General features: G+C 44.3%; 2 protein-coding genes across 2 annotated transcripts in view; both read right to left on the bottom strand.

Moving 5' to 3' along the window:
- Positions 1–18,020: 18,020 nt before the first annotated feature.
- On the bottom strand, positions 18,021–40,958 carry BLCAP (bladder cancer associated protein). The gene is made up of 2 exons (XM_015410403.1): positions 40,704–40,958; positions 18,021–19,913 (listed from the first exon to the last, which is right to left on the bottom strand). Exon 2 carries the CDS (start codon positions 19,777–19,779, stop codon positions 19,516–19,518), a length of 264 nt encoding a protein of 87 aa, XP_015265889.1. The 5' UTR covers positions 19,780–19,913; positions 40,704–40,958; the 3' UTR covers positions 18,021–19,515.
- A 13,376-nt stretch (positions 40,959–54,334) lies between these two features.
- Positions 54,335–72,089, bottom strand: part of PIGT (phosphatidylinositol glycan anchor biosynthesis class T) — a 20,018-nt gene continuing 2,263 nt past the window's right edge. The window contains exons 2-13 of the mRNA XM_015410306.1: positions 71,330–71,507; positions 69,628–69,755; positions 65,630–65,730; positions 65,048–65,134; positions 63,258–63,345; positions 63,067–63,164; positions 62,586–62,655; positions 61,237–61,320; positions 60,365–60,565; positions 57,120–57,285; positions 56,906–56,989; positions 54,335–54,854 (exon numbers count right to left, since the gene is read on the bottom strand). Coding sequence (XP_015265792.1) covers positions 54,602–54,854; positions 56,906–56,989; positions 57,120–57,285; positions 60,365–60,565; positions 61,237–61,320; positions 62,586–62,655; positions 63,067–63,164; positions 63,258–63,345; positions 65,048–65,134; positions 65,630–65,730; positions 69,628–69,755; positions 71,330–71,507 — 1,538 coding nt within the window. The 3' untranslated portion in view covers positions 54,335–54,601. The remainder of the gene's footprint in view (positions 54,855–56,905; positions 56,990–57,119; positions 57,286–60,364; positions 60,566–61,236; positions 61,321–62,585; positions 62,656–63,066; positions 63,165–63,257; positions 63,346–65,047; positions 65,135–65,629; positions 65,731–69,627; positions 69,756–71,329; positions 71,508–72,089) is intronic.

Raw genomic sequence — 72,089 nt, 5'->3', positions numbered from 1 at the left:
GGGTGGGGTATAAATCCAATCTCTTCCTCCTCTTCTTCTTCTTATGCAATTCCGCAGGGCCTGTAAGGCAGAGATGTTCCGTCAGGCTTTTGGTTGAGGGCAGCAACTGTTTCCCCCTTGGCTGGCACCCTCCCTTCCCCTCCCCCCTTCTGAATTGCTGTTAATGAGTTCCCACTCCCCTTCCCAGTAACTGGCCCAGTAGTCCAGAGTTGGGGTAGAAATTTCCAAGATGCCATTGTCATGGACTCTATTTGGGTCTTTAGTTTTATTAAATTGTCTGTAGAATTTTAATGTTTTATATGTTTTTATGGCATTAACCCCCATGTACATCGCCCAGAGCCTGGTGTAAGCTGGGACAGGGCGATTAACACATTTAAATAATAATGATAAAAATTCTTTACGCAGAGAGTGATTAAAAAGTGGAATTCACTGCCTGAGCATGTAGTGATGGCCACAGGAATTAACAGCCTTAAAAGAGGATTAGATTAGAGGTCCAGCCTGATGGCTCCTGGTATTTCTGGCCACTGTGTGACAGAGTGTTGGACTGGATGGGCCACTGGCCTGATCCAACATTGGCTTCTCTTATTTTCTTATGAGACTCCTCTGGGTAGTGAAGGGTGGGGTATCAATCCAATCTCTTCCTCCTCCTCCTCCTATTGCATTGTGGTCCTGGCCTGGATGGCCCCTGGCTTGGAAGCGAAGCAGGGTTGGCCTTGGTTAGCATTTGGATGGGAGACCCCCAAGGAATTCCAGAAGAAGGCTATGGCAAGCCACCGCTGAACCTCTCTTGCGCTGAAAACCATACAGGGTTGCCATAAATCAGCTGCAACTTGGTGGCACTTTACTCTCTCTCTCACGCACACACAGACGCGCACTGCCTTGTACGTGACTTAGGGGCAGGTTCCCATTAAGAAAGCAGATGTTGCGGGTTGGCGGGCTCCTTCTTTGCTCTTGCACAGAATGAGACTCCCTCAGTTGTCCAGTTGCCAAGCTACCGCTGCTGGAGCAAGGCTAGTGCCGCAGTGGCACTTCTGTTGCTTTCTGCACACTGCCTTATAAACGTGTTAATGCTTCTTAAAGGCCAGGGAGCCCAAGAGTCCCAGCCCTTGCTCAGCATGCAGCCACGGAACCCCTGTTTTCAGCCCTGCTTGTCTACTGCCTCGGATTCCTCTAATCTAGTAGGGAGGTGAGTCACACTTACCTGTTAAACATTGTAATGCTTTGTACTACACCCCAGCTCTTTAAAGCGGTTCCTAAAATGAAAGGGAATCTCTCTCTGCAGCAACACCTTCCCTGTGAGAGTCTGACACACGGGCTGATTGCTTAATTGGTACATCCACTTCTTCTTGGGAAAAGGTAAAGGGGATTTCTGGCAGCCATTATTCCCCTGAAATCTAAAAGCACAGAGACAGCATGATGCTAGGAAGAAAAGTGGGACAAGCTATTTAGCACAACTGTGTCTCGGAGGAGTTGTCATAAAGGATGCTTTTCCCTGCACCTCATGGAACTCAGCAATCAAATTGGAGGCTGCTTAGAAAACTGCAGGCAAAGCTTTTTGCAGTGTCGGAGTTTGCTTAGGCAGAGGAAGGAAGAGAGGAACTCTGCCTTTTAAGAACTGTTCTGCAGAATCTTGGCTGCAATACACATATCTTTTTTTAAATTTTATTTTTATTGTTTTATCTGTAAGACATATGATTGTTACATACATTTAACATTTTTCAATTTTTGGAGTCCATTAAATACATTTATTTTCTAACTATTTATACACTCTCATCCATCTTTTTTGGAAAATCTTTTCATCCTTTCCTGATAATAATATATTAAGTTTATCCAATTCTGCTACTTCTAACACCTTCTTTATTATTTCTTCTCTTAGAGGCAATTTTTCTATCTTCCAATATTTGGCTACTAATATTCCAGCCGAGGTAATAATATATGTCAATAAATATATATCATTTTGCTCAATACCATTGGGGAATATATTCAACAGATATATTTCTGGAAGTAGTTCTAAATCAATGTTCATTATTTCTATAATTAATTTTTTAATACTTTGCCAAAATGTATGTATTTTCTCACACCTCCACCACATGTGATAAAAGGTTCCCACATTGTTTTTACACTTCCAACAATTTCTTGATGAGGATTTATAACATTTGGCTATTTTGTCCGGCAACCAATACCATCTGTGAAATATTTTATAAATATTTTCTTTAAAGGATGTTGCTCGCATTAGCTTCATCGCTTTCCATATTTTGGACCATTCTTCTAACTGAATATGATATCCTAAATCCTGCATCCAGGTTATCATTGGAGTTTTTACTATTTCATCCTGCATATAATCTTCTAGAAGATAATTATATAATTTTGTATCAGTTTCTCATTAGAAAGCAACCATATTTTATCCCAGTCTGGTTTTGACATGTAGAATCCAATTAATTTGTCTTTACTGTATCTTGATTGTAATTGTGTGCTTTCCCACCATGTAAGATTTATGTTAAATAATTTTAAGTTTTCTGTCGTTCTTAGTTCTTATAGTTTCTGTTACTATTCTGCACAATCTTGGCTGCAATACACATCTCTTAGTCGCCAGATCCTCAGGCTGCTTTTTGCACAGAAAATGCATCCCCGCCCCCCTCCCGATCACCCTATTGTTGTGCGGAATGAGGATGAGATACTGTCAGATGAAGACACACAGGCCGATTCTTTCCCTCACCTTGCTTCAGGCCATCTGCCACGGCATGGATGTTAATTTTTTTAAAGATACAAATCTCCTGGGCCTGTGCATCCCCCTGCCAATGCTTGGTATAACAAAAGAAAACTTATGAGGATGTGACAGAAACCCTAAAACCTTACTAGGGCTCAAGAGGTACCATCTAGAGCATCAGGGATCCTGGACACCTGGAGTTTACACTAGAGTAACCCATAAATTTCCATTCCGTATTGGACCATCCTGCCAGACGTATTCCTTTTTATACAAAGGACAATCTAGAGGCCAGACCACCTGTTTGTCATGAAAGTTCAGAACCATTACCAGGTGCCTGAGAGGGTGGAACTGCATTTTAAAGTTTTCTGATCAGAAACAGTAGTCTCTGACAGCAGTGATGGAGTTTTGCGCGGGGTTAGTGAAATCAGCTTGTTGCTCAGAGAGGAGGCTGGTTTTGATCAGATTTTGGGATTTCCCCTTGTCTTCAGCAGAAACTCGAAATTAGGTTGGAGTTAAAGATTCCTCCGACATCTTGTTTCTGCAAGAAACAGCAAGAAAACTAATGAAGTGAGAAAAAAATATTAAAAGGGGTACAAATTGGCAGAACAATGTACTTAGCTGAGTTAGTTCGACTTTATTGCTTTTTATTTGAAAATCTCTGTGCTGTGTTACTGTGTTGTTCTGACCTTTCCCAGAACTTTTAAAACCCAACCACCCATTTCCTCCCCCTACCTCTGTTTTATAATAAACCTTTTTAAAAGTTTTTTTTCTTTGCCTAGTACAATCTATTACTCTGAGATAGTTCTCTTAATCTATTCCCCATGTACTAGGTTGCATGGACACTACATAGTCTGCTATAAGTTATTTTTGAGCCTATCTATCCTGTTACTTTGTTACTGGTATAGCACTGTGATAGGATACCTTCTCAGTGCATCAGTCTAGATGTTCTCAGCAGGTCCCTGAGTGGTAGCAGTTGGTTACCAGGGTACTTTCCAGGGAATCCTTGATCTAAGGGAATTTCCTAGCAAGGAAAGACACCATTCTCCTCTTCCTACCAGAACAGGTTGCTGCCTCTTCCATCATTGTTCTGCCAATTTGCCACCCCTTTTGATATTTTTTCTCTGAATTAGTTTTCTTGCTGGATCTGTGCCTGCCCTTCTGGTGCTAAATTAAAGGTTGGCCAAGTTTCCCATTAGTAGTACAGGGAAGCACTTTGGGATCCTCTGGAAAAACTCTTGGCTCCTGGCCCAACCATGTCCCATGGAATGCTGGCACTGTTCAATGTTCTTATAGAGATGGGTGGTAGAATGAGGATTCAAACCCAGGTCTCCTAAATCTTAGTCTGATACTCTTACCATGACACCACTCTGGCTCTGTATTCCTGCCAAACAGACCCTGTCCATCTTCAGTCCCCAAGTCCCTTTCACAATGTTACAGCACAGGGCTGCTTTACCAGGTACAGGTTGGAACAGTTACTGCTCCAGATTGGAATAGGCTGATGAACCTTCAGGGATTTATGTTACAGAGGAATTAATCCTACTGTTTGCATTAAGAATCTCATCACTCTGCAGTCTTGAGTTTGGAACGTGCTAGTCCTGAGATCAGAGAATCCCTAGCAGACCTGCTCCAACTCCATGAGATGTGTTCACATGAACAAGAAAGAAAACTCTACTCTCTTTTCTTGAGAAGAAGCCGTTATCCTGTCCATAATGAAAACCATCACTCTGGGAGAGTCTCTAGGAGACGTTATTCTGGTAATAAGCGGAAGAGCAAACATTATAGGGGTACAAGTAAAATGGAGGAGGAGAAAATGTAAGTCACTTTGAGTCCCCTTTGAGGAGACAAGTGGGCTACAAATTATTTAAATAAATAAAACATCTACCTTTTTACTGGTACTTGCCTGTTGAAAGGCATAACTTAAGGTGTTAGGGAAGTAAGGGGAGCTGTAATGGCGAGGCCCCCAAAAGGCAAATTTAAAGTTAGGCTGCATCTCCCCTGAAGGGGCTCTTTGAACCCCACATCTGTATGTGCAGCGCCAGACTGACTAGGTACACGGCAAAGTCCATGAATTCATCATGTAGCAACATGGCTTGTGATGCATTCACCTGCATGAATGGAGAGAACAAGAGCTGTACAAGACATTTGTGTTTTCTCCCAAAGGAGACTGATGTTTAACCCGGAGCCCCTGGAGCTCTGCTGACCTGTAGGCAGCTACCTCTTCTGCCTACTAGTGGAAGCTGGTCCTGCTTAAATTAACAATGACATTGCCTCTCAATAGGTAGTGATGCATCCTTCAAAATATCTTTTTGCTGGCATTTAGTAAGCCCCCCAAAAAACCTTTTTTGTGTCTGTGCAAAAGAGGCAGGAGGATTCTAGAAGGCTAGTTAACTTTCTCCTTCTGTGCTGAAAATCTTTTCAGTGCATTCGTCCTACAATGAAGACCGAGCTTCAAGACAAAATCTTGCTTGACTTCTGTCCCTCCATTTCTTAGTCATGGGTAAATAATAAGCAACCGAAGCATCCAAGTTTTGAAAATAGAATCCTGCCCAGGAGGCAGAGTTGCTCTGCTTTCCAGTTCAGTGGAAAGAAATAGCTCTTGTGTTGATAGATGGGCCTGTCTTCCTGTAAGAGGCAGAAAACACAAGGGGAAAATCAGATTTGACCAATCTGACCTCCGTTGTACTTGTAGCAGCTTGCTTGTATCACAGGACTGGATCCCCCGCCCTCTTTGTGAATATAAGCTCTGGCTCTCAAAAAGACAGAAAACCTCTCCTGTAATGGCCTATGTGGGCCACTGCACAAGAAGAAAAAGAGAGAAAATGGGAAAATATAAAAATGGGATGAAAGAAACAGAAGACGAAGAACAAAGAGTAACAGGAATAGCCTTGTGTTAGAGAAAGCCAGCTGGGGGTCTGTGAGCTCGAAGGAATTTTATTCATCACATTTCTATTCTGCCCTTATGAGGGGCTTGGGTTCTTCCCTTCTCCATTTTATCCCCATAACAACCTTATGAGGTAGGTCAGGCAGTGATAGCGCAATCCGCCCGGTGAGCTACACGTTTCAAAGTCCTGGGGCTGTGTCTGGTCCATTATGAGGACTTTCAATCAACTATGAAATTTGAATTCCCTGAGGGGGCTTGAGGCCAAAATTTGGACTGGAACCACAACACACTGAGACAAGGCGGTTATGCCTTCCCCTGGCATTGTTTTCCCAATCTGAACAGCCTCAGTGGGTGCTATTTCGGGACTCTGTGTACACCGCTGGGGTACCCAAAAGTTTCCCAAAAAAGCAAATTAGCACTCCCCCTCCCCCTCCCAGATTTTCTAGATCAAGAGAACAGTGCAGGGGAAAAGCTGAAATAGCTCCAGTTCCAAGAGAGTTGCCAATAGCCTGAAGAAAACAATGTCCTGCCCCCTGAACAAAGGCATAACGGGATGTTGTTTGTAAGTGATGTTACTGACTTCTGTGCCCTGAACAGCATCACCTGCCCGCTTCTACACATTAAGCCTCTATTAAAGGGGGCAAGACACTTTTTTTTCTCTTCAGGTTGTCCCAGTCTGAATTGGGGCCTTCCACACCTGGGAACTGAGTTCCCAGAGTCCTCATGGTGGACACAGGCAGGACATAAGGACTTTGTAATGCGTAGTTAGGCCCTGAGTGGGGCTTTATTCTGGATCTCCCAGAACTGACACTCTAACTACTATACTACATGGTCTTTCCTATCTTACAGATAGAGAATAGGGAGGGGGGAACTTAACCCAACAAAATTGAATCAAGTACCTGAAAGGTAAGTTAGAAAGCAAAAGCAGGAAAAAAATCTGAAACGAAATATGAACTAGTTCCGGGGTGGCCAAAGTGCAGCTCTGGAGACGCATGCGGCTCTGTCACACACTCCAATGTAATGTTAATAAAAAGCAAATTCACATATTTTTCAATAAAAATGTGTGTGTGATATTTGTTCATGTCTTGCAGCTCTCAAACATCTGATGTTTATTCTGTGTGGCTCTTACATTAAGCAAGTTTGGCCCCCCCTGAACTAGTTGTACATAAAAATACATGTATTTATTACAAAGACATTTAAAAGCATATCAGGGCCCCAACACAAACCTCATAATATAGTAAAAAGTAACATATGTCAAAGAGAAAACAATAGTGATCTAACACGTTTCGACCCAATTGGGCCCTCTTCAGAAGTGAAACAACAAAAGGTACATTTATCAACCTACCTCATAAGGTTGTTATGGGGATAAAATGGAGAAGGGAAGAACCCAAGCCCCTCATAAGGTACAATATGCTGTTTTTTAATAATTGGTACTATCCCTTTAAACACCTATCTATCATGACATTGCAGTATTGCTTAGACGTTAGATTTTCTAATTTACCTTTCAGGTACTTTCCTATCTTGCCCCAAATGCCTTTACCAAGTATTAATCCAAGTGTGATAAAACATTTGACTACAACTATAACTGTATGGAGAAAAAACTTCCTGTTCCATTTCCCTATTGAAGTACTGCAACTGCATGGACCTTGCTGGTTAAACTGGAGGATTCTCCCTCCCCCCTTTTGTCCTGTCATACAAATTAGTAACTGAACTGAGCCCTTTTTTTAGCTGTTATATGTAATAGTCTGGCTATGCCCTGAGTTCATGTGGCCTATTCACTGTGAAGCACGCAGGGCTAGGGGGCACTGACTGCTATGGAGCTAGACACGAGCCGCAGCTGGAAGGTGGCCAGTCCTCCTGGCACTGCGTACTTCTGGCCCCTGCACTACTGTCAAGAGGATATAGTAGCCTCCAAGAACACAGAAGTTGAGCCCCATCATTCCTTATTTGGGCTGGTTCCCTTGGGAGAAGAGAGCACCAGAGTCTCTTGTACAATTTGGTTTATTTACAGCCATACAGGTAGAGCGCAGGTGAAGGCAAAGAGGCAGTTCTACAGGCCAGGAGATCCACTACCCTTCTTTGGATCCTGCCCCCCCCCCCAAGACAGCCCATGCATCTCCTTGTGCTTCAGCCAACCTCAATGCAGTCTGTCGGCTTCTCTCTCTCCAATCTGATGATTTTGCTTTCTTCTCGCACCGACATCCATTCCCACTCTGTGGGAAACGCCCTCCTTCCAGAGTGCTTAGCTGGTGCTGTGTTTGCCAGTATGAAAAATGATCACGCAATCCATTTGAATCTCATAGAGCCTTGTCTAGATTGGCCCTGGTCCTTCATTTGGAGGGTCACTAAACACCAAAGGAATAACACCTGGCGCAGCACACAGCTGCAGCCCTATGTGGGTCATAAGGTGTGTACACTCTGATCTCACTGCACAAATCTGCAGTTACGCCTCAGCGAGCCTGGCAGTGCATTCCTCTTTCCTGACTATCTCTGGGCTGGCAATTAAAAAGCCTTTTGAGTTTTCCATTCTGAATCTTTCTGTTTGGGTTGCTGGTGCATCAGTAAGCACCACTGACACATCAGATGCAGACACACCAGAGGCCAATACGGAGTGAGCGAGAGGAAGGACAACCCAGACAAGCATTTCGTAGAAACAAAATTGGCCATAGCTTTTATTGTATGCAAATGAAGGAGTTGGTGCAGCATGGGGATGGACCCATCATCAGGCAACACGCTGGGGGGGGGACTGTGGAATGGCAAGCCGCTGGGTACCATGTGGGTGCCGACTGCTACGTGGTTCCCTTGTCACCTGGCTGTGAGAGACAGCTGACAGCCCCTGAGCTAGACATGCCATGAATGGCTCCACCCCCAAGACCCCTTAAGGGAGTCCCCAGATGGGAAAGGCAGGCATGCAGGCACTGCCTCCACCCCCCACCCCCCCAAGGGTCCATCCCAATGCCCAAACTGCCACAAGAGCGGGGGACCTCATCCCCACTCCCACCAACGTTCCTGCACCCACAGCCAACAAAGCAGGCCATGTTGAATACCATGGAGCCATGTGTCCAATCCCCACTCAGAGAGGTGAACTCCATCCATCGTAAACAATGCAGTCTGTCTAAAGGAAATGTCCAGGTGCCTAACGACAAGTCTGCTCGTGGATTCGATGAGCCTTCCGGCCCGGCCGCCTTGCAAACCTTCCTCCTGGCCAGGTCAACCCTGGCTGGTTCAGTGGCCCTCTGCCAGTCGCAACGTACCAGGAGCTCTGACCACAGAAGCATTGTGCTTGGAAGCCTTGAGGCGAGGATCTGAAGGTCTGAGGCAATGGAACGTGACAGCATGGCCTGTTCTGGGGTGGGAGAGTCATTCTCGGCATGTTGCATGATCAAGACATCAGGAAGGCCGAGGCGGAAGACTTGGCAAGAAATAGTTGGCAGGAGAGAAGCCCTGTATGGGTCATGAATGGCTAAATAGCATTGCCATACTGGCTGCTAGGAGGAAAATGGCAAAAACCCTTGACCTTGCAGCGATTTTTGATTATTTTGCAAAACATAAAAATCGACTCATTCAGCTCCTTTAGATCTGCATACCATCCTTCCTCTCTCAGCACTGCACAAGACAATCCAAATAGCCAGAGAAGGCTATTTGGATAGACAAGATAAAAGAACAACATGCATTGGGTTTCTTTTGTGTACAGGGATCAGGTGTCTTGATTTGCTCCTACTTTCCTTACAGTTAGAGAATCCTGCCTGCATTGCTTCAAAAAGTAGCCATTCTCTCGAGAATGCTCTGTCTGTTTAATAGGTATACCATGGAAATGTTTATGTAGCAGCTTGCAACTTGTTTGAAAGCCCTTTTCCTGACTGTAATTTGCATCTGATTAATACATGCTGCATAAAAATGAGTATTGCCTAACAATGTAATTGATTTCAGAGAAAACATATTTAGCATTGCAGTTTTGCCATGAAATGTACTTTATTTTTCTTTATGAAGTCTCTTTACATCTTGCCCACCCAGAAATATACTCTGCCCCTTCTGTGCTTCCCAGAATTTTTTTCTGGTGCCACCACTGGTCCCAGCCGGGAGGAAGAACTGCCGGTTCCACTGCTAGCCAAGGAGCAATCTTCATCTGGGCGCCTCTCCGCCTGATCCCCCGCAAGCACTGCAGGGCCACTTGCGAGCCTGAAGGGCAAGGCTGGGACTTCCACCACCCTACAGAGCTGACATGACTGTGGGTGGAAACCTTGACAGTGGTGCAGTAAATCCACATGGCAGCAAGCCCACCTTCCGTGCTCTCACCAGGCTGCAAAGGCAGTCTCCGGTGAATCAGGGCCGGCGCTTAAGGTGAGCAAGAGGCTCCGCCCTAAAAAGTTAATCAGATGCACTGGTGTGATTTCAAAGGCTGGAAGTCAAAGAAGTCATATGCCTCCCAGTTTTTTCTGGGTAGTAGGATGGCAGCTGCGGTGGTTCAAGTGGTTAAGATGCTGAACTGCAGGCTGTGGAAGGTCGGTAGTTCAGCAGTTCGAGACCCGAGTGTGCCGCATGATGGAGTGAGCTCCCGTCTCTAGTTCCAGCTCCTGCCAACCTAGCAGTTCGAAAGCAAGAAATTGCAAGTAGATAAATAGGTACCACTTCAGTGGGAAGGTAACAGTGTTCCGTGCGCCTTGGTGTTTAGTCATGCCGGCCACATGACCATGGAAACGTCTTTGGACAGCGCTGGCTCTTCAGCTTTGAAACGGAGATGAGCACCACAACCCTAGAGTCGTATTCGACTGGCTTTTGAACAAGGGAACCTTTACCTTTACCTTAGGATGGCAAAAGGAAGCAGGTAAAAGAGAGAACTCCATGCATTTAAATATATATTGGGGGAGGGAGCAGTAGTCATTCATTAGAACCAAGAGAAGGTCAATGAGAGTTCACACAATCAATATATAGGTTTGGCTACTCCAGCTAGGTTCAAGAATCTGTTAATAGATGCATGCTCTCTGGAGTGAAGCATGTAGATGCTTCCCCCCCCTTTGGTTAAGATTTGTTGCAATACTAATATTCTTCCCCTAGGTGTCTCTCTCACGCTGTTTCTTTCTGCAGTCAAGTCTTTTTGAAGGAAAAGACTACACCTAGTAGTCATGTATGGCTGCGAGAGTTGGACTATAAGGAAGGCCGAGCGCCGAAGAATAGATTCTTTTGAACTATGGTGCTGGAGAAGACTCTTGAGAGTCCCTTGGACTGCAAGGAGATCAAATCAGTCAATCCTAAAAAAAATCAACCCTGACTGTTCCCTGGAAGGCCAGATAATGAAACTGAAGCTCAAATACTTTGGCCACCAAATGAGAAGGGAGCACTCACTGGAGAAGACCCTGATGCTGGGGAAGATTGAAGGTCAAAGAAGACAGGGATGGCAAAGGATTAGATGGTTAGACAGTGTCACAGATGCAACGAACATGAAGTTGAGCAAACTTCAGAGGACGGCGGAAGACCAGAAGGCCTGGCGTGATCTGGTCCATGGGGTCACAAAGAGTCGGACTCGACTGTGCGACTGAACACCAATACCAACAAAAGTAGTCCATCAAGCTTTTCACACACTCATGCATGCATATTAAACAGTCGGGTTAGTGGGGTCAACTGTCAATTTCCTTCACAGGTGACCACAAAAATGATAATCACTCACCTGGAAAAAAATAATTGACTGAATCTGCACAGATTCTCCTAGGGAGAGATCAGGCAGGGGAAGACGTAAGAGCAATGCTGAAATGTTCAGTCCATAGAAGACTAATGTGTTGCTGGCTGATAATGTAGCCAATCAGGGCTCAGCCTCTTCTGGATGAATTTGTACTTCCTCTAAAACAGTGGTAATCACTCCGTGGCTCGGGAGATACCTGGGGCTCTTCTAAGCACTGTTCTTCAGTGTGGTACCGGCACCCCGCTTCAGGAAAGTGGGAAAAGTCCTTGACCAGAGGATCTTGTGGTCGACAGGTCACCCCTCCCCCATAGCAAGTAATCCGCAAACCTCCTGTGGTCCCCATGCCAGAGATGCTGTTAAATGTGGCTCTTTTGGATGGTGGCAATGGCACGTGTGGCCCTCTGCAATCTGTGGAGCGAGTGCTGCTGCACTAAACCACAAGGTGCTACTAGACCTGTGCCCTTAGATGGAGGCTCAGCTCTCCACTGTGGCATACAGAGCTTTTAACCATAAATCCTACGAAATAAAAGATATATTTTTTAAAAAACAATCCTAGTGGGGGGTCTTTTCCTGAGGCGTCTGGGGGATGCACAAGCCACTCTGCAGCAGTCAGTGAGCCTGCTGGAGATTCCTTCTTCTTCGTATGCAGATTTGTGTTCTTCTCCTAGCCATTCTGATTTTTCCCCCCTCTCCTTCTGCCTGAATGATGCTTTTGATTTATTCTTTGCCAAACAGTGTGTTGCATTTTTCATCTTTTGCTTTGTTTTACATGCTTGAAGTTGCTGGGTTTTTTTTTAAACCCGCTGCTCTTAAGGGAATTACTGTGCCTGTGTGTGCCCTGCCTTCAGTGCCCTCGAGCCGCTTCTGATTTATGGCGACCCTATGAATGAACGTCCTCCGAAACATCCTCTCGTTAACAGCCTTGCTCAAGTCGTGCAAACTGAGGACTGCGGCTTCCCTGATTGAGTCCGTCCATCTCCTGGTGGGTCTTCCTCTTTTCCTGCTGCCGTCAACTTTCCCCAGCATTATGGTCTTTTCCAGTGACTCTTGTCTTCTCATAATGTGACCAAAGTACGTTAGCCTCAGTTTAGTCATTTTAACTTCTAGGGAGGGTTCAGGCTTGGTTTGATCTGGAACCCACTTATTTGTCTTTTTGGCAGTCCACAGTATCTGTAAAACTGTCCTCCAACACATTTCAAATGAACCAAATTTCTTCCTATCTGGTTTTTTTGCAGTAATGTGGAATACTATGGCACATCCATACACTTTAGAATCTTTTCCAGATCCTTCATGGCTGCCTTTCCCAGTCTCGATTTCCTTCTGGTTTCTTGGTTGCCGTCTCTCCCTTTTGATTGATGATGGGACCACAGAATAGAAAATCATTTGGGACTTCCTGCTTTAACCTTCAGCAGTAATTGTTTCTTTTTTATATAAAGATTTTACTAGTTTCAATAGAGATAAAGACAACTACAGAAAAGGAAAGAACATATAACGACAGTAACTAACAACAATGGAGTCTATACTCATGTTTCACTGTTTACAGTGTTACTATAGTATCAATTTCTAATACACCTTACTTCATACAATACGTTTATCTTATAATAAACCTCTTGTAGATTCATAGTTTTATTTTTTACATTTGCTAAGATAGTTGTCAAGCCATTTGTAGAATCCTGCCCATTTCTTTTCAAAATTTCCTTCTTGATTTTCTTGTAACTGTTTCAAGACTTCACTATTTTCTGCCATTAATGTGGTGTCATCTGCATATCTTAAATAGTTAATTTTCCTCCCACCAATTTCCACTCCACTTTCATCTAAATCTAATCCAGTTATCCTTATGATATGTTTTGCATATAGATCGAAAAGACAGGGAGATAAAATTCATCTGTCTCTGACCCCTTTGCCAACTGGAAACCATTTTGTTTCTCCATATTCTGTCCTAACTGTGGCCTCTTGACAGAGTACAGGTTGTGCATCAAAACAATCAGATGCTGTGGCCACACCCATTTCTTTTGAAACCACCCGTAGTAGCAGTGCCTTCTACTCCTATGTTACTTTCGCTGAGGGGTGTGGGGAGATGTTCTTGTCCTGATTTGTGCTCACTGTGGGTCTTTACTGTGAAGTGCTCTATTCTGCTTCTCAAACCTCCGTGACTTAAAAATGTGATACATAAATGTTGCAAATAAATAAATGCTGGCATTCTTGCTAAGGTTCGATGCCTCTTCTTTCCAAAGTGCTCATCAGCTTCGCAGTCTAAACCTGAAGAGACATATATAATTAGCACTGTAGCAGGCAAGGAGGGGTAAGGAAAAAGGCACTGCTTCAGATTTCACGGTGGGGGGGGGGGAGGCTGAGCGTGCCAGGTTGAGTGTGCAGAAGCCAGGACAAGGGATGAAAGGGACTTGTAAAGATTTGGATCTTGCAGGGCTCCCCTCAACCCATACCAGGCAGCATGAATCAGTGGAAATGCGGGCTTGGATCCAAAGTGGTGTTTAGCATTCCATAAAGGCCTTCTGCTAGCCTAGATTCTTTTTAAGGCTGACTCCCACACTGGCTGGCTTCCTGTTCAGCTAGGAGCATAAACCCAAGCGGGTTTTGGTTTGATTTTGTCCAGCGGCGGCGGCGGCCCCTCTTTGCCCCAGGTCACCTGTGCTCGAACTGGTTTGAAAGCAGCTTGTGAGACCAGCGGGCTCCCACACCCCCTGCCTGAGGCCCCAGAGGGCTGCTGTTTGGAGAATGGGATCTGAAGCTGCCTTAGGTGCAGAACACCCACTTTACACTTCTTTTGACCTGGCTCGTTATCTTGGGGCTGATTTTAGTGGGCTTCATTGATGATTTGTAACTTAGAACTAACCAGACCACCATCAGAGAGGGAAATCCATAAGAATTGATCCACAAGTCCCCCTGTTCACACGTGGAAGCATGTGTGTGCGGGGTAGCTGTTTGTCTACTCGAGCGACGATGAAACATGCGGGTGAGGACAGCTACCCCTTCCCTTTCCCCAGTCTGCTCTTTTAAGCTTGGAGCATTTTTCTTCCAGCTCAGTTCCATTCTGATATTGGCGCTGGACTGGGGGAAACGAAAATGCTCCTAGCAGCAGAGTGAGGACAGTAGGGGTGGGGGAAGGCACAGTAGTTCTCACAAGTTTCATTTTCTACGAAAAAGGCCCCTCCCCTCTTAGAATGTGAACGGGAGCTATATGGATTGTATGTCCTTAGAAGCCTTTGGTGTCCACCTGTGTAGAAAAAGCGAGTGAAAGCTCCCCGCTTACCTGAACAGTGAGATGTTCTCAGGCTAGCGCTTACCTGGGTTGGATCCCTTTGAAGGCTGTGAGCACTGGAGACTTAGGCGTTTCAGCTGTTTGTGCTTTGTTTACAAATCCATAAGCACAGCACGCAGGGAGGCCTGTAGCTATCTAGAACTGTTCAGACATATTACTGTTCCTTTTGCCATACAGGGCAGTCTGATCCACAGAAAGCAGGGCCATCACAATATACAGTGATTCCCCCCCCCCATCACATCTAGGGAGCATCCACAAATCATGAGACGGAGTTCTATTGTTGCCCTATAGCAATTTTTCACAATTACATTTTCCTGCGTGCACAAGGCAATCCTGAAGCACAGCTGCTGTGCTACAGTAATACCCAGCAAGGGGTGGGACAGGGTAGAGCCCTAGTTTGGCAATTAGTTGGAGGGAACTGGATCAGGAGAGCCAGGGAGGCGAGGCGAGAGAGTTCATTTCCCCCTGTGCCAGAGTCAAAGCTTTTGCTCATTCTTGCTTGCAGCATCTGATTTGCTTTGGCTGCAAGTCAGCATTGCTGCTTTCCATTCTGCCGCCCCACGGGAGTCTTCTGGAGGCAGAGTCAAAAGGCACATTAGCTTGTCAGTGTAATTGGCTCAGCAGGCAAACTTCTGCGTGTCAACCGGAGTGTTTCCCAACACAAAGTAAAAGTGACAAGCCTGATGAAAAGCTGGAGAGGGAAGGGGAGGGAGGATGGCACGTCAGGCACCACCCCACTATCCTACATTTGGGAACATCCCTTGCATTATACTCCCAACAAGGATTTCCCCAGCCACATTTTTAGGAACGCTCATGAGATTTAACTTGTGAAGGAAAGCACCCCTTTATCTTTCTTGCTACAGAAACCTTAAACGGTAAGCTAATTCATTCTCTGAGCTTTATAAATCCCTCACCACCTCTCTGATTAAGGCAACGCCACTCTTCACCCCCTTCCTCTGGCCAATTTTACCTGAAACCAATTTTATACCTGATCCAAAACCAGATCTCCCTCCCCCCCCCCACCAAGCATTTGGATGTTCATGAATTTTTATTCTGCGTTAATTACTCCAGAATGACATAGCTGTCAGGCAGCTGTAGGAAGGTCAGAGGGTCGTCTGTCTGGAATGATGTTCTCTGGTGTGATCTTCAATTGAAGGGATGAACAAACCCAGCCATTCAGAAAGCTGCCCAAACATTAATTTAAGCAGGCCAAGTAAAAAAACCCTTTCCTTATGCACAGGCAGAAATCAGTTTATAAATTTCATATTTGTGTTTGTTAGCATTGAAGGTGAGTGATATGGACCCTTCCGACCATACAAGCAAATATTTCTTGATGCTAGTGTTATCTTTGAAAGGGCTTCAAAAGGCTCTCACCTGCCCTTTCTCTCAACTGGGTCTACATTTTTAGGGTGTTTACGTCTGTGAATATGAAAAAGTGTAAAGCATATATAGTTATAGCTGCCTAAACTACGACCAGTTATTCACAGGCAGTCATTTTGTTAACATCTACACTTCTGTAAGCAAATCTGCCACCTTCATATACAATACCTGTACATGATTAAGCAATGTTTTCTGAATACATTTTTAGCAGTTTGCACCAATCTCCGGTCAGATTCCTTCATGTGAAATGCTTGCATTGGTGACACCAAAGGCCTTTACGTAGCCAGTGCAATGTGAACCTGACTGCAGCAGTTAAAAAAGACCATGACTGCATCAAAGTCCCATGAGAAGGCTCTTGATGTGTTCCATTTACATGGTGAAACAGCTACAGTAATACACTTCTTTCACCTTCACAGTTAAGTGCGTCTATACGGCAACAACATTAATGCAGTGGAAAGACGACGTTTCAGTTCCACATATATGTTCTCCTGTCTTACTTCCACCCCCTCTCCACTCGCTGTCAAGTCACTATCGGCTTATGGTGACCCCACAGGGTTTTCAAGGCAAGAAACATGCAGAGGTGGTTTGCCATTGCCTGCCTCTATGTGGTTATCCTGGTATTCTTTGGTAGTCTCCCAACCAAATCCTAACCAAGGCTGACCCTGCTTAGCTGGCAAGATCTGATGAGACCTGGCTAGCTTGCCGGCCTCGTTCTTGCAAAATGTCTTAAATACAGTATCAAGTTATGCCTCTCGCATTGCACCTTTGGGGTAAGGTGTGCTGGAAGTGTATTTAATTCCAGAATTGTTGAAAATGCAGATTTTGGAATGTGAACCGATAGACTTTGTAAAATGGAACACGGGCTATAAATATTTTTGTTAATTCTAGGCATATAAACTGTGTTTTAAGCTCCAAGTGTGTTCATGCAAACAGGAAATAAAATGGCACAGCCTTCTCATTGACTAATAGAGGATCCACTGCCATCCAGATAAAAACACTTCCAGCAGTACAGAAGGATCCACAATACATCATGCAATTAGTCAGACCGAGGCAGGTATCTTGATAGAGAAAAACTGAAACACACATAATTAACAAAGCCAGAGAAGATTTCAATCAAACGGTGAACATAAAAGCTACTGAAATTCTGGGATTATAACAAGATAGTCATCTACAAAAATTAATTGCATAAACTCCACTGCCTCCGCCCCTAACCCTTGTGAAACCATCTCTGGCAAACAGCTGAGAATGCAGCCTCAGCAACAGCAGCACAGAATGGCCTCCCGGAGCTTCTGCCAAGACCACAGTTCTCAAGGGAGAAGTAACCATCAGCAGACCCAACACTGGCCACTGGGCTTGTTCACAGGTTGTGTGGGAGGTCTCCATTTTTAAACTGAACAACAGTATGGACAAAGTGAGTGAATCCTGAGGTACAGGCGAGAAGCCCTAGTTCAGAGTGAAGAGTGGCAGAAATGGCAACCCTCATGCCCTTTTACTAAGTTGGGGAAGAACTGAAGTTGACTGTCCCTCCCACTGGGCATAACTAGTATATAACTCAAGTATTTCCATAGTTTCCCCTGCAGGAATCCCAACACACACACACACACGGTTGTTTTCAGCAGGTATCTATAAATGTGCAATACTATGCGTGCTTATTTGGAAGTAAGTTCCATTGACACCAGTGGGGCCTCCTATTCTTGAGTAAGCCAGGCCAAGATTGCAACTTTAGCATTCTGTGTCTGGGAAAACCAATACTGAAACTGCTCCAGGGTAAAAACAAAGCCTAATTATTAGAGCACTAAAAGAGCACAGGCTGTCCATTATTGCCTGAGACATCACAGTGCTTGCTGAACTCCAGAATATTATAATTTGAACACTTTGTGAGACGGGTCAACAGGTCAGTGTCTAGATTTTCAAAACGAAGCTCTTGTTTCCCCCCCACTACACTCTTAGTATTTGCCTTCGACTGCAAGCAGTTTCTCTTTGGAACAGAATGTGTTTGAGGGAGAGAGAAAAGGCTGAAAGTCCAAAGAGTCCAGCAACAGTGAATGCATCATGACTGGCGCTAGTCCACAGATCAAAGTTTATAAAGCTTTATTAAACCTTTTGAACAGCTGTGCAATGAACAAATAAACAAAAACAAACAAAAAATATCTCTGGAGGTTTTTTCACAATTGATTTCTCAGTTCCAACTCCTGTGGGAGAGAAAAGCCTTTCCAGCAATGCTTCTCCAGGGGAAGATTGTGCGGAGACTAATGGGCAGCAAACCAGAAGGTAACCTTGAAAAGTTTTTTTTTGGGGGGAGGAGTGTGCTAGCCCTCCACAAGGACTAGTTCATGTTTCTTGCACAAGCAAACATTTGCTAAGGAAAGCAGAACAAGAGAGATTCTCTGGAAACCGCTGATGTGCAAGAGAATGAATGGCAAACAGGGAACAATAAAGCTATAATCCAGAAAGCTCCAAAAGGCTTCCCAGAATCATTGTGAAGGAAAACACAAACTGGGGGCGGGGCGGGGGGGGGTAAAAAGGAGCAGAAAAGAAGGAAGTCATTTGTTACTTCCTTCCTCCCATGCATGTAAGCAGCGCCTCATGTGCTTGTGACAAACGACAATAATACTCTTCGCTTCAAAGGGGAGGAAAAGTGTCACTCAAATGACAGGTCCAATTCAGAAGCAAAAACCACCTCCCATGTCAAGCCCAGAACATTGAATCCCCACCCCCACCCTTGCCAACACGCTGCTTCTTCAAGACAGAAATACAGAGAGCTTAAAAATGACAAAAAGAATGCTAAAAATGGATCCCCAAACATTAAAACAGAGCATGCTTCTTGCCAACTCAAGACTTCGGCAAACCAGGGATATTTGGCTGGGAAAAGGCAGGGTAGAACAAGACGAGCTTCTGTACCCGTGCTGTAGAAGTGGCATTGTGATGACTCTGGGGTTTTAGAGCTGTGATCTAGGCAGATACGTAGTGGGGAGAAACACTCCGGCAGTGCACATATCCCATTTTGGCTAGCTGATGTGAATCACAGCCTCTGGATCCAGCGGCTTCCATGCTTCTTAGCCATTTGCAAGTTCTCCCTCAGATGTCCCAGGCAATGAAGACTAGATCTCTACCAAAAGCGAGATGGAAAGAAGGCTTCCTGGCTCTTCAGACAAAGTCAGAGGCCGTGCGTTTGAGAAGGTTGGGCTGCAGCTTGAGAGCTGGACAAGGAGTCAAGACAAATTCAACTCCAGCATCGCGCAACGTTTAAAAATCCAATTCGCCACCAGGCCAGTGCCAGGAGGACTGATTTCTGACAGTACAGGAGGCAGGCGCACAAGCCAGCCCCATCCCCCACCCCCATGTACTGCATGGCTTCAAACCCCAACATGGATGTTAACACACGAGTTATCACCATAGACAGCTTTTGTCAAATTTTACAGGCAGGTTGTGGGAGGGTTAACGGATCATGGATGAAACACTTTAATTGAGACATACAAATAGGTTGCTTTTGAACTCCAATCACATGCCTTATGATCCCTCCCTCTCAAAGGACAGCTCTTTTAAAAGAACACAAAAGGGAAGAGGAGCTTGCGACCATGTGGAAGGATTTAGGTGCCAACTATGCTGGGATCATGAGCAGAGTCCGGCAGCTGGGAGCCAGAGCAGTGATACAAGAAGCAGTTCCCCCAGCAGCTGTAGCAGATGAGGAACAAGGCAGCCAAGAAGACCAAGGCACAGATTGTGCAAGGTTTCCGCTCCAACAGGAAACTCAGTAGGTAGAAGCCCATGAACATTGAGTGACTGAACCACAAGGCCGGGTTGAGGGGCTTTGGGATAAGGAGAACAGGCAGTAACCACTGGAGGCAGTACATGGTGCCTGGTGATCAGGGCGTCACAGTGATGGCAGCAATCCAAAGAGACAGCGAAAATCTTCCTCTGTGCATTCAACTCCCCGGAAATCTGATGAGCAGATTTCATAAAACTGCGCTGTAACGTGTGGATGAATCTGTGCAGAAAAAGAGGGGGAAAGGACAAGTCAGCAAACTGGATTTCCAAATAAACTAGAACTCCTCAATAATCTAGCTGGCACACATACATCCTACAGCCTATATGTACGTTCACACAGAAAATAATCTTTCATTAAATTACCATTTTAATCCAGATGTTGTCATAATTATCTATGATTGGGTAATGCTCAAGTTAAACTGGTGCTAACAGGATTCCGAAACATCAGTTAGTTTACTTACTTATGTTTATTAGCTTCTATGACCAAAGGTCTTAAGCTCAATTATAAAAGATGAATATATAACATTAGCCTCAGTTAGTTTACAACGTACAGATCTGCATGGGCTACCAGAAAGGTTATAAACACAATTCAAAACACTGGCCTTGACCTTCAAAGCTCTCACCAGCACAGAGCCATACACCATCTGTTCTGCTGTCATGACCATTCTGACTCCATGTTGTGGTCTCAGTTTCTAGCCCTTTTTGGTCTGTGACCATCCCACCTATCCTGCTGTACTGGAAAAAATCTGCCCCACCCTTACCTAAGAGTTTCTCGCCAAAAGAATCAGGTGAGTCTCAGTCAGGGCAAGACAAGAGTTACAGCAGCAAGGAGAATAGGCAGGAGAGGACTATGTTCGCATGACGTTTAATCACGTAATACAATGACTGGCTAGCTCAGCTGTGGAATGATACAGACTTGGCACAAAAGAACAAGACTAGTGAGATAACTAAATCAGGCATAGTCAGCTCTGTAATCATTATTCTAAAATGTTTCCATTCAAAGTACAATAGTAGGGATGGGCATGGACCAAACCCACAAAGCAAAATTCGTCACAAATTTTGCCCTGTTTGTGGTTCACAAACCAAAGTTCGTGACGGGTCTACCATCACGAATTTCTACAAACTTTTAAAGCAGTTTGTGGATAGAGCAGAAAGCAGGGGTTTAAAGGGACTCCAAGTTTGAGCCAGTTTGGGGTAGTGGTTAAGAGTGCGGACTCTAATCTGGCAGAACCGGGTTTGATTCCCCCACGCCTCCACATGCAGCTGCTGGTGTGACCTTGGTTCAGTCACAAGTTCTTTCAGAGCTGTTCTCTCAAGGGCAGTTTTCGAGAGAGCTCTCTCAGCCCCACCTACCTCACAGGGTGTCTGTTGTGGGGAGGGCGGGGCATAAAAACCATCTCCTCCTCCTCCTCTTCTTCTGTTTTCTGTCAAAGATGCAAAAACAGCTGAGCAGCAGGGAGCACCCTGCTCCCCACCACTCAGCTGTTTCAAGGTTTCTTGTGCTGTCTCTTTAAAGTGACAGAGGTGCTCCCCACCACAGCTGTTTTTTGGGCTTTCTGCAAGCCCTGTTTAAGGGACTGCAGTCCCTTTCAATGTGGTTTGCAGGGGCACAAACTGGTTAAGTTCGCAAACAAACCTCCGGGCTCAATTTGGTTCATGGTTCAGTTCATGGTTCAGCCATGAAATGCATTTTTATGGTTCATGCCCATCCCTATATAATACCTTGATGTCTGGTCTCGGTTTAGCTAATAGAAAAGACCCCTGAAGATCTCTGCCTGTAATTGAAGTAAGCCATTTCCGAAGATGTCCTAGCTCTTTCCTGTTCTGGCTCTTTTTTTGCTTTCTGCTTTGAAAACCTCTTCTGAGCCCACCTCCTCTCTGCCTCAACAAGCCTGCCCTCTTCCTTCCTTCTCAATTAATCCAGAGGCTTACTGCAGACATTTCTGCCTCCCAGCATTCATGGGAAGAAAATCAAACTTTTGTCTCTACTATTCCCAGCCCCTATAAAAAGAGCTTCCCTTCAGTCATGCTCAGCTCAGGTTCAGCTCCATTCTACACTGTGCTAGTCTGTTCATCAGTAACATTCAAATTATACCTGAATTCCTCCTCACACACAAAAATCTCACTCTATGCTAAAATTATGCCAGTTAGCTCTCATGAATGGCTTGGCCAGCTGAAACGATCCTGGGAGAAAAGGCAATCATTACACTAGGCCCGCACAACTTGTGGCCCACTAGCCAGGGCCTGTGGTCTAGTACTCTCCCACAGTCAAGCAGTAAAAATGGAAGATACAAGAAAAAAGACATATGCGGACTCACGGGGAAGGAAAAACCCAGAGTCCCACTGGCCTCCACTTTCCCCTATTTCTCTGGTTTCACTTCCCAACCCTCCTTCCCTGTTTCCCCATACCCTCCCTCCCATCCATCAAATGTTTCTGCCTGCCCATCCTGTCCCCACAGGCTCTTTGTCATTTGCTCCTAACAGCACTATCCCCATTCCCACTTTTTCTCCCCCCATCACCTCTGTCATTACTGCTGCTACCTCTGTGTCATTCAAAGTTGTCATTGTGATGGTGAACTGGTGAATGAGTTCTCACGAGGTGTCCTTACAAGATTTCAGTTGTGAAGAAATGCTGCTTCTTGTCATTTTTTAAGAGGGAGGGATTTTACTTGCCTAGTGACACATCTGGACTTATATATGATGAAAGTTGGCTCAGTGTATCTGCCAATCCTAGCATTGACAAGAACCTTGCCTATAAAGCAATCAGAAATCTGGGGGACTTGCCTGCATCCCTACATTGTCAAACCAAAGTGAGCTAAGTCTGAGAGGCCAACTCAGTTGAAATCTCTGGCATTGCTTAAATCGTCAGCTGAACAATGGTCAATTAATAATGGGGACATTTTTCACACATGTACTGCTTGCGTCAAAGGGCTTGGGACAAATAAAGGAGCTGATAAACCAGTTTTCATTAGTATTTTCTAGCTGTTAGGGATAATGAAAAACAAAACAACAACTTTCTGATTAGGAACAACGGTATATAGTTCAAACAGATTTTTTTTTTTTAAGTTGAAGGCTTTTTTACCCCGTTAAATAAATAACTTCCTTATTGTTTATGGTGAAATAATTAGAATTCCTATGTAAGCAAATGTCATTACTGGAAATCCTATACTGTTTTTTCACTATTTGGAATAACTACCAAACAACCAAAGGCTTCAGTCCCAGTTGTCATATAACTGGTTTAGTTCTATATGGATAGTACCTTATGAATGGGGAAAAAAACCCATCCTCAATTAAAATGTGATTTTTTAAAAAAGTTTCACCTAGTATGCTTCTTAGAGAAGAGGCAGATCTTTAAAATGCAGAATCCTGGAAAGCAGTAGCCCTTTCTAGAGCTGATTCCAACCAGTACCTGGTTATGGTTGTACAATTTGTTACAGCAACAAGTTGTAAGACAAACCCTAAGATCCTAAGTATTAAAATAAGAAATTTATTGAATATCGAACATCATGCCGTTCATGAGCATTTAACCTATTTTCCTGCATATTTATATGTGTGTCTGTAACACGAGGACCAATCTTCATGCATTCGATCCCATCCTTATGCTATTAAAAACAAACAAAAAGTGAGTCTTTAAGGTGCCGTTAAGTCGCCTATGTATATTTAAAACAAATATCATGGATAAAAGCTCTATTTGGTTTCAAATCAATGCATTTTTATGGTTATAGCAAACACACCATTTGCTCTTCTATTTGGGAACTATAACTAATTTTTACTGTAAACAATTTTATTTTTTTCTTGGATATTTAAAGCCATCTTGACTTAAATCAATCCACCCTGCCTGCACCACTGTCAGTTTCATTTCCAAAATACTGTTCCGCTTACCAGCACACACATTTGCTAATGGGACAGGATTGAGAAAATATACTTACATTAGATAAGATAGATGGGGGGGGGGTAGTGTTCAAATATTGTCATCCGCCCCAATATATATATGTTAGTAACTCTAATTGTGTTTTCAGCATAGGAGATATTTAAATAGGACACAGGACACATCCAGGGTGTCTGCCAAGCCCCAGACAAGTCAAGCAATCTTTGCTTTGGACAATTCACAGAAGAAATGTACTGAGTTAGCATGAAAGATGAAGAGTCCTTCCAAAATGGTTGTTTAGAAATTAATAAATATTCACTGTCAAGCTGCAAATATGCAAGTGTTAGCCGTTCTCTTAAAGACCCTGAATTATTGAGGATTGGCTGTACTCATGAATGGAAAGTGCCATCGGCTGCCACCACCCTCCCCATTCTCACCTGGACTTCATTGCCTTTCCCACACAAACTGCAGTTTCATATCCTCATAGCCCAATGGCAGAAGAGCAGCTAACCCTAACCCCCCCAGCCTGTGAGTTCCTATCTATACCTTGTGGCTAATAGCCACTGATGGACCTCTGCTCCATATGTTTATCCAGTTCCCTCTTGAAGCTGTCCATGCTTGTAGCCGCCACCACCTCCTGTGGCAGTGCATTCCATGTGTTAATCACTCTTTGGGTGAAGAAGTACTTCCTTTTATCTGTTCTAACCCAACCGCTCAGCAATTTCATGGAGTGCCCACGAGTTCTTGTATTGTGAGAAAGGAACAAAAGTACTTCTTTCTCGACCTGCTCTATCCCATGTATAATCTTATGAACCTCCATCATGTCATCCCTCAGCCGTCGTTTCTCCAAGCGAAGCCTTTGGACTTTCTGATGAGTAAGGACTTTCCAAATACTGAGGAGTTAGTCTATTATGGGCTGTTCTGAGATGTTGTGCATTTTGTATTACGGATATCTGCTGAAAAATTGTGGCTGCAATATATAAGCCTTAAGTTTTGGATAGATGATTCAATAACATAGGATCTACAACAATAATATAGGATTTATCATAGAATCATAGAGTTGGAAGGGGCCATACAGACCATCTAGTCCAACCCCCTGCTTCATAAACACACCTTGTATGTTTATAATTAATTTTTATTAGTTTTTATATATACAGTAGGATTTTTGCACAGTTCTTTATTTTTTCAGCATCTATATACCGAGTTCTCACTTGTTCTGCTAGCCCTTACTGGAAATCATGGCATCCAGTTGAGTAGCACCCAGTTTTTGGAAGTCAAAAACTGGAAGACAAAGCTCAATCCACCTACAACTTTTTAATGCAACACTTCCCTTTATTTCATGTAACATCTTGCATGGAAGCTGTTCCTCACACACTGTGCCCACAGTATACCTTAGTGGGCAGAGAAGGAATACAGACATACTTGACAAGAAGCATTCCTTAGCCTCTGTGCAAGAGCTACTAATTCTTACATAATATATATGTTCTCAAGGCAGATGATTGGCAGTGCAATGTCTCCCACACAGAGGTATGTTCAACTTTACTCCAACAAACAGGTGTCATAACAGCAGGAAATGTGGCAGATCAATATAGGTATAAGAACATGGTGCTCTGTTGGATCAGACCACTGGTCCATCTCTTCCAGCATCCTGTGTCACACAGTAGCCAGTTTTCCAGGAGGCTCAACCAACAGAGCATAGAAGCCAAGGCCTTGCCCTGATGCTGTCCCCTAGTACTGCTACAATTGCTGAACACAGAGGTTTCCTTTAGTCACCTTGGCTAGTAGTCACTGATAGACCTATCTTCCACAAATCTGTCCAATCAGCTTTGAAAAACATCTGTGCTAGTAACTTCACATTCATAGACAGCAAATTTCAGTGGAAGAGAGGGAGGGAGGCTAGCATAGATGGTAGTCATTAAAATAGTTTAAGCCAGCATTGACATTCTGAAAGATGATGGGTGCTTTGATGCCCATTCAACGTTTCTATTTTAAATCTCCACCATTATATAAATGATATGCAAGGTATCACTGCAGCCAGGGGTCGTTTCGTAGAAAAAGAGCTAGGGGAACTCATTAGCATAACTCATTAGCATATGCCACCACCCCCCGACATCACCGGAAGTGTGTCATAAGGCCACACCCCCTGACATCACCGAAAGTGTGTCATAAGGCCACACACCCCCCCCCCAACGGCCCCGGCCGCCGCCGCCGGCCTTGCAGCTCCACTGCCGAGCCCCATGAGGGGCCCGGCGGTGGACCTACAAGGCCGGCGGGAGTGCAAGGAAGCCCCGCGAAGGCCCTCCCTGGCCCCAGGCAGGCAGGGGTGGGGAGAGGCAGGGAGGAAGCAACTTACCCTCCCTCTTCTCCTGCCTCCTCCTGGCTGAATGAGGGCCGAAAGCAGGGGGTGGGGCTTCGTCATGTGCCCCACCCCCCGTACCTCACCCGGGGGAACTGCGATCCCCCCCGAAATGACCTCTGACTGCAGCGTAAAGTAAAATTAACCTGTTGACCCGGTGAACATAAGAATACACACTAAAACAAAATTCTTGTTATTCAACATAATTACATAATAAAAACTAAGGATCATCCGTCTGAATGACTGGAAAGTAGGAAACAGTGAACACATGTTGCCATGTGATCAATGCACAATAAGCCAAATCCTCTGTTATCCTTCCACCCATGTAAGGTAAAATTACAGGAACTGAGAATGTATCGTACAGTCATGTACTATGCTGAATACAAGACAGCATGCACATAGTAGGACTACATCCCACCATACATATGCTACCCCAGTTTTCCACATGCATGACTTAATTTTTAGGTTACTTCAGCTCTGCATCTGGAGAGTGCCAAGAGATATTTGGGGCCTCTCAAGTTTGTGTTATACTAAGACACCTGGAAACCAAATGTTATCCTTTACCATCTAAACAAACGAAAAGCAAGCAACACTCTTTACTAGAGAACCTGGATATTCACTTCAAAGCTCACAGCAAATAATTGGATCTTAAGTGTGTTGAAAACGTCACGAAATCTCAGAAGCTGAGTTGCACCACGGCGTGGAACTTTTGTTTTTGTTCTTAATGTCGATGACAATAACTCCTCAGCTTGCTAAATCCCCATGCCATGGCCACAGTTGCAAGCAATTATTTCACCTGCAGCTTCATTTCCCAGAAACAGTTGTCAAACTGTGGGGTGGCTGCACTGAGGCTGGGTTTGCACAGCGTACAGTCGTCTCTCCTTTGAATTTGGCCCTCACTGTTGCGTCATTTTCACATTAATCTTGGTGCATAAGGCCTGCAAACATGTAACAATCATTATAACCTGAAACTCATGTTGGTCTTTAAGGTGTTACTGGATCTGAATCTAATAATTACAAAAAAACTCATGGATAGGTACTCCAATCTGCCAATGAAGCATCAGCCTTAAAAGTAAATCTGCCAAGATCTCTTGCAGCTAAAGAAATGCTGCATGAGACATTACAGGAAAAGTTAGTACCCCTTTCGAACAAGGATACCTTTACTTACTTAATCCTGACCTCCTTGCAATAAAGCCCTCATCATTCCACCTAAGATACAAACTGAACCAGGCTTTCCTGATTATTTCTTTTCTTTTTTTAACATGTGCGTGTGTGCGCACGTGCATGTGTGTGTGTGTGCACCTGGAAGTCATGGCAACCTTTGGTGACCGATCCCTACTGGGGGGCTGGAGGATATTCGGAGAGGTGGCTGAATAAAGCCTGCCCCTGCCTCCCGCCTCTGGGTATTCCAAGGAAGTCTCCCATCCAAATTCTTGCCAAAGTAGACCCTGATTAGCTTCCGAGATCGGGCTTGCCTGGGCTATCCAGGTCAGGGCACTTTCCTGGTTATTTCCATTTGTGGGTGTTTTTTTTTGCGATATCTTTTTATTGAGTGTCTTATACTTGTTATTTCTTAAGACATATGCCAAGTAGTAAAGTGGAAAACAAACACCATAATGAGATACAGACAGCTACTCAAAGAGGCCCAAATTCCTCTCTGATATCCAGAGCCTGTTTATGAAGTGCCTGGATTGTATCAAGAAACAGATTACCAACTGCCTCCCCCCACTCTGCTGTGTGATATAATGGGCAAAAGTGCATCTTTACACTTCTTATACTAATTGCTGATACTAGCAGCCAAAGAAAAGCTCCCTATTAATTTAATAACTTTTTTGGCTTCCCTGTAGCCTCTGCCTTAGTAACAAAAGCACATTACTCTATCCTGTTTACTTCTCATATGCCTCTTCTTGGAATGACTTGCTAGCTGAGTCATCTTTGCTTAATGTGCCAATCTGAAGGGACTGCTGCAGTAAAGAGCAAGTTGGAGAGCCTCTTCCTTATAAAGAAGACATGGGCAGAAAGCTGCCTGTGGCTTGGATCCGATGACATCACCCTTCTTGTGTTCTCCACTGCAGAGCTCACTTCCTCCACGGCTAACACATCTGCTTGCACAAGACCCATGTTTCTCAAGGAGCCCTTGTCTGAGCATGAGAGTCGGCAGCAAGCTCCACAGTGGAGGAAAGCTTCCCCAGTAGCCAGAGGAAAGTGGGAAGGGAACTACATCATAGAATCCAAGCAAGAGCCCACTACTCAGTCTTTGGCAGTCCAACAAGAACTTTCCAATAGGTTAGATTCCTATAATCCTAGACTAGATGATCTCAGTCAAATCCAGCCAAGGTGCTTGCACTCTAAACAAGCATGCCTAGGAATGGTCCCTTAATATAATTTAGTTAGACCTAGTTCATGAATGCTTGCTTTGTAAAATAATACATGTGCAATTCAGGGTATGCAAAAAAACCAAACCCCAGTATTTTTCAGATTCGGGTACACTGAACCCGAAAAAATAACTATTTCCCAATATTCCCGAATCTCAATACCGGTATGGTATTCAAATTCAGTAAATATTCAGGATTGCCAAAAAAAATTGGCTCCATTACACCCTATGGGGACCATTATAGTCAATGGTCCCCATAAGGTACTGTCATGAGTACTGTCGAGGATGAGCTCCCGGCCCCAGCAGAAGTCCTGAGTGCTGCTGAGGATGAGCTCCCAATTCCAGCAGAATCTACACCTGGCCCCAATGAAGCCGCAGAGGCTGCTCCGGTAACAACCGAGGCGGAACAACGCACATCAAACAGCCCGTTTGCGAGATCAGCGCTGGCGGGATTTGGCATCCCGACGGCGAGAGGTGCGCCTGCACAGCAGGCAATCTCTCAGCCCTGAGTTCTAAGAGGAGCCGGGACACATGCGCTGGCCAGTAATTGACAACAGCCTGGATATTTAGCCCCTCACTCTCGGTTAATCCCTTGTGCTAGCAACTAGTCATCTTGACAATGCTCTGCACCCACCTTGCCCGTGTTCCTGATTCCTGTTTCCCACTTTGAATTCTTGGCTCCTCGACCCCGGCTTTGACGACAAAGCTCTTGGTTCGTGCCCTGGACTCTGGTGTTTTGGCTTCTGACCCCTGGACTCTGGCTTGACGACTACGCTTACGGTTTGTGCTTTGGACTTGGTGTTTTGGTTTCTTGACCTCTCGGCTTTCGACCTCGGACTGGACCCGGACTACCCTTCTCTTGCCCTGCCTGCAGTCCAGCCCATGACAGGTATAATGGAGAACTGATCCTAGGGTATCTGGGGCTCTGTGGGGGCTGTTTTTGAGGCAGAGGTGCCAAATTTGCAGCATAGCTGTTGGCGCCTCTCCTCAAAAAATCCCCAATTCTATGGGCCCCAGAAGAAGGTGCCCCCATCCTCCATTGTTTCCAATCTAGGGGAGAAGGCATTTAAAGGGAAAGCGGTCTCTTTAAATGCCTTCTCCAAGACACAGCTGGACTCCGAAGACATTTAAAGGGTTTGCAGTCCCTTTAAATACAGCTATTTGATGACCTTGAAAAATCCTGAATATTTTCAAGATTTTTGGGGTTTGGCTATATTGGATACCAAGATAAATACCACGGTTGAAAAAATTCCCGAAAAATACCGTTTTCCCCCCCGCTTGGAAAAACCGAATGCATACCCCTATGTGTGAACAAAAAGGGGGAGAAAAACACAATCTTACATGAGAAAGGTAACCTGAGCACTCCACTGAAGCTTTGAGTATTGCAGATTGGGCCTACGTAGATCCACGGGCATATGAAATATTGTACATCTTAATGAGTTGCCCATGTTGCATCTCAAGAATATTTATAACCACTTACTCCATGGGTGAACATCTCAGTGTGAGTAAGGTCCATTCTGTGTATGATGAATTTTATGTATATTTTTGTTAAATTTATGGAGTGCTCAGTTTGAATTTTACCACTGAGGAAGGCTTTTAGCTGAAACACGTTTGGTATTGGTTTTTGTACATGGATATAATTTGTACCTTTAAACCTGTATTTATATGATTGGATATTTGTCTTTACATTAGAATTAGGTACTCATAATGCAGAACCATAGGATTGTGGTTTTTAAATGATATCTTAGCACTTTCAAATGTATAATTAAATTATATATGATCTTTTGTAAATTAGCACAACATGCATAGCTATATTTTAGTCTTTTTCTTTGTCTCAACCTTTGTAAAATATACAACCTATGGAGAATAAGGGTTCTAGCAACGGAAAAAACCAGATTGTATAAGTACTGAGCAACCTCGGAGTGCTTAAGAAATGAATTTCACCATAGATAATCTCTTAGTACATATCTATGACCTACCCAGCTGTTTCCCCACCGACACATTTACAGCATCTTCAAGTCCTAAACTGCCACAACGAATCCATGAAAGAATTAACTACTTATAGAGGAATATTTTTACAGGTTTTCATGATATTGCATGGCATCATACCCCATGGTTATGGCTCTCATTATAAAACACGGCACATGCGCTGGAAAAAGCTGTCTATGAAAATTTTGTAGATGGCTTGATTTGTGGGGAGGCACAAAGCGTTATCTGGGAACAGGAGCAGCAGAAAGAGCATAACTCAGAAACACAGAGAGAAAGAAAGAGTTGATAAAAAAAAAGCCAGCAAGGAGATGTAGCCCTATTTCATCCCATTCTGAGACTACAAAGCAATCAGACATGGCTCTGTTCAATGCACAGTATTATGCACATTGCCATGGAAACATCAGATAAGAGGACTACTTGGGGGAGAATTGATCATACAAGGATCAGAGGGTCTCTTTGCTGACTGCATCAAATGCGTTGGGGAAGACCAAGTGAAGAAGGTCAATTGGTTTCCCCTGCCCTCTGCATTTCTAGATAGACTGTAACTGGTGCAGACAGATGGTCATATGTGAGGATGAAAGATACCCCAGGAGCAGAGGAATGATACCCCTCCCCCACACTGACAGCTGCAGGAGACAAATTCTTTACTCCAACAAGTAGATCCCTGAACATTTCAAGCTATTAGTCCTTCATTAATGAAATGCAAAATAAGGTTAAATTGCTCTCAAAAGTATAGAGTTATTTTGCATTCTCTTGATGAAGAGCTAATTGCTTGAAATGTGCTGGAATAAAGAACTCATCTTTTTCTATTCCCCCCTCCGAACCTCCACTGATGAGCCACTCACTCTGAAGCTGTACCATGCCCAAGGGAAACAGTCAGAAGTGTAGAGTACCATTGAAACCATTCTGGCAAATCCTTTCCCTGTGATTCCAACACGGGAGCTTCCACTGAGATTCTCCTTTTTCTGACACAGAATTCTTAATTTTAATTTAAGCATTTATATTCCACTTTTCTCTCCAATGGGGACTTATCTTTTCTTTGCCATCAAGTCACAGCTGACTTAAAGCGACCTTGTAGGGTTTTCAATGCAAGGGACGTTCAGAGGTAGTTTGCCATTGCCTGCCTCCATGTCATGACCCTGGTATTCCTCGGAGGTCTCCCACCCAAATACTAGCCAGAGCCAACCCTGCTTAGCTTCCAAGATCTGACAAAATCAGGCTAGCCTGGGCAACCGGGAATGTAGTGGTTTACAATACAAAAATGAAGTGCAAACAAAAAAAGACTTCCAAGGGCAGGGCACGTCTTTCTGTCTCTGCCAGCAGACCTTTCATTCAGCCCCAGGCTACAACTCACAGGCAAAGACCTTCAGATTGTACCTCTGAGCTGATCAGACTTTCAAAAGGGGGTAGGGCACAGGCACAGCTGTGAAGTTTTACAACAGCTGGCTGGTATTCCAGACCCTCCCCAATTCCCTCCAGCAGCAGTACAGGTCATAGTGGATATGCAGCAACAAGCTAAACTTTCCAAACCTGCAGCCTTGTAGCACCTTAAGAGACCAAGATTTTCAAGGTATAAGTTTCAAAGAGTCAAGGCTCCCTTCATCAGATACAAGTAGGAATGGAGATCCCTGAGTCTTTATATCATAGTCAGAAGGTGGGAGGGATGTTTCAGAAGGGAGTCAGGATCCAAGGGTACAATGCAAAATGTAATCAGCTTGATTGGATAAGGGGAGAAATGTTCAGGGGCTGAAAATTGGCATCTGTAGTAAGAAAAGAGTCCTGTTTCCCTGTTCAGCCGAGGGGGTGGGGTCGGGTCCACTGTTCTGAATTTATTAATGCACCCAAGTTCAAAAATCTCACACTACAATTTCTCCTTGAAGCTTCTCTCTGCCACTCTTAGGCTAGCAATGGAATGTCCTGGAAAATTAAAATACTCTCTTCAGTCTGGGAAGCCGTTCTTTCCAAGCGCCATTCCAGACCTGGTGCATGCCAGCTAACTTCAACACAACCTCAGCCTCTGCCCAGGAGAGGCAGGTTTCATAATAACATGGCCTGAAGTTCCTTCAGTATTAGAGATGGAAAAGAATAAAAATCTGAATAACTGAAGGATTCATTTACCATTTATATATTACTAGAAATATTTCAACGTTTCCCAACCTTTGGAAAACTGGCAAAAGGTTCTCTCCACATTCTTTCTGTGCCTGCAAAGGACGTGTTTTACAAAGCTGGCCTGACAGTTAACAGACTGTGCACAAGAATGACACTGGAGCACACTGGCACATTATTTTTTCTTAACGAAAAACAGTAGTAGAGCTGCAATGTAAGAATATGTCTGTGGGCTAGAGTGACTGTGAGCTGGTTAACATTCAGATGATAAAAGCTTTGATAGTGAGAATGGCTGCTTAGTTAATTTTACTTTGTTTACCTCATTTATATCCCACTTTTCTCCAACAAGGCCCCAAAGTGGCTTACAACATTATCTTCTTCATTTTATCCTCACAACAGGCCTGTGAGGTAGGATAGACTGGGTACGTGTGACTGGCCCAAGGTCAATCAGCAAGCTTCCACAGGAAAGCGGGGATCAGAAACTGAAGTACTCACTGAGTCTCCCATATCTCTATTCTCTCTGAAGCTGAGTCTCCCATATCTCTACTCACTGGGGCATTTACTTACTCCTGCTGATTTCTTTAGGATTCACTGTCCGAGGGGTGGAAGATTTGGATGACAGCGGGGACAAGGACAACTGTAGTATATCTTTTATTACGACCAACAAAAATGTTTCAAAGTGCAAAGCAAGTTTTCAGCTTCCCCAGAACTCGGCATGAGGCTGGTATAAACATCCACCAAGACAGAAACGGCTTGTATTTGACTTGCCTATTAGTACTGATTTGCACACCACAGGTGATTTCTGTATACCCTTTGTTGACTTGTTTTTAGTGTTGGTCTTTAGTTCAGTTTAAGTGTGGCATTATCTTCTGAATTCTCCCTAGTATGCGGACGTGTTTGAATTCACTCCAGTCTTCCCACAGAAGAATGTTGAGACTTATTGTTCAGTAACAGAACAGAAACTTTACAAAGCCCTAGGTACAAAACAGCCATCTCTACTTAGAAGCATTTTAGGGAAAAGGGCTTGGAAAGACTTCTGCTAGAGACCTTGAAGAACTGCTGCTAGTCAGAGCAGATGGCACTAGGTTAGAATCTGGGGATCCAGCTGGAGAGATGGCATGCATAGCCTTGAAATAACAAAGCTAAGATGATTTTCAAAGCAACAAATTCACACTGCTGCAAGAAGAGGGGAGATGGTCTTGTTGATGCTTACCTACCAGCCTTTATAAATTAGTACCTGAATATCCCCACACCTGCTGCTGTTCCAAAACCTGCTTCTGCCTCTCTGCTCAATGAGGAATATACCTTAAAAGCAGAACCAATAAACATAGATGATAATCTCTACTTTCTTTCCTATCTCTGTAGTCAAGCCCTGGAGAACTTCTGTTTTATTGTCATAGTCCAGGGGTGGCCAGACTTGCTTAATGTAAGAGCCACATAGAATAAACATCAGATGTTTGAGAGCCTCAAGACATGAGCAAGTATTACACACAGATTTTTATTGGAAAATATGCAAATTTGCTTTTTATTAACATTAAACGAGACTGCCAAAAATAAAAACAAAAGGGGTAAAAACAGATGTTGATACTGATATTTATTTGTCCAATGATATTTATTTGTTTGCCAATGATAGTTATTTGTCTAAGAAAGATGGGAGGAGGGAGGGAGGGGGAAGGAAGGATGGAAGAGTGAAAGAAAGGAAGAAAGGGAGAAAGAAAGAAAAAGAGAAAGGTGGAAGGAATGCAAACAGATGGGTAGGGAGGGGGAAAGAGAAAGAAAAAGAAAGAAAGCAAATAGATGGGGAGGGGGAGGGAGGACGGAAAGAAGGAAGGAAGGAAGAGAGAAAGAGAGAAAGAGAAAAAAAGAAAGAAAGAAAGAAAGAAAGAAAGAAAGAAAGAAAGAAAGAAAGAAAGAAAGAAAGAAAGAAAGAAAGAAAGAAAATAGATGAGGAAGGAGGGAGGATGGAAGGAAGGGAGAAAGAGAAAGGTGGAAAGAATTAAAGAGGTGGAAAAAGAAGGAAACAGAAAGCAAACAGATGGGGGAGGGATGGAGGGGAAGAGGGGGAGAAAGGAAGACAGAAAGAAAGAGATAGTTGGGGGAGGGAGAGGTGGAAAGAAAACAACTTTAACTCTAAATCTGTCCTCTAAGGGCCCCCCCCATGCCAGCTGGCTTGGCTTGGAGTAGGGATTTAAAGAAAAAAATGCCTTCTCCAAGCTGGCAGGTGGTGGTGGTGGGCTTTGCGAATACATTTAAAGTTAAAGTTGCTTTCTTTCTCTGCTCCCCCCCCCCACTCAAGCCTACCCAGAGAGGGGAACACTGGCTGGGGAAGGGAAGACCAATCGGGGAGGCATACCTACTCTTCACTTCACCAGCCGCCCTGCCAGGAGCCGCACAATATGTCTGAAAGAGCCGCATGTGGCTCCTGAGCCACAGTTTGGCCACCCCTGTCATAGCCCAATATTACAGGTAAGAGTGAGAACTATCAGTCGCCTCCCTCACCCACCCCCTTTTCAAGGGTTCCAGGAGCTATCAGATATAATCTGAAACCCATTTCTTCTTCCTCTAAAAAGCACACTGCTGATGATGATATAGGCGCATATGTTTGCATGCAACTGGTACCAGCATAATTTAGGCAGTGCCCATAACATTACTAATGCCAAGCCACGAGACTTCCTCAACCCATCCCCAATGACTCTGTAGTATTTTTAAAGTGTTATGTATTTGAAAGTTAGGTTTCAAAAAAAAGGCAAGTACTTCCCTCTAGTACCTAACACATAGCTCTTTTAATAATAATTATATTTAAAAGCAAAGGGCTACCTTAGAGAGCCAGTGTGATGAAGTGGTTAAGAGCGTCAAACTAGCACCAGGATGACCTTGGTCTGAATCCCCACTCTTGCCACAGAAGTTTGCTGGGTGACCTTGGGCCAGTCACACACTCTCAGTCTAACCTATCTCATAGGACTGTTTTGAGGATAAAATGGAGGAGAATGATGTAAGCTGCTTTGGGTCCCCATTGAGGAGAATTAAATAAGGTAAATAAAAGTTTGATTTGCTGAAGACACAACCATAGCTCCAAAAATGGTAAGAACATAAGAAGAGCCCTGTTGGATCAGACCAGTGATCCATCTAGTCCAGCACCCTATCTCATACAGTGGCCAACCAATTAGTGCCTCTGAATGTGGAGGTTCTCCTCAGTCACCTTGGCTAGTCACCACAGATAGACTTATCCCTCCATGAATCTATCTAATCCCCTTTTAAAGCTGTTTATCCATGTGGCCATCACTACATCCTCTGGCAGCAAATGCCACATTTTAATCACTCTCTGTCCTGAACCTACTGTCCATCAGTTTTGTTGGTTGCCCTCAAGTTCCAGTATTTTGGGAGAGAAAGAAAAATTTCTCTTTCCCAACTGCCTTCACCCCATGCATAAACTGAAAAGTCCCAGGCCTTTCCTCGTACGGAAGGTGCTCCAACTCCCTAATCGTTTTGGTCACCCTCCTCTGTACTTTTCCCAGCTCTGCAATGTCCTTGTGGAGACCAGAGCTGTACACAGTATTCCAAATGAGGCCTCACCATAGATCTATACAGGGGTGTTACAATATTGGCCATTTTAATCTCAATCCCTTTCCTAATAATCCCTAAAATAGAGTTTGTATGATCAAATAAACCCCTTATTTTTTCAGAATTCTGGCAAGGGACCATGCTGCTGAACTATAACATAAAAGCTCTTTCTTTTTAATCCTGTCGGCGGAGGCCAATTTAAAAGGCGTATCTTGAAAAATCTTCCATAATGTTAGAGGTGAGACAGGGTTTGCCAGCACCCGTTTTTGCCCAACAGGTAATGAGGAAATTATTTAGCCAACTCAGGCCTTTTTCAGATGACTCTCTTCCACATTCTTCACCACTTCCTTTCTGCTGATTTTCATGCTAGTATTATTCAGTCAACAAAGCAAGATGCTCAGACTCCAAGGTGTTCCATCCCTTCCCTCCAGGAAACTGGGCATCAAAAGTTTGGAGAACTGTTTACACATAAGCTTTAATCTGTCTGGGAGATGTTCTCCTCCATTATTTGTGCAAGGTAATAGGTGAAACTGTTATCAAACTCCATGTGAATTGGGCAGCTTTTCCATTGAAGTGCAATTTTTCATACATTATCAAACTATTGGTTAGAAGAAGACGTCTGTCGAAACGGCACTGCATTCCGGAGACTACCGTCCCGTTGTTGTCACCTTCTATCTTTATGTACCTGAATCTATAACTTGAATGTATTATTATTTTGTACTTTCATATTCATAACTTCAAGATTTTTGTTAAAGAAATATTGAGCGCACTGTGCACAGTTCTTGTGGATTTATTTTTGCATGTCTATGGACTGTGACCATAATTATTTTGGTGTACATCTGCACAGACAACATAGCAGAATTTTAGACTTACTTTATTTTACTTCATTTGTACTCTGCCCGAAATTAACCTGGTGGCAATCAGCAAATTATTCATCTCAAGTGACTTTTCTTGAGAGGAGCAACCTTCAAGTGCTTAGAATCCGGGGCTTTGTCCCAAGTTCAGTGCTTTTTTCTCTTCCTCCAGCTCTAACGCTTGCCATGTTACATATTTCTTGTGCTATGTTTTCCTCACACACAGTTATCTTTAGCAAATGAGGATCTCAGAGGAATCTCTCACCGTGCTGTGTGCAATTCCACAGAAAGAAATCTTTCGTATGCCTGCCTTATGCAAGTTTGATGTTCAGGGTTGCCCAAAAAGGCAAGAGAATCCTTCCTAAGAAAAGTAAAACCATCAGCATCAGTTTGATACTTTCCAATTCCCACAGAAAACAAGCAAAAGTATGCATTAAATAAATGTAGGACAACGTGTGTGCCGGGGGAGGGATCCAAACACCACTGCAAGCCATTCATTCCATTAAGCCAATGTAGATAAAATACATCAGTTTCGACAGTTTGTTTTATCAGTGGGTGACAGCAAACAAACTTAATAAATTTTCCACAGTGAATTACTAGCAAAAGAACTGTGCTATCAAGACTTTCTTTGGGAATTTATTGGAGCTGTCAAGATATCCATGCATGTTTCAGCAAAAAAGAAAAAGTGACAAGGATTGTGTCTTGCTTCAGCAGGTAGAAAGAGAGTACTTGAAGTTCTGAATAGTGCCCCAGAAAAAGATTATATACAAGCAGACAATCTCCCGTACCAAATGAGGTCATTTCACAGGGAAGGGAGAAGCTGTGCTTGTTTGGCAGGTTAAGGAAATATACAGAATGAATGCACATAAAAAGAAGTGATCAAAACCGATTAGGGAATGAAAAAATCCACAAGGAAAGTCAAACAGGATTCCAAATAAATTATAAATCACTGTTGAAGCTCATCACAATAAAACATTCTTACTTCATAAAATGCATTGCAATATGTTTTCCATCCTCAGAAATGTGTGATGCTGGACTTAACAGAATTGAGAGAGAAGGTCATCAAGTGAATCCAAGGAGAAGGAATGATTTGAACTCAGTTCTTTTAGGTTCAGGTCCAGCACCTGATCCAAGGGACCAAGATATCTAGTATTTTTTTTAAAAAAATATTTATCTTTGGATTTGTATCCCGCCCTCCCCGAAGGCTCAGGGCGGCTCACAAGGGGCACGAGTGCCCAAGTTAAAACATTAAAACAATACAGTAAATATAAAATACAATAAATATACTTAGCTATAAAATTCAAGATGGTGTTCTATAATTATTTATACTAGAAACAACAAACAGCAGTAATAACAATATATAACAGCGACAATATACATCCCTACAGCATTGTCCTCTGCCAGGAACATCTCGTGCCCCCCAATAGTACCCGCTCTGAAGATGGTCTATTTGCGGGAATAAAGGGGGGGGGGTAGATGGAATGATGGTCATAATGGTGGCGTAAAGATGGTTTTCTACTAGTTAGCTCATAACAGCAATAATTAAATCTGACTTTAAATATGTACTTCCTGTTATAGTTTCAGCCAGCTCATCTACCCTCAACACTCTGGAAATTAATCTTCATACTGATCAAGGGGTAATCTCAAACACTGGCACTACAAAATGAATCAGCCTAAGATGAAGATGTGGCAATAAAGATAACTATCACCCTTCCCACACATTCCAAACCAAGAAAAACACTTGTAGAAAAGGCACAAGTGCCAAGACACACACACACACACACACACACACAAAGACTTCTGTATACCTAGCTGCAAAATACTGTGGTGTCTCCCAATGCTTTGCAGTTAGGAGAAAGTAATCATTATATTTTATAACCTATTGAACTGCTTGGAACAGTACTCAAAAGAGTTGTAATAGTAACTCAAATTAGGGGGAAAGTAGATAGAAGTAAACACAAAGTTTGCTGAACTCTGCAGTTTAGTTGTCAGGATATATCCTTGACTTAAAAACTGCCAATTGGACTCTGCCACCTTTACAGATCTATTTGGTTATGAAGTGCCATTCATTCTACTTTTTAAATATTTGATACTAATGACATATGGGGTATTGCACAGAACCCAAGGAAAGTAGGCAGGGAGGGACCAACTGCAAATAATGGAAAATGGTTAAGGACAGCAAGGACAGCAAACAAAATGTGGTGCTACAGAATTCTTATACGATACCGTTTTGCAGGATCAGATCCAATGTTCAGCTACTTAAACACTCAGTTACCAGCAGTAATCCACGAAATAACTTCAGGAATTACACAAGCAGGGCATCACAGATACATCAAGTATCCATGTAGATATGATGGTTAACAACCACTGACAAACCTCTCTTCCATGAATCTGCCCAACTCTTTTAAAAAAGCCATCTCATATCTTTACAGCACAGAATTCCATTCATAACTTTGTTTCTTCTGCCCATTTGGAACCTACACAGTGAATCAACATTACTAGTTACTCCAGGTTTATTTTGAGGAAGTAACTTTCCACCACTGGGGATGGGGAAAAGAGACAGCAATAAAGTTACCATCACATGAACAAATTAAGCTGCCTTATACCAAGTCAGACCATGGCTACATGTATTGCCCACTTGGATTGGCAGGGGTTGTCCAGGGTCTAAGGTGGAGAGCTTCCACATTACCCTTCATTTTTATTTATGTTATTTATAGTACACCTTTCTCACTGGGATTCACGGCAGATTACACAGAGTGAGTCAATACAATCAACAGATGGGACAGTCAATAAACAATGCAATCAAATTAGGGTTGCAGGACTAACTAGTAGTCTAAAAACAGAACTGAAGCAAAGCATAAGTATTAACATGATGCATTATGTGATGCAAAATTCCATAATAGGATTCTAGTTTTACAAGTGTTGTTACAGTAGTCTAGACCACAGTTCCTAATAATTTTTCTAAGTAAATCTGTGAATCATTTAGTACCATGCAAGTCTATCGCCTGCACAGGAAAGCCCTCTTGAATAACTCAGTTTTGCATAGTTTGCAGAATGCCGCAATAGTGGGAGCCTTCCTGATCTCCACAGACAGGCCGTTCCACAAGGTGGGGGCTACAAGGGAAAAGGCACACGCATGGGCAGTTGTTGATTTTGTCCATTTGCTGGTTGGCACCTACAGAAGAAGACCCTGTTTATCTACTGACTGAATCTGGAGAGTTCTGGGTGCAAGCAGATGCTCTACCACTGAGCCACAGCCCTTCAAGTCTACTTTTTTAAAAACAGGGAAACACTATTGGGGAGAAGCAAACAGGAAATGATCCAGATCTTCTCCTTTTCTATTTACTGCCGTGTAGAATACCCTTCCTGCCAACCTAGCAGTTCGAAAGCAAGAAATTGCAAGTAGATAAATAGGTACCACTTCGGTGGAAAGGTAACAGCGTTCCGTGCGCCTTGGTGTTTGTCATGCCGGCCACATGACCACAGAAACGTCTTCGGACAGCGCTGGCTCTTCGGCTTTGAAACGGAGATGAGCACCGCAACCCTAGAGTCGGATTCGACTGGCTTTCGAGCAAGGGAAACCTTTAGAATACCCTTCCTCTAAAGGAGAGGCATGCACGGTTCTCCCCCGCCTCCATTTTACCCTCACAACTACCCAGTGGGGGGTGTGTGTGCGTGTCTATTAGAGAGGATCGCCCAGTGAGCTCCACACCAGATCAGGGGGACCCGGGTTTAGACCGAGGCTCCCGCTCCCTGCCCCTTCCCGTAGCCAGAGGCCGTGCTTGAGAGGAGCCTCTACCTCCCTTCGGGTCCGGGGGACTCAGCCCGCCCGGTCCTAAAGAACAGAGACCGTGGCTACTTACTGAACCCCCTCCCTCCCGGCGCCCCCTCGGCCGCGTTACCTGCGCCTCTCGCCATAGCGCCCCCTCGCCTGCGGGCCGCGCTCCGTGACGGCCTGCTTCTGCTCATCGCTCGTCGCTTCTGTCACTCGCAGGAGGACCCTCCAGCTGCCCGCTCAAGACCCAGGGCTCCCCAAACGCCGCCTGATTTCAAGACTGACTGAACGCTACCGTTCCCGAACACTGTGCGGGGATTCCTCGCTATCAAGAGCCCGTCTTCATTTTCGCCCCTCCGAAAACGCCGGGCGGATTCTCAAGAAGGGAGTGTCTTTAATCAGGCATCGTTGAAGACAGCCCGAATAGACATTTCCCTCCCCCCCCCCCACCCATCCGGGAGGGAGCCCTGCCAGCGGGCTAAAGGAGGAGTCGAGGGTTATGCATATGCAACAGATGAGCGGGGAGAGAAGCTGCTTATTGGTTACGCCGGCGTTGCACGCAGCCTGGGATGACAAAGAAAGCAAGCACCGCCTTTCAGCCTCGTTCCACACGGACGGAATAAGAAACGCAACTGAATACGGACGTGGTTAGCACACCTCTGTTTCCCAAAATAAACTGGGGGCCCACCCCAGTACCAATATACCCCCTCCATCCCCGCGCCTGCCACCGAGAGACCGCCCTGCAAGGTTGTCTCGGGCATCTTGCCCGATCCAAAATATTGTTCTCTTGCAAGACTTCGGCAGCTAATGTAGTTATAGATTCAGGTGGGTGGCCGTGTTGGTCAGAAGGAGCAGAACAAAGTTTGAATTAAATGGCACCTTTGAGACCAATATCTGGACTAAGAGTGGCCTCTCCTAACGGCTTACCCCCACGCTCCACCCTCTTTTCTTGTAACTAGCTTTTGAGATTTTATTCCAGTTTTGTCTGAATAGGTGTGTTTCGCACACAAAAGCTTACACTTTGAATAAAACTTTGTTGGTCTCAACACTTGGATCAAACTTTGTTATAGTGTAGTTATAGTCTGCCTTTCTCAAAGCAGATTATAGAATCAGAAAAGAATGCGAAAGAGGTCAGTATGTAATATAGACATAAACAATGCAACAAAACTGGATTACAGACGTAAACATCACCCAAGAACAGTATAATACACCCAGTAAACAATGCGATTTTCTAAAAATGCCAGTCCCCAGAAACATGAAAATTACAACCCTGTTCCCTTTATTAAAAATGCCCTTTTGAATAATTCTACTAATGGCTAATGAAAATCTTCATGTTTCAAGTCTGATTCTGTATCAACCTACCTGACAGAACAAAGTTTGAGTCCAGTGGCACCTTTAAGACAAACAAAGTTTAATTCTGTGTCCAAAAGCTTATACCCAAAATTAAACTTTGTTGGTGGTCTTAAAGGTGCCACTGGACTGAAACTTTGTTCTTTTGCTTCAGACCAACAAGGCTACCCACCTGAATCTACCTCACAGAGTTATTGAGATGATGGAGGGGTTTGTGATCATGTACACAACCCTGAGCTCCATGGAGGAAGGTATTACAAAGTGTTAGTATATGTTTATAGATTTTTTTGAATACACAGACTGTTGTCTATCTGAGGCCTGGGTAAATATGGGTCAGATTTGGTACCCTGTTTCCCAGAAACGGAATTAAGCAGAGGACATTCAAGTATTCAGTGTCATTTAGAATAAAGCAGGATAGCAAAAAAGAAAGCAAATGCAAAACTAAGCAGTTGGGGCAGCAGAATATTGTATATGTCCAGAAGGCTGGTGTACAATCTAGTCCTATGTAAAGATGGGGAGGGGAAAGTGTTGCTGGCTCAGGGGGGATAAAAGGGAGGATATAAAATACCCTTTGCCTCTCTGACAAGAAGGGGGTATGGGTATGTGTTACCTGGTCTGAGATTCCTTGAAGAGCCTGGAGCAGAGAGGGACTTTGAGGAAGGTAGCACCGTCCTTTTTCTGCATTCAGATTGCTGGGCAAGAGAGCCCTTTTTATATTATTGGTTCTCTGGACTGTTGCATTAGAATTTGGGGCTAGAAAAATCCAGTTTTTAGTACAGTTACCAGGGGCTGCTGATAGGCCAGTTGGGTGTGGAGAGGAATTTGAGTGGAAACAAAGAATTAGCATGGGTTGGGATTGGTTTATTGTCTTGCTTCTTTGGGTGACTCAGGATACCTGTTTTCATTTTAGTTTAAACTGATCCATTTAAATCTCTGGGGAGGGGAGAGGGGAGAGCAGCATTCACTGGGGGGGGGGGAAAGTAATTACCAGTCATTCAAGAGAGGCTGTTGACAATGGTGGCCCCAGGCACTCCAGAGCTTGGTTAGTTTATCATTTCTATGTAAGGTATGGGCTACTCTTAACTCTTTAATGAGGGAGGAACCTACTGGCATGAGGCTGAAGTTGGTTCCTTATTCCCAGTTCCTTATTCATCCCTTATTCGTGTCTTATTCATTAATTCATCCAAAAACACTGAGGAGGGAAGCTCTGAACACCAAAATAAGATTTTGTGCCCCGAGGACAATCACACAGGCAGATAACTGGGGACAAGCTGTACCCCAAAACAATCTTTGGACCACCCCAAAGGACTCATCCCCCACGCTCTGGAGACTGTCCCCTGCAAGATGACATACAGTAATGCCCAGTCCAAACACCGGTTCCGGAGCCACAGGCTTCCATTTCAGGTTCACGCAAGAACCCCGTATTTGAAAAAAAGATTTGAATATGGAACTGGTATGACTGTTTGTCCCCTACATCCCGGAATAAAGTTTGGACAGCCACATGTCATACACCTCCATGTTCAGTGAACTATCCCCTTCAAGGAGACATATGCTGTGTCCTGGTCCAAAGCGTGGTTCTTGTGCCAGCTGCTCCAAAGTGAGGTGTCCCCAGGGAAGTCACACAGGCAGACAGTGGGGCCTGGCTGCAGCCCAAATCAATCTTGTATTTGAAAAAAAGATAACATCCCCACACTCTGGAGACTGTCCCCTGCAAGATGACATACAGTGATACCTAGTCCAAACACTGGTTCTGGTGCCACGAGCTTCTATTCGGAGTGCTACCCAAAGGCCTGAATTTCAAAGAAGATTTGAATAAGGAAGTATCCCCTGTACCCAAAATAAAGATTGAACCGCCACATGTCATACGCTCCCATGTTCAGCGGACTCCCACCTTTGAGGTAACATATGCCGTGTACTGGTCCAAAACGTAGCTCTTGTGCCAGCTGCTCCAAAGTGTAGTGTCCCAGGAAAATCACACAGGCAGACACTGGGGCCAAGCTGAACCCGAAAACAATCTTTGGACCACCCAAACTGACACAACCCTGGAAGATGACATACAGTGATACTTGGTCCAAACACTGGTTCCAGCAACATGAGCTTCTATTTGGAATGCATCCCAAGGGCTGCATTTCAAAGAAGATTTGAATACGGAAGTGCCCCCTGCACCTAAAATGAGATTTATACATACACATTTCATAAACCCACATGTTCACCAGACTTTCCCCTAATAATCCTAATGCTAACCCTAATAACCTTAACCCTAATAATCCTAATCTTAACCCTAGTAACCCTAACCGTAACAACCCTACCCCAATAACCCTAACCCTAATAACCCTAGCCCTAACAATCCTAATCCTAACCCTAAACCTAGTAACCCTAAACCTAATAACTTTAACCCTAACCCCAATAACCCTAACAATCCTAACCCTAACCCTAAAAACACTAACCCTTATAACCTTAACCCTAACCCTAATAATCGTAATAACCCTAATCCTAACCCTAAACCTAATAATCCTAACCCTAACCATCCTAACCCTAAAAACCCTAACCCTAGTAACCATAAACCTAACAACCCTAACCCTAAGAACCCTAACTCTAATAACCCTAACCCTAAACTTAATAATCCTAACCCTAGTAACCATAACTCTAACAACACTAACCCTGATCCTAAAAATCCTAACTCTAACCCTAGTAATCCTAACCCTAATAACCCTAACCCTAATAACCCTAACCCAAACTCTAATTACCCTAACCCTAATCATCCTAACCCTACCAACCCTAACTCTAACCCTAATAATCCCAACCCTAACTCTAGCAACCCTTACGCTAACCGTAATAACCCTAACCCTAACAACCCTAACCATAACCCAAATAACCCTATCCCTAACCATAAAAACCCTAACCCTAGTAACCCTAACAGCCCTAACCTTTACCCTCATATAATAACCCTAACCCTAATAATCCTAACCCTAATATCCCTGACCCTAAACCTAGTAACCCTAAATCTAATAACTTTAACCCTAACCCCAATAACCCTAATCCTAACTCTAATAATCCTAACCCTAATAACCCTAACCCTAATTGTAATAACCCTAACATTAATAAACCTATCTTTACATCAGTAACCCTAACCCTAATAACCCTAACCCTAATAACCCAAACCCTAGTAACCTTAACCCTAATAACACTAACACTAATAATCCTAACCCTAATAAACCTAACACTAACCATAATAACCCTTACTCTAATAACACTAACACTAATAATCCAAACCCTAACCCTAGTAACCCCAACCCTAACCCTAATAACACTAACCCTAACAATCCTTTGAGGTCCCCCGTGGAGTGCGCTGGGAGGCTGAAATGTTCTCCTACAGGTTTCTCTGTTTTGTGATTCTTGATGTCAGATTTGTGTCCATCTATCCTTTAGTGTAGGGTTTGACCTGTTTCTCCTATATAGAGAATTGAAGGGCATTGTTGACATGAGATGACAAATACAATGTTAGAAGATGAGCAGGTGAATAAGCCTGAGGTGGTGTAGTTGATGTTGTTAGGTCCAGTGATTGTGTTGTCTGGGTGTATGCGGCAGGAAAGGTGGCACCAGGATGTGTTGCAATCTCTGATACCAGTCAACATGTTTAAATTAGATGCTGTATTATTTTGAGTAGTTTGAGATTGGGGGGCTGTCTATGCACTGGAAAAAGCTCCCCCTTTTCCTTATTCAAATTTTCTGGGAGGAACTCCAAATAGATCATGTCTTCTTGCAGGGGATATGTCAGTTGGGGTGGTCCAAAGATTGTTTTCGGGTGCAGCCTCGCTCCAGTGTCTGCCTGTGTGACTGCCCTGGGAGCACCACACTTTGGAGCAGCTGGCAGAAGAACCACCCTTTGGACCGGGACACAGCATATGTCCCCTCGAAGGGGGGAGTTCGTTGAACATGGGGGTGTATTAAGTTTGGGTATCCAAATCTTATTTTGGGGTTCAGAGCTTTCAAACTTTCCTCAGTGTTTTTGGATGAATTCATGAATAAGACGTGAATAAGGAATGAATAAGGAACCGGGAATAAGGAACCAACTTCAGCCTCATTGCAAAGAGACAGACAGCATAGCCTGGTCGAAGCACTGGTTCTGGTGCCAAAAGCTTTTTTTTGGGGGGGGGGTTGCCTCCAAGAGACCTGTATTTCCAAGTACGTTGGAATAAGGAACCACTCCCAGTGAGGTTCCAGCTGGACAATCACACAGGCAGACCTTAGGGTGTAGGTCATTCACTTGCTGAATGTGAATTAACACTCCTCAGAGAAGTTGCAATTACTGATAACAAACTGAGATTGCTGAACTTGAATTCATTCCCAAATTCACAATGATGCATCCATCAGGGCTTGATGGATTCTTATCTCACCATAGATGCTAATGTTCCACACCCATGTTCCAATCAGGCTAAACAGTCCTCGCATCCTTTTATCTGGATATAACAACTCAAAGATTTCCATTCAAATTCAGTCTGAACAGATGAGCAGCCCGGCTCCAGTGTCTGCCTGTGTGATTGTCCTAGGGGCACTGCACTTTGGAGCAGCTGGCAGAAGAACCACACTTTGGACCAGGAAACAGGATATATCTTCTTGAAGGAGAGAGTCCTGTGAACCTGGGGGTATATGATATGTGGTGGTTCAGACCTTATTTTGGGGTTCAGAGCTTTCCAATTCTCCTCAGTGTTTTTGGATGATTTCACGAATAAGGAATTAATAAGAAACTGCGAATAAGGAACCAACTTCAGCCTCCTCATACTCCCCCTGCGCTATTAAAAGACGAGCACCATCTCTTTCCCTTATTTCTCTACTAGAGCTGAAATAGGGTTGCTAGGCCCCCCTGGCCATAGGGTTACCAGATCCAGGCTGGGAAACTCCTGGAGATTTGGGGATGGTGTTACCCGAACTGGACCGGAACCAGTTCTGGGAGCCCAGGTCAACTCTGGTTACAGAGGCGGGCGGTGCGTGAGTTCTTCACCCGTTTATACAGAGGTCAGATTGGCCAATGAAATGCTCGCTATATCCAAGGAAGTGAGACAACACACTAGGTTTAAGAATAAATGTTGTCTTTTTACTACAGCAGTTTCTTCAAACATACACAACAGATGCATACGAGATTCGCACAAGCTCCTTAGTTGCAGTAGAATATAGAACAATTACAGCATATAAAAATAACAAAGCATCAAACAATGGGGGAATGACTTCACAAATAGGCGGTCATACTTATCTAAGGTCCAGCTTGGAAGAAATCTCTTCGTGGTGGAACAAAAAGGTGTGTGTGTGTGTGTGCGTGTGGCAGGTTAAGGATCAGTGGGTGAAAAACTCTAAAAGCACACGAGCCCGACTAGCCAGGCCACGTGGGGTTCCCTGGATTGGATTCCAGAGAACACAATGGAAATCACTCACAGCACTTAAGCTGCAAGGGAGGAAAGGGGGGGGGGGGTTGCAAGAGAGAAAGAGAGTAAGAGTCCAAGAGTAAGAGAGTAAGAGGTGTGCAAGAGAGAGAAACCAAAAGCACGTTTCTCTTTTTAAGAGCTCCCTTTTGGGGCTGTCTTTCCTTGCCATAAACTATCAGGATCCGTCCTCTAATCTACAGCTACTGGATGAAGAGGGGATGACGAGGGGGTGACGTTCTCCTGACGGGGCAAAGGGGGTAGTGGGCAATATGCAGATCTTCTTATTCTACATCAAAGGGAACCTTTTGGTTAGGTATGAATCTTCCGTTTCCATGGGCACCTTTGACTTGCAGAGATGTTGCTGGCTCCAGAGCCATAAATGCTATGGCCTTAAATGTCAAACCAGATATCAAGCAGAGGGTTACGCTGATTCCCACAGGTCAGTAATGGTGGATAAAGCTGTTGTTTTCCAAGAGTCCAAGTGGATGCTATGGCACTGGGTCTTCTTTATCCCGGGGCATCATGGGAGGCATTCCAGGGAAGCACATGGTATAGAAGCAGCAGGCATCCCACGTCTTACCTATCTCTAGGCAAGCACGAGATGCATGACAAAGCAGCCCAGCCAACAGTAAACCCTGAGTCCCCCAATGCACAGATACCCATACATGAGACACACAGATAGCATTGCCACAATACAGAAATACAAATACAAGCTCATATCGTAACAATGGAGCCTGAGGAGGACAGGGATCTCAGTGAGGTACAATGCTTTGGAGTACCCCCTCCAAAGCAGCCATTTTCTCCAGGGGAGCTGATCTCTGTAGTCTGAAGGTGAGCTGTAATTCCAGGGATCCCCAGGTCCCACCTGGAGGCTGGCATCCCTAGGCTGAAGGCAGCTGGAGGGCAAGGGGGGTGTTCAATCAGGGAAGCCACATGATTGGATCAGCTCCCTCTTGTCCAGTACTGCAACCCTCTCTTCCTCCCTCCCCACTGTCCCCGGTTTTTAAAGTTTTATGTTGCAAATTTCATTGTAAATCCCCAACATAGCATGCAGTTTGGGCTGTACATTGTTTATGGAAGTTGCTTTGTCTTTGGCAAACAAACGTGAGGGTGGTTTTCCTGAGCTGGGCCATGGGCAAGAGTGCTTCCCTGTATAGTGTTGTTCAATTTTAGTACACAGAGAACTAAAGCAGATATTGTTTGTTTGATCTGGAAGACTGCTGGGAGGCATGGTTCTACAGTTTGCATGTACTGGTTTCTGGAAATTTTAAAGTCATGGAAAATAATCAGAATTTTTTTGGGGGGGGGAATTAAACATGTGCTTACTTTCTTATCAAGCTTAAGCCTATTTTACTGCTTTAACATAAATCACATCATTTGTAACTCAGCGTATTAAATTATAATATTTGGCATATTTGTGAAATTTAAAAAAAAAGTGCTGTAGTATTCTACTGGCAAAACTGCAAACTCACCTGTACTTAAAACAGAAGAAGCTACCAAATCTTTGTTTGCTACCTCAGCACTTAGTTTTCACAGTTTGGGAGGGGGGGAGGTGAAAACAGAAAATACAGTTTTTGTAGTAAAGGAAAGTGGCAGGGCTATTTTTGGGCAGGAATGCACAGGAACGGAATTCCAGCTGGCTCCCAAGTTGGCCACGCCCAGCAGGAACTCATTAACATAATAGGCCACACCCAACATCAGAAACTCATTAGGATTGGCTACATTAGGGGTGTGTGGCCTAACATGCAAAGGAGTTCCTGTTACAAAAAAGCCCTGAGTTTTGACAACAAACAAGGTAAACAGAATAAGAAGCAAAAGGTGGGTGTGGCTGGATGACCACACTTCTGGTAACATGGGGGTACGGCCTAATGTGCTAATGAGCTGTGCTGTCAGGGGTGTGACCTAATATGCTAATGAGTTTCTGCTGTTGGGTGTGGCCTATTATGCTAATGAGTTCCTGCTGGGCTTTTTCTACAAAAAGAGCCCTGGAAAGTGGCATATTATTTGGACACAATCTCATACCATCAAAATAAGGCTAGCAGCATATTTAGGTTGAGTTAAATTTTATATCATTTAACTATTCAAGCGTGTAGTATTGTAAGCCTTATACTATATTGGATACTATATTGGATCTGGGTTGGTTAATGGAAGGGGATGTGTGTGGGGGAAAAGAGAAAGCAGCAGTGTCTCCAGGCCATTTGGCTTCCACTGCTCCAAACCAAGGGGGAATTACCAGTAGGCAAAACACAATTTTGAAGCAACTCCCCAGACCCAATAATCACCATGTACCAGGCAAAAGTACAAAATACAAACAAGTTTTATTCAACAAGTAGTAGTGGGTAATTAAAGTAGGACACAATTTATAAAAAACAAAACAGGCAACACAATGTAAAGCGGGAAGATCAGAGGAGTTTGCCTCTTTGAGGCCTTCTGCAAGTCTCTTTCAGCCTTTCCTACCAGCTCTCTGTGGTTCTGCTACAGATCTCAAGAAACTGCAACTCTGCTTTAGGCTCCTCACTGTTGAAAATGGCAGTGGCTGGTGTACAAAGAAGATGACAAGAAGACCCTGCAAGGGGCAGCAAGAAGTCAATTAGGGTAGTGAGGGCAGTTCCTTCTGTCCTTTTAAATGTCATTCTGTGTCTGTCTCCAGGTTGCTACCCTCAGGGCAATTTTCTCCTTCTCAGAAGTGCCACACTCAGTCTTACCATCTCTCTCATCTAGAGATATAGTTAGGAACCTGTCTCTGTCTTTCCTCTCTCATATAAAGTATGTTAATTCCTAAATAAACTTTTATTTATTCTTTTAATCAGGTTGTGCACTTTTGCTGTGTTAATTACTCTGCCAACACTCACCAAGCTATGCTGTTCTCGGAACAAGACACTCCTCCTCAGACAACTTCTGTCTCCCTTTCTCCTTACAAATCTCTCTTTTCCCTCAAAAACTCTCCTCTCAGATACCTCCTATCAGGCCCGTAGCCAGAGTTTACCGTTGAAGGGGCAACAAGGGGCAGCAGCACTTAGGCTTGCCAACTTCCAGGTGGAGCCTGGAGATCTCCTGGAGCCTGAGGGAAAATCTGGTGAACAGGTTAGCAGGCAGACAGGACAAATAGGGCTCGCCTTTACACAACCAGAGTTAGGTAAGAGAACAAACCTGACAAAGAAGCCTTTTGTACCAGGTCAGGAAAAAACACCACCATCGTCGGCCGCTCCATCTGTGCTGTGACTCCATGACAGCAGTGGCAGCCCCTCGCTCCAGAGGGGTCCGATGGCAGCCTGAGTCACGAGGGGGACTTAAGAACATAAGAGAAGCCAATACTGGATCAGGCCAATTGTCCATTCAGTTCAACACTCTATCACACAGTGGCCAAAAATACCAGGTGCCATCAGGAGGTCCAGCAGTGGGGCCAGGACACTAGAAGCCCTCCCACTGTTGCCCCCCCCAAGCACCAAGACGGGTGGCCCCCATCAAGCAGGAGGGGAGGGAGAAGGGCGGCTGCCACATGACCTTGCTGGGTCTTCCTGCTTCCACGCGGTGGGTGAAGCACTGCTTGGGGGCCGGACAAGGCTGATGTAGGCGGGTAGCAGGTGGCCAGGACTCGCGTCAGCAGGGGCATTATGATACTGACTGGTTTGTTTTCATTCCTGTTCCAAACAATCCCCAGCATAGCATTTGCCTTTTTTATTGCAGTCACACACTGAGTTAACACCTTCAATGAGTTATCTATCACAACTCCAAGATCTCTCTCCTGGCCAGTTACCTCCAGTTCTGATCCCATCAACATATATTTATAGTTAGGATTTTTTGGTTCCAATGTGTGTTACTTTGCACTTGCCCACGTTGAGCCTCATTTGCCACACTGACACCCACTCGCCCAGCCTCAACAGATCCCTCTGGAGTGCCTCACAGTCCTCCCTAGTTCTCACCGCCCTGAACAACTTAGTGTCACCCACAAACCTAGCCAATTCACTGCTACTTCCAACTCCAAATCATTAATGAAAAAGTTAAGAAGCACTAGAGCTAGTACCAAACCCAATGGTACCCCACTGCTTACCATCTTCCATTGCAAAAACTGCCCATTTGTACTCACTCTGTTTCCTATTCATTAACCAGTTTTTAATCCACAAGAGAACTTGTCCTCTTATCCCCTGACTACTGAGTATACATAGGAGCCTTTGATGAGGAACTTTATCAAAAGCTTTCTGGATGTCTAGGTCTACTGGGTGACCCTTGTCCACATGGTTGTTCACCCCCTCAAAAAACTCTAAAAGGTTAGTGAGACAAGATCTTCCTTTACAGAATCCATGCTGATTCTTGTTCAATAGCTTTTGTTCATCAATGTGCCTACTAATTCTATCTTTTATAACAGATTCTGCCAACTTACCCGGTATCAAGGTTAGACTGACCGGCCTGTAATTTCCTGGATCTCCTCTGGAACCATTTTTTAAAAGATGGGATACATTAGTTACCTTCAAATCCTGGGGAATGGAGACAGATTTTAGTTATACATTGCATATTTTTTGTCAGGAGATCCACAAGTTCACATTTGAGTACTTTTGGAAAACTTGGATGGATGCCATCTGGGCCTGGTAATTTATCAGTTTCTGATTTGTCCATCAATAGTAGGACCTCCTCTTTCACCACACCTCTTGAGATCAGCGGTTCTGGAGTGGGCAAGCACCTCCCATCTTCCATAGTGAAGACAGGGGCAAAAAATGAATTCAGCTTCTCTGCCACTTCCCTATCATCCTTTAATAATCCTTTTACCCCCTGGTCATCCAAGGGTCCCACTGCCTCCCTGGCTGGTTTCTGCTTCTAATGTATTTGAAAACTATTCCTTGGTCCCCTTTCAACACATTCTCCCTTTAATTGGCTTAATAAAAAGCTGAACGTCACATGTACTTGGGAGGACAGGAACGTTTAAAAAAGATCCCAGCTTGACAGCAGGAACTGACCCTTCTTTGAAGCCTATTAACATTAGGCAGTTGGCTAATAAGCTTGCCTTTCTGCTCCTCATTATGTGAAGCAGGAGAAAGGAGAGAATGGGCAGTATTCACTGTACTGGCAAACTCCATCACCTTCATATGCTAGTAGTGAGTGTCCTGTATATTCAGTCTCTGTGGGATCCTCCATAGGATTCAACTCTGGGGCATCAGTCCATGCCCATTACATTGAGAGGAAAATGGACATTTATGGTCTCTATGGCCTCGCTGGGAAACATGTCAAGAGAATGCAGTTGCCTCAAGGGGCTCTGCTGGGAAGCGAACTGCAAGCCTGCCATGTAGGATGGCTCCATGACTCGGGGAAGAGTCCCTCCAAGTACAGGGGGAGGGGCAGGCACCTCAGTGTTCCCAAGGGACTGGGGGCTTTGTTGGTGCAGTTTGCTCCAGATAGGTGGCACAACAGAGTAATAAACTTGAGTATCTTCCACATTTAAGGAACCTGCATTCCCAATTGAATGGCGGATAATCTCTAATTTTGAAAGCTTCTTAGATTTTGCTGAGTTCTCATCTTCACAAGACATCTATGCAATCTTAAGTAATGTTTGCACATAATTTAACAGACAGGTCTTAAAATATACTACTTAAAGCAGTAGCACGTCTCCTAAGTGATAAAGATGTCTTTGTTGTGGAAACAAAGGAAGGAAATGGTCATACTAGTAGTGGTGTTTTGGGAACACCTTGTGGTTAGAAAAGGGCACTGCCTACTACTCAAAGAGGATGAGAAATAGATCAATATTGCCTGTAGCAGGATTGTAAGAATGGAAAATTCCTTATTCCCTAAACTAGACGAAATCATATATAAGACATTGAATAGATTCCAAGCTTCCAGAATGGGTCTCGTCTTTTATTTCAAAAATGTCAGCTGGGCTGTTTTGCTAAAACACCTGTTTTTATTTAACAATGGTATAAATGGTAATTTCCTTTAGCATGGATAAATGGAAAGTATTTTTAGATGGGCTGGAGATGGGCACGAACCGGGTCACGAGCAAAAATTTTGCACGAACCTGGGTCAGTTCAGAGTCTCCGAACCAATGTTCGGGGAAGGCGCCTTCCCCAAACATTTACCAGAAGTTTGATTCAGCTGTTTGGGCCCATTTAAACCTAACAACTGAGAGGTGTGGGTCCACAGCTGACCTGTTAGGTTTAAATGGCTGGCAGCCATTTCAGCCTAACAGCTGACAAGTGTATGGTTGCCAGCCATTTAAATCTGCCAGCCATTTAACCCTTCCTGGGCCATACCCCCCCTCTACTGGCCATGGCTCACGGCAGCCGGGAGAAAGGGGGATCCAAACTTGCCAGTTTGGTTCAGGGCCTTTTGGCTTGGCTTGGGGGCTGTCCTGAACCCCAAAATGATCTGATTTCTTTGGATTCGTGCCCATCCCTACTAAAAGGTTCTTGGGTTGACCAGCATTAGAACCACAGCAGGCAATGCATTTAATACCCAGAACAGACTAAGCAATTAATTATCGGCAAGAAATTGTATCGTTACTTATTTGGTGGCCCTGGATTGTCGCCCAGTCCTTTTTTTAAAATTAAGATTTTTATTGTTTTCACACAGGAAAGTTAGCATAGCAAACAAGCCCCATACAGCCCACCCCCTCCCTCTTCCATAATGTGTCTTACTAGCAGAGAAGACTTTACTGAAGCATTCTATCCTACCATATTGCCAGCGTCGCACCCCACCCACCGAGTCTTCCTAAAGCCTGGCCCATGAGTTTGTCAAGCACAGGGCAGAAGGTTCTCTCTATGAGCAGGGTTGATAGTGTCCTAGCAACATCAACCCAGCCGTCTCCTCCCCAGCCCAGCAAAATGGCTCCATGGGCTCGACTGAGACGCAGTTCCTGTGCCAGGGCATTAACCCACTTGGCTGCTAAAAAGGTATGAGCGATGTATTGACAGTGGTTGCCCGGGAAACAAGAACAGCTTAGCCGATGAAATGGAATGTCTGGAGAGCAGCAAAGCCAGAGGGACAAAAGTTCACACACGGGTCAGGTTTATTTACAGAATCTTTCCACAGAACATAAGTTATCCCCCCCTCTCCCAGGGAAAAAAATAAGCAAAACTAGCCCAGTTTCTTTCCTGACTCGCTTTGCATTTGTGCGTGAGATCCAAAGTTTTCCATCCATGAGGAAAATGACACGGTCTGTTGGCTGTTCAGGCGTTAGAAAGCTATGGGGACGGAGGACCTGGCCTGTCCTCTCACAGCCTCAAGTCCTGGCTGCAGAGTTCTCAAAAACTGGCTGTCTTGGCCGCCTTCAAAGAAGAGGGACGCCTCTCAGTTTACGGATTACATTAGCCAGTCGCTTGGCTAGTCCTCCCTGGCTGGGTTCTTCCACATGGAATGTTCTGGTGAGGAGGTTATAAAAAGAGCCATAGCATACAGCCACCACGGTACAGGTCAGACAGATGACATTATACGGCATGCTGAAGTCTGGGGTTGGCAGGTTCACCAGCAGCGGTTCGGTGTAGAGGCGTACAAAGTAGCTGGAGCCATCAAAGGAAGGAAACCTGGGGAGGTAGGAGAGGGAAAAGAAAGATGAGCTGAAAGGGCAGGCCTCATTTCTGCTAATGGTGTGGCCCATTCCCCTTATGAAGCTGTACCACTTCAAATCAGGAGACTGGAGTGGGGTTGAAGGCAAGACTCATATTAAAAGCACAAGCTTCATTTTCCGCTTGGAAAATGTTGATGCCGCAGGCACTTTTAAAGAAGCAACAATCCCCTCCCCTCTCACACATGCAGAAGTGGAAGAGTCTTGTGACAGGAGTATAACATGTCAGCAACTGAACCAGGCCTATGTTATCTGCAATCCCATGCAATATCCAGCATCTGACACACAACCTGGATTCCCAAGAGTCTTCGCTTTCATTTTCTCCTGCCAGTAGCATTGGAAAGTGGTTTGAAAACTTACAGCCCTTGTTCAAAAGACACAAAGATCAGGAAATGCAGCCCTAACATAGCCCTGCCTGCAAAGGAGCATGACAGAACTGAACAATGGGAAGCGCTTTTGGTTCAAAGTGGCCAAGGCTATACTTCAACAAAAAATCTCTGACTCCCATCATGATAGAATGCTACGAAATAATACAGGCTGGGCTTGGTGCCAGGGTTGGCTGAAGTGATGCTTGCTGATCATCCCACTTTTACAGTACATGCTTTACGGTGAGGCACAGGACAGTAGGCTGATGAAGGGCCAGGGTTGGCTGAAGTGATGCTTGCTGACCATCCCACTTTTACAGCTCCCATGAAGCAAATGCTTTATGGTGAGGCACAGGACAGTGGGCTGATGAAGAGTAAGGATGAAGTGAAGATCTGTCTGACGCTGATTTCTAGTACTCTAGCCAGTAAAAGAGAATACATGATGCCCAGGGCTGGGGTCCAGACAACACACCAGCACCATCCACAACACACACTGACAAAGTTCTATTGATGCTGTTATTTAGCAACTGCAACCTAGTGCAGACACAATCTACCCACCCAGCCCTGTCTCCTAGCCATGACTAGGAGTCTAAAGGTGTGCTGCAGGGCTTACACACTTCCTGCCTCTCTCTCATGTCAATCCTTCCCCTTTCCTTTTCAGAACAAACTGTGGTGCAGTGGAATGCCAGCACTGACGGCAGCCATTAAGCATGATTTATCTTTATCCAAGGACTGTGAAATAGCTGATAAGACTGGGTACAAACTCCAGTTTAATGTCAGTCACAGCAGGGCAGAGAGGAGAAAATTCATGTCTGTTGGAGAGCAGATGGACATGCCTGAGCACAAAACATGTGCATGATCTTTTAACGACCGGAAATTAGGAATTTTCTAAACAGGACCCCAACATCATTCTCTCCCCTCAGTTTTATCCTCACAACAACCCTGTGAGGTAGGTTAGACTGAGAGTGTGTGTAATTGACCCAAGGTCACATAGCGAGCTTCCATGATAAAGCAGGAAGTTGACCCAGTTCTCCCAGGTCCTAGTCCGACACTCTGACCACTACGCTACACCAGCTCTCACAGTTGCATTAAACCCCCTCCCCATCCCTGCAAACCTACTGATAAGTCAAACGGAAATGTTTCAGGAATTGACAGCCAGGCAAAGAACCATTCAGAAGCCTTGCACTGTAACACAGCCATAAGCAGTTCAGCCAACATTATCTCCTTTCAAGCTCTGCAAATAGGGTCAGATCTCTGTAAGGGCTATATTCTAGGTATATCTACCAGCAGGTCTTACCCATAGGCAGTGTTCCCTCTAAGCTGAGTTAGTGTGAGCTAGCTCACAGTTTTTTAGCCTCCAACTCACACATTTTTGTCTCAGCTCAGGAAGGAGGGCTCCAGAGCAAACTAATTTATGCAGTAGCCAAATGGCTCGCTCACAACTTTAACACCAGTTGCTCACAAAGTAGAATTTTTGGTCACAAGACTCCACAGCTTAGAGGGAACATTGCCCATAGGAAGCCATTTCATAATAAATTACGTAAAGAATCTCCTTGCTCCAGGAAAACAATTGCTAACACCAGGACAAGTCCTATACGCTCCCCCCTTTCCCCATCTGGACCAGACATCCCGATGATGCACTCACAGTGAAGCAAAGAGCGGACTCTGCTCTTCATCTTCCTCCTCCATGGCAGTAACGCTTGGCACCAGAGCACTCAGGACAGATGGACTGCAGGCAGAAAAGCAAAGCAGGGAAGTTACATAAATTTCAGCCCCGTTAGGAAAATAGGTGGAGGAACGCTGACGCCCAGGCAGACAAACACCAAGGCTGACTCATCCAAGACTTGCTACAGCCTTACCTCACGTAAAAGCCGTGGTTGGGGTCAGGAGTGTATTCTGTCCACTTCAGCAAGACCCTCTCAAACTGGATGGTGATCTTTGTGACAGAGTTTGCTGGCAGCTGAATCAGCATCTCCAGGAGATGAGGGCGCCGCCGGTCTTGAGCGGGCTGATAGTGGATATAACCTAGCGCCAAAAAGACATGCGATCATCATACGATCCTTTGCCAACATCCTTACTTGACGGCTGCATAACAGCCTTTCTTGGAACCCAATGAAACACACACACACACACACACATGGACGCAGACACCTCTGCAGCAGCTTTGGAGAGGAGAAAGAACACGGACCGCAGTGCAGTTCTCCAACAGCCTCCAGTGTCCCTGTTCAAGACACTGTCCCTCTTTAAGACTTTCATGAAAGAAGGCTGAGCACAGACAACGATCAGCAGGGGTGTTAAAGCTGCAATCCGTATGCATACTCATGTGGAACTAAATGCGACAGGATCAAATGGGATGGACCCCCCACACACTTAGTAGACATGCACAAAACAGAAGTTTTAAGATTATCTAATGGAGCCATCCTATGCAGAGTTACACCCTTCTAAATCCATTGACTTCAGCTCTGCTTAGGATGTCACTCCCAAGTGCTGGGCCTCGTCTCGTATTTCACTAAGCAGCCCTGAGCACGTCAGTCTCATTCTGCTTCAATCCATATTCCTTAACATAGAAAATAATAGCAAGCAATTCCAGAGAGAGGAAGCTGAGGGAACTAATCATTTGTTGACAGCCATCATTTCTATCTTGTGCTTCCTTACAGAAAGGCACCAGTTTTATTTGTTTTAAACGCAAAACCAAAAAAACCACAATGCAAAATCCAGGATCAGCTAGCCAGCGGCTGTTAATAAGTACAATCAATTTATAAAAGCATCTGAGACACAGCGATCGGAATCAAAGAAGGCAGGAACAACAAAGGCAGCAGTTAAAGGTGACATAATCAATCCCCAAAGCTTTCAAAAATTTCACCTAGCTATATGTTTTTACCCTGCTTTTCTCCTAAAAGAACTCAGGAATGGCCTGGTTCTCTCCCCCCATTGCCACCCGATTTTATCTTCACAAGAACCCTGAGAGAGACTTCAGGTTGACATGAGTATGCTGAAGGTCACCCAGTGAAGTTGCATGGCTGAGGTGTCATCATAAAGTTAAAAAAGAGAAAGGTACTAGCGGACTTCTGCCAGCGGTGTGTTCCATCATTGGGGGGCAACTGCCAAAACAAACTCTGTCTCAAGCGGCTGCCCCCTTGAACTCACTGGCCTTGTATCAAGACAGCTCAGGAAAAACAAAGCTCTAATGTGAAAGACTGTAAATACATCAGCATTACAGCAACTCCAGAAATGTTTATTCAAAACATTTCTACATGCTGCCTTTCCACCCAAATAGGGTCTCCCCCCACCCGCCCACCAAGACGGTGAACATCAAACATTAAAACAATTCTCAGCATTTAAAAACATTTAAAATAAAGTATGTATACAATAATTCGGGGGGGGGGGGAACATAAGCACACAACACCACAACCAGGGAGGAGGCCAACAACAGTTATTGGGGGCATGCCATATCAAAACAAAAATGTCTTCCCCTGCTGGTGGAAGACAGTGACAAAGGGAGACAGACAGATCTTCCTGGGGAGCGAATTCCAAGATTTTGGTGCCATGATCAAGAAGGCCCTTTCTTGGTTTGTCTACCTGCAGATGGCAGGGGGCGCCTGAAGCATGAGTGGAGTAGAAGGGCAGGTTCATACAGGAAAAGGCAGCCTTTCAGGTATGCTGGCCTCAAGCCGTACAGGGCTTTAAAGGTCAATACCAGTACCCTGAAGTGGGCCTGGGAGCAAACTGGGAGCCAGTGTGGATGGAACAAGACTGGACTGGTACGTTAAAAATGGCTTAACATCCGTCTTTATAGCACTTCTCAGCAGACCGTATCCTTTTAGTTATCACTGAGGCTCCCCCACTCCAAAAGTCTGCATTCAAGCAGAATGTGGAATTGCCCACACAAGTCCTAGAGCAGCATCATAGTATCAAACACTAGGATCTACAAGCTATCTTCTGCTAGAACCATCTGAGGCCGAGTTTACGAGACAGAATGGAGCAGGTGCAGCACGTTGCCAAAGATAAAGTCTAGCACCACCTCTTGCCACTTTCTTCCCCCCCCCCCTTAATAATTTTATTTATATAATATAACAATTTACAGTAGCACATATTATTAGGAAACCACAACAATAACAACATAATTACAAACATAAAAAACACAAGAGCAATAAAACCAAACACCAATATATAGCCATCAAATTATCAGGCAGTGCCTTTTAAAGCTTATTATTTCTTTCCATATACACAAGAAAAGGGAACCAACATTTCAAATAATCTGAATAAAAATCTGGATTCTCTGCCAAGAAAATAACATCTGATATTTCGTCCCCTTGCCACTGTCTAGCAAAGCTTCATTCCACAGCAAAAGCAATTATATTGGATGATGCAAGCTAAGCTCTTCTGCATAACTCCCAATTCGCATCCACTGTGCTGCTTTTGCCTTCCTTCTTACAGAAGTCCCGATGTGCCATCTCCCTATACCAAATCTGAGGGAATTGCTAATGCACACAATGTGGTGTTGGTACTGTATGTTCACACCTGCGTTTCTAAGCTGCCTTGGGCCTCCACTTGATGGGAGGAAAGGTGGAGTTTTTACTAATCAACAAAGCTAATCAAGCTAATCAACAAAGCATAACCACAAGAACTTCACAACAGCAAATACAATTCTCATCCTGGAGAAGGAAGCTTAACTCCTTCTTGTGAAACTAACAGGGAATGCCATCACTAGAAATGTCACAGCAAGCAAAACCCAGAAATGAGGCCTGACCATACAATGTGCACAGACAAATTGCATAAAGGGGGAAGCAATGTGGACAGACAATTTGCATGGGGGGGGGGGAATAGCATGATCACGTTTAGCTCCGGATCAGAACAAAGCTCACACATGCACAAATTGTATGTGCACAGGCTCTGATGATAGGACCATATACACTAGGTTGCGTTTACAGCATAGTTATGTGTTAGTTCTGGGCACACACATTGTACAAAACCTTCCACCATTCTATTGCCTTGCATTCAGGATCATTAATGATAACCTGTATTAAAGAGGGGGGGAAATGCACGGCCACTGTAAATGTTCATTGATATTTTGCACTTTGGGTGGCAAGGGGCTTGTCCTTACTTGGTTTGTTTTCCTTTCCTTTTGTGATAATGGTCAGCGTATGAATGTAGAGTCGCAGGTACCAGGGCACCGTCTCCAGCAACAGCACAGGGAAAGCCCGGTATGGGTGTGTGTTATAGACAACAGTGCTGATCTCTCCAGTCTGAAGGCCGTAGCCGCTCACGTAGCGTTGAGCGTGGAGCACAGGTGCCACCATAGCCACTGGAGGAAGGAAACACAGGAGTTAGGACTATTGCTTCCCATCCGTTAGAGCACATGACACAGAACTACTGTGTGGGAGCCAATAAAACCTCTCTATTACAATGCAGGGTGAAGCTCCAGCTCCTACTCTACAGGAAAAGTAAGGTCCTTCAACCTTCCCAACTGTACTGGATTCTCCCTTTCTCTATTCTGAGCTGCCAATAAATATTCACAGCACCATTTGCCAATATGAACTTGCCAGCCAGCTCCTTCCATTTGGGAGGACCGCAGTAGCAACTCTGAATCCCTGAACTATGTTGCCAGTTTCAAGCGAGCAGTTTCCCCTGAGATCCTTGGTCTTTTACTGGTAATCAGACCAGATTTAACACACTGAATGAACCACCATGGGGATAATATGAGCTCTGAACAGGAAGGATACTTTCAGGGATAGCTCCCACAGGAAAAAAAAGCAGTTAAAGTTTCCCCTGAGATCCTTGGTCTTTTACTGGTAATCAGACCAGATTTAACACACTGAATGAACCACCATGGGGATAATATGAGCTCTGGAAGGATACTTTCAGGGACAACTCCCAGAGGGAAAAAAGCAGTTAAGTACTATGCCAATGGTACCCGTTGGCAAGGGACAAAAGAGGATGTCCACATTAAAGGGAGGAAAGCCACAGATTACTCACAGCTGTCTTGTGGCCGCTTCCATTTCAGCAGCACGTTGAGGCTGCGAGATGCATTAAAGAGTCCTGGGTCCAGGAGGTCGTAAACTCCGGAGCATGACAGAAGACAGGAGGGCCTGGTGTGGTGTGGTCCATGGGGTCGCGAAGAGCTGGACTCAACTGTGTGACTGAACAACAGCAACAGCTCACACTAACTCAGTTTAGAGGGAACACTGCTGACTAGTGACCTACTTAGGGTGGCTCAAACAATGCAATAAATGCAACAAGCCATAAAAATGGAACCCTTCAGTTGAAAGCCTGGGTGAACAGAAATATTTTGGCCTGGAACTTAAAGGGCAGTAACATAAATGCGGGTGAGCTCCAAAGAGGAGGACATTCTGAAGGCCACCACTGTTGTTGCCACCCCACCTCACCTCTGCAAGGAGGGGTGTGGATGAAGTTGAGCAAACTCTGGAGGACGACGGAGGACAGAAGAGCCTGGCGTGATGTGGTCCATGGGGTCACAAGGAGGTGGGCTGAACTGTGTGACTGAACAACAGCAACAGCTCACACTAACTCAGTTTAGAGGGAACACTGCTGACTAGTGACCTACTTAGGGTGGCTCAAACAATGCAATAAATGCAACAAGCCATAAAAATGGAACCCTTCAGTTGAAAGCCTGGGTGAACAGAAATATTTTGGCCTGGAACTTAAAGGGCAGTAACATAAATGCGGGTGAGCTCCAAAGAAGAGGACATTCTGAAGGCCACCACAGTTGTTGCCACCCCACCTCACCTCTTCAGGGAGGGGTGTGGAGAGCAGGGCTTAGGAAGAGGATCTTAACTAGTCAGCTGGATAGTGAAGGAGGTGGCAGTCCTTCAGTTACCCTGACCCCAGGCCATTTAGGGCCTTCAAGGGAAGAATTGTGCCTGAAAGCAACTAGGCAGCCAGCCCAGATTCTTCAGCACAGGGGGTAGTACAATCCCTATATTCGGTTCCCAATAACAACTGCATTTTGGACCAACTAATGTTTCCAAACAGTTCTCAAAGGCAGCCCCACACAAACCATATTGTAGCAATGAAACTGGGATGTGATTAGCGCATGGAACACTGCAGACAGGTCACGCTTTTCAAAGACAGCTACAGGTGGTATCTCGGTTGAAATTGGGGGGGGGGGAATGGCATTACATGCCATGGATGAGACCAGAGCAAGGTCCAGCTACACTGTCCAGAGCAGGGTGACTCCTCAACTCTTGAGTGACTTTGTCATGGGCAAAAAGTGCATCAGTGTTGTTTGGACTGCACTTCAGTTTACTGGCATTCATTGATCCCGATACCCTCTCAGGCATTTGCTGAGATGTCTACAGTCTCACCTGACTCAGCTGTTAGGGAGAAATGGAGCTGGGCATCATTCACGTATTGTTCAGTATCTTTCCCACCCACCTTGGAAGCTGAAAGGGCTGTCAATTTCCGTCAACTTATGGTGACCTCGTTGGGTTTTTAAGGCAAGAGACAAACACAGGTGGTTTGCCATTGCCAGCACCTGCGTAGGAACCCTGGACTTCCTTGGTGATCTCCCATCCAAGTACTAACCAGGGCTGACCCTGCTTCTAAGGTCTGATAAGATCGGGCTAGCTTGGGCAATCCAGATCAGGCCACCAAAAACATACATTTAGCTAAGTTACTTTTGTACCTTCCACTGATGGTCCTTCAGCCACACAGAGCTGAGACCAAAGCCATTTCAAGATAAGGATATACCACGGACTAGATAACCCACAGAATTTGTGTCTAGCTATTTTCTAACAACACGCTGTTCTACCACTATAAGAAAACAATTGAATGGAAAAAGTTTACCTGGCCTTTGCTTGAAATGTCAACATAGATCTTGCTTTGAGATGCCAGGGGACATGCTTCAGTTAGAGTGCGAGAGAAAATCTTGAGAAGGCTCCAGTCTGGGGTGGAAGATTGACACAAGAGGTCAGCAACACAAAAAAGAGAGGTACCATACAAGAGATGCAATTCTGTGCAGGGCAGGTCCGAGTTACCTTTCTTCCCTTGGCCGGAGGCAAAGCTGTCGAAAACAACTGTGAGGGTCTGTCTGAGTTCCCATGAGGCGCTCAGGCAAGCAGCATCCTGAGGAAGAAGGCCAAAAGGAAGAGAAAAATCAACTATTTAAAAATTATTACAGAAGCATAATGAGCTGCCCTGCTGGATCAGACCAAGTTCATGTTTCACTCAGTGGGCAACCTGGAGGGCCAACAAACAGAAAATTGCAATCACGGCTTTCACTTGAGGTTGCCTCCTGGTACTGGTATCCAGAGGTTTGCTGCCTCTGAATATGGAGGTAAGTCTCCATGGCTAATGGCCATGGATGTACCTCTCCTCCATAAATAAGTCCAATCCCTTTTTAAAGCCATTGGTCCTTGTGGCTATCACTAATTCCACGGTAATGAACTCCACCACTAAATTAATGATTAGAAAATTACACGGATCGCTGTAGTAGAACACCAACTTGACAAATATAAAACAGATGTTCCTCTAAATCGCAATGTTTACACACTGTTCTAATATTTAATAATGGAACCTGTCTTAGTAAGCAAGCCACCACTGATTCCCATTCAAATGATGTATGAACACAATTCAGTTACAAAAGCTATTTTTCTTAACCATTCTGAAACAATAGGTAGACTTCAAATGTTCTGCAATTAAGGACAAAGACTCGGAAGACAAGGGAGAGAACGGCCCATCATATAATTTGAGAGATGTAAAAGGAAGACACCCCAGAAAGTGAAGATTTGTTCGTGAAGCGCACTAAAAGACATTATTAACAATAACCCAAAAGGACAATACTAACACAACTAACAATTTTATTTTTTACAGGTGAAGAGGAAGGACGATCGGTCAACCGCAGAAGAAGACAAAGAAGTTAAATATACTAACAATTGATTAATTTGCCAAATAATAACATCACTCACTCTATTCTTTATCCCGCTATATACCCTTCCTTTTTCTGAAAATTAAAAGCAATAAAATTATCTCCTTTTTAGGAGAGTTCAATTAAAAAAAAATGTTCTGCAATTACAATTTTTGTAACCCCAATAAAGGGCCTAATCTTTAAAAAAAAAGAAAAGAGAGAGAGTTTTCTCTGTTACCCTACAGATCCATTAATGAAAATATTCCAGAATGAAAGGAAAGCAGAATCAGAAATATCTGAGGTCACCTGAAGTCAGTGACGATAAGGTGAGGGACATAGACACAGAGTTGGATCCAACTATCTTTTTTGCTCTATCATGCCCAATTCCTCTCCTTGTTACAGTTCCTGTCCCTTGTGGCTTTTTGTCCATGCATGTTTTATGATTCCCAGCATAGCCTTTTGGGTGCTCAAAGGGGAAACGTGCCTACAGTCTTGCACAACTCTGAAATGAGCACAGGGCTTTGTCTCCGCCCCCCTTGCACTGCACTCCTCAAGATTGCTAGGAATAACTAGAACACTACGAGCCATCTCATTCTTTTAGCCAGCACCAAAGCAAGGACAGAACACAGTCAGCTATTCAGATGCAGCCCTGATCTGGATAGCCCAGGCTACCCCGATCTCATCAGTTCTTGGAAACTAAGCAGGGTTGGCCCTGGCTAGTATTTAGATGGGAGACAGAGATCACCAAGAAATACCAGGGTCGTGACAAGGAGACAGGCAATGGCAAACCACCTCTGAACACCTCTTGCCTTGGAAACCCTACAGGGGTCGCCATAAGCCAGCGATGACTTGACGGTACTACTCAGATCACACTTATTCTGATTTATTCTGACCTATGAAGACACACAAAGTCAGACTCACCCTGCAAATGGGGCGGATGTGCACCGCTTGGGAATGATAGCTGCTGTGGAAGAGGCGCTCAGCCTTCAGCAACACAGCCAGGCCAGCCTGGGGTGGGGAGAGAGGAGAGAGAGAGAAGTCAATATGGCTGAAGATCTACCTCAACGAATTCCCCCAACCGTGAACATGTTGAGAAATACGAGGAAAGAGTTATAAGTCGCCCCTCCCCCTTGCACTACCTGTACTAACTGGGGAGAATTAGAACATCCACACACTAGTACCAAATGTCCCAAAACATCTGATCACATGAAATTGCCTCTTACTGAGCCAGATCAAAGCTGGTATTGCCCACTCTGACTGGCAGCAGCTCTCCAAGGTCTCAGGGAGAGGTCTTCCACGTGACCTACTACCCGCTTCTTTTAGGTGGAGATGCCTGGGATCAAACTTGTGCCCTTCTGCATGCAAAACAGATGCTCTGCCACTGAGCAACGGACCCATCCCAAGGGAATCCAGGGTGATCGCATGCGGTGGTGGAGGCCCAAGGAGAAAAACCTACAATGTTACAGTCTCCACTTGCTCTAGTGTTACAGGCTCCAAGTTTACCTTTGAACTGCAGGGCAATAGCTTCTTCCAGGGTGTGAGATTCTCAGTGCAGACAACTTCACGAGGCAGGACAGCATATCGTAGGAAATGATGATCCGTAACTGAAACAGGGAGCAGAGGGGTCAGAAACCCTCAGCCAAACAGATGTGTGCGTGGAAGCACTCCAGTGTGCATTATGCTAATCACTCCTTGAATGAAAGTGGAATTTGCCAAGCTTGTAGAAAAGTCATGAGCAGCTCCCTTCATTCACTGACATAAAAGGAAGGGTGTCAGAGCACCAAATATAGTCCAGTGTTGCCCAGTATTTGTAGCAGCCCAGGTGGATTAGACCAAAGGTCCTAGACTAGCAGCCCTACCCAACCAAATACACAAGAAGGCCAAAAATCAGCCTTTGATCAACATCTGCCATAATTAGAGATGTAAAATTTCCGGAAATTTTGAAGCTCGGAAAAAAACCCGTTTTTTTCCGGGGAAAAACGGAAATTTTCGGAAAAATTGAAAAAAATGCTACATTAGCATTTCTTTTGTCTTTTCTAGATTGAAAGTCATTCTGTTACTTTAGGAACATAAAATATGACTATGGACATTTTTATTTGGCATGAAATTATCACAACTAGCATATTAAAAATATAGTGTATCCAAACAATTATTACAAACAGAATACCCACCCACATGCAAAAACAAAACTGAAACCTTTTTATTTTCTTCTGACAATAGCACCTCCTAAAGGAAGAAATGCATCTTGCATTGGAGAGTTCAGTTTGTAACCTAGGACTGGCTTGTCCTCAGTGCACAGAAATTAGATCAATCTGATACCATATATATATATTTTAGAAATGATTTGGAAAATATTTGGAAGCAGGAACAAGAAAGGGAAAAAAACTAAACCTAACAAAGAACTCCAAAACCAAACAAAGGTTAGTGGAAAGGAGGGCCAATATTAAAACCTTTTCATAAAAAGAGGTATATAAAACATATATAGGGGCCCAATTACAACCAATATATATAAAACTTTTTTAGCCCTGGTTATGGTTATGTTTTATATATATTGGTTGTAATTGGGCCCCTATATATGTTTTAATTTGTTATTATTAATAAATACATGTACCTCTTTTTATGAAAAGGTTTTAATATTGGCCCTCCTTTCCACTAACCTTTTTTGGTTTTGGAAAATATTTGAACACCTTGTCTTAAAATATTTTATTCATCATGTTAAAATAAAACGTTCCATAATCATTTTTTCTTTTCTTTTTTCAATATTTCCAATTTTTCGGGAAAAAACAAAAAATCTTCAGGGAAAAAAAATGGAAAAAACCCGGGTTTTTTTCCGAATTTTTCCGGTTTTTTTCCGGGCCTTCACATCTCTAGCCATAATAATAAAAAAAATCTATAAGCCTATTGCTTAATCAAGGCAAACGTATCTATAAGCCTATTGCTTAATCAAGGCAAACGTATCCTAGCAGAAGGGAATGAGAAGTGGGGCTAGTAGGGGAGAAAAGGATGAGGCACAGAGGGGCAGGGAGCGGTGAAGAGTGCAGAGTTCCTTCTCTCAGCTACTAGAAGCTCCTTAAAGCATTCTCTAGATCTCAAGGCTCTAACCAACCGCTATTTTACCTTTTTAAAGTTAATCTCTGCAACCATAATGGCTCAGAGGCATATTCATCAAAAAGAGTGATGAAAAATTCTCTGGACGGCCTGAAAACAATTCCCCCCAATTCCACAAGCCACTTGCGCTTAGCCTCCCATCAGCAATATAGGGAAAATACAAGGCCGGCCTTTGTAAGGATTACTGAGATAATGTATCTGAAGTGCTTCCAGCACTCCATAAAGGGCTAAATGAGTGCCAAGTATTATCCTCATAATGACAGTGCAACATAATGCATGTATTTGAATTTTTAACCGGATCAGTACTGAGGTATCTGAAGAAGTGAGCAGTGACTCATGAAAGTTCATCCTCTGCCACAAATTCTGTTAGACTTTAAGGTGCTACTGGACCTGAGGTGCAATTAAAGCATCAAGCTTGGACAATTCAGGCCCTGTTCAGAAGTTCCAGTGAACTCATGTACAACCCATGTACAGTGTACACTTAGTATTTCTCTGTATGTGCACTGAGTAATTCTCATGCTGTATTCAATACCTGTACTTCTTAATGTGTGATTGAAACCCCGTGTTTATCTAGGTACTGGGGCCCGGTTTTCTTTGTCAAAGTGAATGCATGTGGTCTGTTTTTTTATAAACATGCAGCATTCACTGTAACATGTGAACAGTGTTTCAGGAGACCTAGGTACAAATCCCTGCTCTCTTGGGGCCTAACTCATGAAACATTCGGCCAGTGGCACCACAGGGTACTGCTGAGCAGACATGTACTGAGAATTCCGGTTACCCATCAGGACACTTTTGCAGTCTCCTTATGGGGAAAACAGTGCCCCTCTGGGCTGTTTTCAGGTTGGGGGAAAAGTACAAAAGTACATGCAAAACCATGGCCCCAATCTGAACCAGGGTCCTGTGCACTTGGAAGATTAGTTCCTCACAGCTGACATGTGACTGATTCAGAGCCAAGCCAGGGAACCAAGAGAGAACACACCAAAAGTCATAATGTGTGGTTTGGCCCTTGGGGTATTGTGGTGTCACTCTTTGGGGTGTGGGGTGCAGGGGTGCATGCGATGCAAAGACGACAGGACACAAGTCTGCAGGAAGCTGATCTGAAACCTCTCGGCTTCCCAGTATTTATTTATAAGCTCAGTTTCCCCCCATTTCCTCCCCCCTTCCTCTCACACTCCTTCTCCCTGCGTAGAGGAAAGTTTCAAGCATTCGAGCATCCTTTTGGAATGTGTGTGTGTGTACAGGCTCTCTGTTATCTCTGCCACTCCCACTCTCTCAAGGTTATACCGACTGTGGAGGCAATCACCAGACTTCTCATGCTGTTAGCACACAAATACCTTTGGGTTTCCAATCTCCAGGCAGGAGAATAGTGATTTATTCTGCACTGCTTTCCTACAGGGTATGCACTGTCCATCCTTCCCCATCTAATCCTCACAATTTATCTTTCAGTCTAACCTACTTCCCTGGGTTGCCGTGAGGATAAAATGGGGAAGGGAAGACAATGTATGCCACCCTGAGCTCCCTGGAGGAAGGGGTGAATAAAATGGAGCAGGCAAACTTTTAAAAACATGATAGGTAGACGGAGGTCTTAGATGGCTAGCCATACCATCCTAAGTCGAGTTACATCCTTCCAAGCCCATTTAATTAAACTGTAACTCTGCTTAAGACTGTACTGGAATACACACAAAGATTTACAAAGTAGTTTGTCATAAAAACCACAATCAATAAGCGCATAAGCTGTAAAAGGTAAAAACTTCCACCAGCCTAAATTATCATTTCTCCCCTACAGCCAGCCCAAATAATCTTTATCACATTCCCAAGAAGGATCTCTAAAAACAATCAACCCCAACTAGTAAAGGTTTCCCTTGCTCGAAAGCTAGTTGAATCTGACTCTATGGGGCTGGTGCTCATCTCTGTTTCCAAGCCGAAGAGCCAGCGCTGTCCGAAGACATCTCTGTGGTCATGTGGCTGGCATGACTAGATGCCGAGGTACACGGAACACTGTTACCTTCCCACCGAGTACCTATTTATCTACCTGCAATTTCTTGCTTTCGAACTGCTAGTTTGGCAGGAGCTGGGGCCAAAGATGGGAGCTCACTCCGTCATGTGGCACTTGGGTCTCAAACTGCCGAGATACAGACCTTCCGGTCTGCAGCTTCAGCGTCTTAACATCTGAGCCACCGCGGATTCATCAACCCCAAGTATAACTCCACAGATGCCAACCCTCCTCCTTTGTGAAGCACCACCTGCAAGTCACGCGCTCTCATCATCCTCCAAGTCTACTTGCTAGCAGAGGATCACATAAGGAAGGAGCTCCAACACAATTAAGTGCTACTCTTTTAGTGTGAAACAGGCCCCTCCAAGCCAGCCCAGCATGCATGCGCACACCCACTCACCATTAGCCAGTCCCAGAGGTTTGAAGGATGCTGTTGGAATAACTGTGTTAGTGGAATCAATGAAATTCAGAGAGGCACAGAATATCCCCGAGAGGATGTTACTGAGATCTTTCCAAGCCTTGTTGACACTGGATGAAGGGAAAAGAAATGTAATTATTGAATACCTGGATCTGTGAAAGACGTACCCTAAACTGATTTTTTTAAACAAACACTGTTTTTAAAGTTCCAGGTGGTCAACCATGTTGGTCTGAAGCAGTAGAACAAATTCAGAGTCCAGTGGCACCTTTAAGACCAACAAAGGTTTATTCAAGGTATGAGCTTTCATGTGCATGCAACACTTTTCCAATGCATCCGAAAATTCATTCCAATTTATTTGAAAAAGTGTGCATGCGCACTAAAGCTCATACCTTGAATAAACCTTTGTTGGTCTTAAAGGTGCCACTGGATTCTAAAATTGTTCTACTCTTTTTAAAGTGCATTGTCAGATTTTAAATAGGCTTTGTGGTCGAACATTCCTTTTAAATACCATTTTGTTGGTGGAAAGTCTATAATATACACAGACACTTGAAAATAAGTATGTACTGGAAAGCATGCCCTTCATTCCAGTGTCTATATTTTATAATACCACGGCAGTGATAAAAGTTCACATTACTAATAAGCAAGAATTTGTACAATCACATCCAACAGCTGGTGTTCTCTGAGGTCACAGTAGGTCTCTGAGTGGTAGAGATGCCATGGGCTTTTCAAAAGCCACTGTTGATTTAGGTGTTCTGAAATCATGAGAACATAAGAAGAGTCCTGCTGGCTCAGACCAATGGTCCATCTAGTCCAGCATCCTGTCTCACACAGTGACCAACCAGTTCCTCTGGATGGCCAACAACAGGGCATAGAGGCCGAGGCCTTCCCCTGATGTTGCCTCCAGGCTCTGGGATCCAGAGGCTTAGTGCCTCTGAATGTGGAGATCCCCCTCATCACCATGGCTAGCAGTCATTATCCTCCATGAATCTATCTAATCCTCTTTTAAGGCTGTTCATTCCTGTGGCCATCACTACATCCTTTGGCAGCAAATTCCACATTTTAATCACTCTCTGTGTAAAGTTGTATTTCCAGTCATCCTTGGATCATGCAGCTAAATAAAGAACAGGACCAGAGACATTATTAGAACTGCAGCTTTAAGATGAAGCCATGTCTAAAAATGAAAGCAGTATCAATTCTGCTTTCATGACACGGTCTTTCGAATGCCACCTTGTCTGTGCAAATTAGCTGGATAGTTTTCAAGCCTTTTAATGAACATAGAACGCTTTATGAACCTTGCTACATATGTATGTAATAAAATCAAGGAAGATGGACAAATTAGCCATAGTGCATAAAATAAATTAACTCCTTACTCTGGAACAAACTGTTATTTTAGGAATAACGCAGCATTTCTGCGGTACCCTGAAAGTTCAGGGCACAAATCCGACGCCTACAGTCTTAAGATCTGATGTAAAGAATGCAACATAACCCACTGAAATATTCTAAGTATGTAATAGATAGTTTATATAGAAGTGCGTCCATTCGTAATGACATTCACAAGATTATTCACAAGGGTTACTTCACATGCATTTTCAAAAAGAAATGTTAAGAACCCTCATATGCTTCCCCTTAATTTTTTGTGAGGGGACTAATCAACCAACTACAAAGCATCATCTCCGGCACTTACTCAGCAACAGAGTCCTGAAACCAGACCCAGAGTTCGGCTCCAGCAGGAGCTTGTAGGTATGGCTGCCCCCAACTTCGTGTTCGCCAGAAGCCCTGAGTGAGGGAGAGATGCAACTCGCGTACCGAGTACTTAGAGATGAGCTGTCCCAGAGCTTTAGGGAATAGCCTGTAGTGAGAGACTGGGAAACGTGGAGAGAAAACAAAAGCATTAAGGTAAATCTAGAAGAAAAGGCTCCCTTCCCTTTCAACGCCATACTGCAGCCCAATCCTAGGATCCAGCTTAAAGTCAGTGCACTTCGGGCTACAGATTACTCACAATTACAACTGCTCTTCAGGTAGCAGAGATCAGTTCCTCTGGAGAAAACAGTGGACTCTGTCATTATACCCTGCTGAGGTCACCACAGCAAATTGACACTGTTTGCCCAAAGCCAGAGCACTGCCCCAGAGCCTCTTTCTAGATCCCGTTGTATTGCTTTCACAATGGGCTTTACTGCTAGTGCCTATATAAGTCAGTTGTTTTCCTATCTCTCAGCCTACCTGGGCACCAGCCTCTCCTTTACTCTGCACATGGCTGCTCGGTGCTGGTTCCATATTCTATTTGCTTACTCACTTCCTGCCTCAGTGAGTCTTGCTTGTATAACAGCTGTCTGCAGATAGGTTATCCTTAAGACATAGCTTCATTTCCCATTCCAGGCCAGCACTCCATGAACCCTCCCACTGCCAATATATACAAATCCCATTCCCAAGACAGCGCAGCAGAC

This window comes from Gekko japonicus, unplaced genomic scaffold (assembly GCF_001447785.1).
Source record: "Gekko japonicus isolate JY-2015 unplaced genomic scaffold, Gekko_japonicus_V1.1 scaffold200, whole genome shotgun sequence".
NCBI lineage: Eukaryota > Metazoa > Chordata > Lepidosauria > Squamata > Gekkonidae > Gekko > Gekko japonicus.
The sequence above is the reverse complement of the archived record's forward strand: the minus strand, read 5'-3'. Positions and strand labels throughout refer to the sequence as shown.

Excerpts from the sequence above, each read along its gene's own strand:
- BLCAP (XM_015410403.1), bottom strand. The coding sequence starts at position 19,779 with ATGTACTGCCTCCAGTGGTTACTGCCTGTTCTCCTTATCCCAAAGCCC.